This window comes from Melanaphis sacchari, unplaced genomic scaffold (assembly GCF_002803265.2).
Source record: "Melanaphis sacchari strain LSU unplaced genomic scaffold, SCAv2.0 Contig19_pilon_pilon, whole genome shotgun sequence".
NCBI lineage: Eukaryota > Metazoa > Arthropoda > Insecta > Hemiptera > Aphididae > Melanaphis > Melanaphis sacchari.
In genome coordinates, this window is record NW_020270975.1 from 889,752 (window position 1) to 953,768 (window position 64,017).

Sequence of the window (64,017 nt, forward strand, 5' to 3'; positions counted from 1 at the left end):
ACTACAAATCGTATTTTTTCTATACTTTATACTGAAGTTAAGAATAATATTGAGCGCAATTATATTTAGTAAAACAGTATAATTAGGTGGTATATAAAAAGTGTAAAAATATTAGTTTTATTCAATTTAAATATATATTTAATCTACTCGTTTCTGGTAAGTTTAACAAAGTTAAATTTAATTAAAACCTCTCAATTGAACTTTTAGTAGGAAAATATTATTAAACAACATTTTAATTATATCAATTTAGTTAATGAATATACATTAAATATAATTGTATTTTTACAGTTATAATTATAATACGTAAGTAATAGCCAATATAGATTTGTAAAAAGTATATTATACTTAATTACAAATAAATTTATTTTAAATTAAACTGTTTAAAATCTTATAAATTATTACAGTATATTGAATGAAAGAACTTAAATTTAAGTATGAATTGCAGTATAATGGCTAAAAAAACTTGAAATGTTCCTAAAAGATATTAAAAAAATAGCTCTGTTTAAACATTTTTTTCTAAAAAATTTCAAAAATATATCCTAATTTAATTACCTATATGGTATAAAATGTTTAATGTATATTGTTCATGAAAGATATATTATGTTTGTATGTTATAATTTGGTCGATAACCATAATAGTGATATTATTAACCAAATGAAAATGTTCTTAAATGATCTAATTTTAATATGTAATCGTATTAGTGCCCTTTAAAGAACGAATACGCTAATTTATAATTCATATATTATTTATCAAGTTGCACCTGGTTAAGTTGATTAAATTATTAGTAAAAAAGTATAATTTATTTTAAATTTAACACTCACTAATTTGTGTTAATTCAATTTTAGTTTTATGATTGATGGTATAAATTAAAATTCTCAAAGAATAAAGTGCTTACCAGTGTATTATCCAATATTTTATATATGTATTCTAAAATGTTAGTTTTTGACGAGAGCACGGCGTAAAAATAATGATTTACACTTCAAACAAATTTTAGAGTAGTTAATTATTATTACAATATTGTGTTTGATGAAATTCTGATTAAGTGGGGGGCTGCGCAAATAATAGCGTATGTAAATACCACCTGTTTCACGCAAGTACGTGACTCTTAGTTTATAAGAATAGGGAACATATTAATATATTTTTATCTCCTGTGTACACTTATAGAAATTGTAAAATTAAAGAATTATAATTTAATTAAATATGTGACTTAAATGAGTAATGTATTATATTATATATTTCACGGTTAACATGATAAACGTATTGATTCTCTTTATCGAATGTAGTAGTTATATCATTAAGAGAAAATGTTAAAACAATATTCTATGATTCTTTAATGGTATATTTGATGAAAGAGAAAAATATTACAGAGATGGTATAGTTTATTTTTACGACAACAATTTTAATCTTGTAATAATTTACGACATACGATTACGATTTACTAAATTAAAGAATATTAACGACTTGACTAGATATTTAAATATTAAAGTAGATAAGTTTAATAATGTTAATTTTTTTTAACCTGAATAATTCAATTAAACAATATATTATTTCAATCAAACTGAAAAGTCAGATTATTTTATATACCTATATATTAAGTATAAACACCAGTTGAGTTTTTCTCAAACCGTTTTGTCCTGCAATTAATGTATAATTTGTAAAATAAAACCTTTTCAAGACACATCAAAGAAGAACAAAATCGTTGTTTGTAGGTTCAACTCGAAAGCACTTAAACTCGAGAAGTGTTTAATAGGTTGGATCGGACATGTTCTAATGTGGTTAGAAAAAAAAAATAGACGAATACTGTAACGGATTTGCTGGATCACGCCATAACTGAAAAAGTAAACTGACCGAATAGTTAGTAATAATAAAATGGATCAAAATGGTTTTTGGCATAGTCCCACGTGTAGCACTCCCCCACTACGACAACGTGTCCCAAAGTCTTAAATAGTTCTGTTGTGTATTGCAACAGTCGTAATTTACTAGACTTTTATAGTAATGAGCGAAAATACTTCGTCACAGATTCAAAAATATTGTTTATAGTATAAAATATTGGTTCTTTACCCCGTTGGTTAACTTTTTTTTTTTTATGACAGCAATATTACTATGGAAATAATTGAATTTATGTCCTATATTGTATAATATGTCTTTGCAGAAGGAAATCATGTAAAGTGAAATAGTTTTGGTAACAGGAATTACAAATAATGATAAAATATAAAAAAATAAAATAATATGTTAATAATCACATACATTTCACTAAAAGGTTAAAATACAAAAATACTCGTGAATGATAAAATTTTTAAAAAAATACAAAATTGTATACTCTTCAAATTTGTTCTATATTTGAAACTATGCTAATTACACTTTAAACTTTCACTTTCAAGTCTCATTGTACTAATGGTCAATCGAAAAATAAACCTCTGTATAGAATTTGGACCAGTGCCTTTATAGTAACAAGTTGACGCTTATGTATACGTACAACGTAGGTGCTGTATACAAATACATATATAGGTACATTCTACTAGAACAATAATATACAAATACAAAAGAGATAGTCACTTATAATTCATTTAAGTATGATAATATTTTTAAATCAAGGAGTATGTTAGATATAATTGTTATTAGTAACTACTATTACTAGATACTTGTACTATATTAAGAATTATTTTTATATTTTTAAGATCGCTAAAAATATTTAATTTCCATTAAACAATGCGATAAGCATTATTGAAACTCTTATTGTGTTTCATAAACAAACAGAACACATTCAATAGTTATAATTATTTAATATTAGGCACACTTAAGATGGATTTATAAGTTATTAATACATTTTTTAATTCACGTTGATTACACTATTTAAATATTTAAATCGATTGCAAATTGTATTATTCAACCAATAAAATTACTATCTTCCTTTAAAACTATTTTTTTTTTTACTTAAAGATAATGTTTTTGTATATTAACCAGGTATTTAATGATTATAAATTATAATATTTGTTAATGTTTAAAACTTTTTAATTTCTATAAATTATTCGTAATTTATAATTATTCTTACTCCGAAAATTGCTAAGTTTTTAATAGATTACTTATTATGATATTATATATTGATGTTGTTGACGTCAAATTTTTATTTATCAAGTTTTATCATTATTATATCGAAGAACTTTATTTGTTTACTACATAATTTAATGAAAAATACATTTATATAAATCTGCAGACCATACTATAATTTAATCAGTTTCCTAAATACAACAATAATGTAAAATTTTCTATTTGTACGTTTATAATAAATATAGCTACTATATTAATTGAACTTTGATAGTTTGAATGCAATAATAAAATACAATTTCTCTAGATTCTTTAGCATTCAGAAAAGATACTAATAAACGATTACCCGTTTCCTCTCTATATACAATGGTATTTTATCAATAAAGTATATATTAAGATATTTTTAATTTAAATATGACCTATTTATTTTCATAATGGTTTTATAATATGTGCTAACAAATAATTGATTGCAAGTATATAGTTAACAAATTTAATACGATTTTAAACAACAAGAAACCCTCTAAAAGTTAGTTCAAATCAACTATACAACGAAATTCTAATAATATTGATTTTTGAAAAATATATTTTGCTGATATAAATGCAGCTTGCATATTATTGCATAATAAAGTTATATTAATTGTAATAAAACGTATAATATATATGTGTGTGCTTAATTATGTCATAGATGACTAATAAATATTAATTTAATTTTAATAAAACAAATTATACAATATATTTATATATTTAAATACAGAACGTATTTTTTGAATTATGTGGAACTTTTACATACAAATATAATAACAACTTTAAACCTAAAATAAAAAATTGTAGATAAATCGTTCAATTGTTGTCAATTATTTTTTCAAAAAACGGAGATATCTATAATTTTTTACTCGATACGTAATTTTCGGGCGTATAACGTTGGTAGGTACGTTACTGTTTCAAGTTGTCAATATTTTGTGTTTAAAAGCACGTTTATTAATATTTTGGCGATAAAATAAATATAATATATTAAATGGGTCATCGAAAATTACATATAATATGTTTCGTTGTATTGGGTTACAATAAATAATTTTCACATAGTTATTTTCGAATGAAATTTTGCGCTTACAAAATTTCTCTGAATTTTCGGATACAATTTTTGCACTCACAACGAGGTTAATTTAGAATTTAAAACGATTTCGATGTGTTTTGTTTCGAAATCGTAATGCGTGCAAATTATACGACCTCCCGAGACCCAAATCTATAAACACGAAATGCACGCATACACAATCGAGTAAAAATAATGCATAATATTATATCGAGCACCTGTTTATGCTATTACGCATAAGACGTACACTATGACGGCGATGGTCACAAAAATAATTTTAACGATGATATTATTACCTATATGTATATAATAAGTAACACGATAGACGATAGAAATAATAATAATAATAATAATAATAATATAATAACATTATGTGCTATATGCATCATACGATCGAGTGTATAATATAGACATAATATTATTATTATGCAGGTGGTACTCGGAGTATCGAAAGTCGGGCAGTGCGTAAAAATAGACGTAAACGAAAAAATTCGGCCGGCGGTCGACGAGAATTTCGGATTTTGGACAATTTCGAGCCGCCCCGCCGGTCCCCCCGCCGCGGCCCGCGACCGGCGGCGAGCACGACTCGACGGATTCGGCAGCGAGCGCGCGACAACGACGCGACGGAGGGTCGCCGGCCCGAACCATATATGGCGGGCCGGCCGCGCGCAGGGCCACCGAGCCGTGGCTGCGGCGGCGGCGACCACACCGGCGGCGCCCCGAAAATAGTGTTTTGTGCCCCCCGTCGCATAGCCATGTATGGGCGGCGGCTGTGGGTATTTTTGGATCGGGCCCGTTTATAAAACCGCCGGTGCCGACCAGCAGAACGTTCATTAGCACATCCACAGCGGATCAGCAGCCACACACTAGCCGCAGACCCGCCGCAGTCGTACAGATTTCCTTCGTCGTAAACCGGTGAGTAGTTAACGTAGAGTTTTTACATCGCATTAGCAGCCGCACACAAGAATCGCAATTACGATTATTCGAAGATTTCGTCGTGTGATCGACAATAAGAGAGAAAAAAAATAATAAAAAACGCGAAAGTATACGATCACGCAAAGTCCGTTTGCAGTTTTTTCATAATATCATAATATTATTCTACTCGGGAGTGGACTTTGAATGTTCTCTTTTTTCAAAAAAAAAAAAAAAAAGACTTTAAAATAAGAAACAAACTTTTTTCTCAAATTTTCTACTCTTGGTTTTTTAAAATCAAAAAATTTTTATTTTTTCAAAGTTTTTTTACTTTCACATTTTTTTAATTTGTTTATTTATTTCCGTACAAACGGAGCGTTTCGGTATATATATATTTTTTTTTTATTAAATTACCACGACAGTTTTTAACGGGTCGTTCGATTTATTTTTTTTTTATATTACAAAAAAAATCATAATAATAAATTAAATTGAAACTTTTTGTATTCTGTGTGAATCCCGTACCGATAAAGTATTATCGGTTTCGTCGCCTCGATCATGATCGTAAGTTTATCATTTTTATGTATTTTTTTTTCAGGTTCAAAAACCTAAACCAGCAAAATGTGTGACGATGATGTAGCAGCTTTGGTAGTCGACAATGGCTCCGGTATGTGCAAGGCCGGTTTCGCCGGAGATGACGCACCCCGTGCCGTCTTCCCTTCCATCGTCGGCAGACCCCGTCATCAAGTTAGTATAAGAACGCATTTAAATGCATTTATACCATAATATTATTTCGGGAGATTTTAAAAAATTCGTCTGAAAAAATATGCAATTGCACTTTCCATCTTTTTGAACGAATTTCGTAATATAAACACAAACAGAACACAACTGTTAAATACTACCATAAGGCCCTCCCAGAATTCGTGACCATAAAAGGTAGCGTCCTGAAAATAGGACAGCAGTGCCCCGCCTTTCAAACTCGTCCGTAGGCCCTTCGCCAACCCGTCTGTCGGGGTAAAAATAAACACGCCGTATGTCGCCAGCTGCAGCCAACACTGCGCGGGAGCCAAAGGATTTAATTATACTATCGTTTTATATACATCGGATTTCAAACAAATCCTTCCACCCACCACCTCGTCCTCATCACCGTCTAATAAAAATAGACAACACTTATGCAGCGCGTCTGGAAATACTTGGAGGGGGTCTGGAGCGTTACAAAAATAAACGATACTCCTCAGCTGGTCCAGTGCACAGTGCAATATTGATCACGCGTTATAAACTTAGCTTTATCCGAATATCCCGGATATTATTAATTCACACTATGCATTTCGTCGTAAAATCTATTCACCTACAACGCGCCAAGTTTCAATTAATCAAAATTGTTTTCGTTCGGAAATTATAAATATAACTCAATGATTAATTTACACGCGTTAAACGAAATAATTAATCACACGAAATTTCAATATCAATGTTCTCATAATATTATTATTAACAGTTTTAGTAGACGCCAGAAAATTTAATAAATATACAGTTATTAGGGTCTTGACAATAACATTAATTAAACTTGTAATATATTATCACGCATACTTGATGCGGAGGGGAAGGGAGCATAGTATATAATCTACGTTATTATAATATCATAGATTGGTAACGTCGATTTTATTAAAATACAATTTCCGAAATTACGTAGTTTTTTCCGGCTTATAAACGATATTTAATTATAAATATTATTTTTTTACGATGTCATTATGAAGTGCCGACCCTTGTCAAGAGAAATTTTTTTTCATGAATTCCGTAGCGAATATTATTTTATTTTATTTATTATTATGCTCTTGGAGACGAACGGCTCGCCGTTATTATTATTTTTTTTTTACTCGGGCCGTATGTTTCGTATTCTGACGTATGGACTCATGTTTTTTAATAGGGAGTCATGGTCGGTATGGGACAAAAAGACAGCTACGTAGGCGATGAAGCCCAAAGCAAACGTGGTATCCTCACTTTGAAATACCCCATTGAACACGGAATCATCACCAACTGGGATGATATGGAGAAAATCTGGCATCACACTTTCTACAACGAATTGCGTGTTGCCCCAGAAGAGCACCCAATCTTGTTGACCGAAGCCCCATTGAACCCAAAGGCTAACCGTGAAAAGATGACCCAAATCATGTTTGAAACCTTCAACACACCCGCCATGTATGTTGCCATCCAAGCCGTACTCTCCTTGTACGCTTCCGGTCGTACCACCGGTATCGTTTTGGACTCTGGTGACGGTGTCTCCCACACAGTACCAATCTACGAAGGTTATGCATTGCCCCATGCCATCCTCCGTTTGGACTTGGCTGGTCGTGACTTGACCGACTACTTGATGAAGATCTTAACCGAGAGAGGTTACAGCTTCACCACCACCGGTATGTATTTTATCGCCACTCGTTCTCACGTGGGTTAAAACCTCTACTTACATCTAACGAACTTTTATGATTACAGCTGAACGAGAAATCGTCCGTGATATTAAGGAAAAATTGTGCTATGTCGCTTTGGACTTCGAACAGGAAATGGCCACCGCCGCCGCTTCCACCTCATTGGAGAAATCCTACGAATTACCTGACGGACAAGTCATCACCATCGGAAACGAACGTTTCCGTTGCCCAGAAGCCTTGTTCCAACCTTCATTCTTGGGAATGGAATCTTGCGGTATCCACGAAACCGTATACAACTCCATCATGAAGTGCGATGTTGACATCAGGAAGGACTTGTACGCCAACACTGTACTTTCCGGAGGTACCACCATGTACCCAGGTATCGCCGACAGAATGCAAAAGGAAATCACCGCTTTGGCCCCAAGCACAATCAAGATCAAGATCATTGCCCCACCAGAACGTAAATACTCCGTATGGATCGGTGGTTCCATCTTGGCTTCTCTGTCCACCTTCCAACAGATGTGGATCTCCAAACAAGAATACGACGAATCCGGCCCAGGCATTGTCCACCGTAAATGCTTCTAAGTCATCACCTCCCACAAGCATACAAAATCAAAATTACAATCACGCTTTATGTTCATTTATACTGAAGAAAACCTATGTGTTTTTTCTTTTTGTACATATCGAGACGATTTTTGCGTCGTTTTACACGGGGATAAAATAACAGTTCAATTTTTGAAATAAAAAAAATGTATTTATTAGCGCGTTAATCGTTTCGAAATAAACGTTTCTATACTAATTGTTGTTGAACTTTTTATCACACCATTTATATCCTTTATTATTATTAAATGAAAAACATCAGCTGCATTACGGAAAAATTTTAGACAAAAGTTTTTATACTAGTATAACTTTATTAGAACACAGTGGTATATTAAATAACAGAAAGTGACTAGGTACTTGTGAAATTAATAACTTAATTTATATATTATATTATAATATTTATTTAAATTATAAATAAATATTTATACTATGGTTTAATTCGTCAAATACGAAATTAATCAAATGGTTAAAGTACACAAATGAATAAATTAGCGGTCAAATATTATTTTAGAATTTAACTAATTTAAATAAAATATACATATCAACTTAAAAATTAATAAACGTTTATTCCAAATAAACTAAAAAAAAAATAAATTACGACTGATAACATTTTTGTCTACAAAAAAGACGACTTGGCAAAATAAGGCAAATGCAGCTAGTATTATCTATTTATCAAATTATAAGAAGATATATTGAAATTAGGACAAGTTTACACGGCTGTTAGAAGTATGTTTACAGATAATTTATTTTGATCAGATCGAAATGATAAAAATTTAAAAATATCACACACTGATGGGTTCTAAAGAGGTGGTTGCCAAATAAGGTAAACTTGATTTCTATTAATAATTTTAATACTGATACTTATTTTTGTACATCATCGTTCATCAGCTATGATATACAATTTAAATATGTTTAACAATTTGACGTATCGTTGAATAGTTTTAAAAGTTAAAATGAGTTTAATAGTTTTATATTTTATAATAATAATTGTAATATTTATAATCTATTAAACAATTTTAATACAAGCTAGTATTACTAAAAAGTAAAATCACATTAAATCTACTTAATATTTAATATTTATTAGCTTTAGTATATTTAGGTCCTATAAGACAAAATAAAAGATAAAACAATATGCGAGCTATGATAAAGTTATAAAATATATATCTGTTTAAAATATATATATATATATATATATATATAGGTATTAGGTACCCTATTGTTTATTAAAATTTATTAAAGGTTTAATTTAATTTATAACATTATTGTTTTTTAAGTACTCTTGTATAAACATACTTAATCGAATTAAAACTTAATGTTATTCTACAAAAATTATTCTTAGGTACTATTTTTAAAATTGAATATCATTTTATTTTAAACGTGTCATTTAAACAAGCTTATATAGGTTTAATCACGTATTTACACATCATCCACAATATGATTACATGATTATATAGTTGTATAAACTATAAGTAGATACATCAAATATTATTTTCGTTTTAACACGAGTATGTAATGAACATTAATTAACTTTATAAAATCATGTACGAGAATTGATTTCAATATAATCAATAGTATTAGTACATTAAAAAACAATAATAATATTATGATTATTAATATTTTTAGTTATTTTTAAAAACTTACGATATTCGTATAGTGTGTTCTCCTTATTTCACTTTGTTGTACAAGAGTTAAAATATATATAAGGTAATAAAATATAATAATATTATTGCAACGTTTTTGCATCATAATTTGCAATAAACATATTGTTTTTCCACGTGATAATCACGAACGCCTAGTCATGTTAAAATCGTATCGATTCCGACTAATTATTATCCGCATAAAGATGCATTTACATATTGATACTTTTCTTAAATCAATAATTATATCGAATTATGTCCATAGAGTAAGGAAATATTAATAATTATCTCAACCAATTATAAATTCTAATAAATTATATCATATGAAATTGCTGATATTAGGTGAGAGTTCGTTTTCACCACATACCTACTGTTCGATTTGTGTTTGTAGTTCCATGGACGAGAATCCGGACAAAGTCTCCTACGAGCCTTTCTATGTGTTTGCAATCGCAAAGACGAGAGAGTTCAAATGGCAACGTACATTGGACACACATGATGATTGTCAGAACAATCGAAAAAACATCACAAAATATAATATTCATCTAGTTATTTCTGATTTTGAAAATTATATAATGCATAACAAATTAAAACAAACTTCTATCATTTATATTCTAGAAGTTCTATGTCTAAAAAAAGTTATGCCGTAAACCTCGTGCTCTATACTGGTTAACTACTCAAACACGTAAAAAGCAAAATTACAGACATTTTTTGGAAAATGTGAACACATTTAAGTTATACGTCTTTTAAATTTGCTCTGTACATTTAAATTTTTATACCACGTAAAAAAATAGGGGATGCGGTAATTACTTATAGTGTACGCGGAATCTATTCACATTTACTAATGTGCTATGCGCGTACATGTAAGGCGATACATCATACGCCACATATTGGATTGTGGGTAGTAGATATTAGTCTATTGATGTACCTAAAAAAATATTATTATGACAGAAAACATTAATAAAATGAGACTTTTAAAAAAAAAATGTTCTCTCTCGCGGTTGGTTTTCCAATGCTTAGATACATACGATGTACACGTGCGCAAAGAAAAATAATTTTCTTTTTAAAGAAAAAAAAAGAATGTTATAAATAGAAAAAAATTATTATTAGGTTAGTGTATACATTAACTGGTTAACACGAGCCAATTGTTACACCATTAAAAACTTATATTGACGAATACACTATAGTAGAGTAGGCAGGTACCCTACAAGCGGTATAAATGGACTATTTATAACAATGGACTTTATGAGGCCTCGTTGGGGAATACTTTTATATACCATGAAAACTTATTTTACACAGTTATATATTTATATATTATATTATTCTTTCAATACACGCATGCGTGTACAGCTCGCCATTAAAAAGTCAATTTTAAAATAAACGTTTCCAGAAAAATTTAAATTTGTTTATAAAACTATATTACTTTTAGATCTGAAAAATTAATCTTTATTATTTTCATAATTTAAAATTGTCCCTAATTTTAGCTAGTACAACATAGTAAAGTAAAATAATTAACGTGTATTTTTCATAACATATATTTTGTTCTGTAAAATTACAAATCTTTATTCTTTACCTATAAATGTATTATATAATAATAGACATAATATATACACGCAATAATATAAATGGTGTTTATTATTTGTCATGAGAAATATTACATAACACAAACATATACCATTAAAACGTAGCCATAGATTAACCAGTCGTTGTATTTTTAGGAAATATTGAACAGGTGTTTCTTATTGAGTTAATTCTTAATTCTATAACAATAATTAATAAAATATTAAACATAATATAAAATTCAATTTAAACGTTAATGATTATATATTATAGGCGGAAGGCATGTCTATACTTATTATGTTTGTTTAGAAATATAATCTAATTATTTTTGAAGAATATTTATCTTATGATATTAGTTCAATGTTATAATTCGTATTGATACAGAGATAAAAAAATATTAAAACATTAAGAAATATACGTAAAAAAAATTACACTGTGGGTATGCCGTATACATACAGTTTGTATATATGACCTATGTATATATCATAAAGTACCTATGACCAATATTTTTTGTAGTTCAAACAAAAGGTTGTAATATGTATAATTGACCTTTTGTCCCGGAAAGAGTCTGCGATATTTAATATCTACTATATAATACCAATTTATGCAGGTAACTTGGAGAATTTAAATTATTAATCAAAATTCTCATTTCTTCATGCCAATTTTGAGTCACAACCGTAAAAATCGTACGATATCGATTATTTAGAATATTTAGTATCTGTATTATTTTTTTCTAATAAAAAGCTAGTTAAATTTTGTAGAAAGAGCAAATTTTCACAATGAAATCCTATTAGTGATTAACTAGGAAAACTGTTTTTTAGATTTTTATTATAATATTCATCATATAGCTTTGCAAATAATGCCGTTGTGATCGAAGTTGATGAAAGAAAAAAAAGAAAATTTTTTTTTATTTAATTAAAAACATTTGTCTCATTTATTAGTTAAAAGTCTAAAAAAACATATCTAATATTTTTATGTAATAAATTATAATAAAATAATATCTGAATTTTACTTTTAATGGTGTAGATATTAGGTACTAATTTTACATAAATAATGCATCACTCCAAGAATAGTAATCTGTAATAATAATGTAATCTGAGGTACTTGTATTTTAACGCGTGTTAGCTATAAATGCTAAATAAAACCGTTTCGCAAGTATAGGTGTTGATGTGTTTTATCGTCTCGAATGGCCTATTTTGTTTCCCGTTGGACTGTGTCAGGAGTGGAATAAAAAATATATTAAATACATTTTTTTAAATGTTAAAATTAAGTCGCACACGCGTAATTCGAGAGCATCACAGCCACTAAAGCGTAAAATGTAAATATATAATATAATGCAATGTGTACAAACTGTATATAGGTACCGCAAGCCTTGTTATCGTCTAAATAAAGCTTGAACGCGTTGGCATTTTGTCATTGATACAGACCGTGTTTGCGCCGACGTACGTCCGTATTTATCATGTGATTAGTCTGTACATCATATTATTATTATGTAGGTATTTACGACATAAACAGGACGGGAAAAAAGCAGGACCCGTGCGCTCGCAGGATAACACTTGCGGTGCGGCGGATGCATAGTTTATTATTGCGTTTTGAAATGGTGTGGCTGCTCGAGCTTCCGAATCCTGTGTATTATCGAATGAAATACTTAAAGAATAAATTAAATTACGATAATGACGTGCGATAATCACGGATGCAAGTGGATTTTGTTGATACCTTGTCACGTCTTATTTAAAAGATATACGAATTCGAATTTGCACTGCGTGACGTAATTTCCGAATTATTCAGTATACACACTAAAATAATGTCATGCAAATTAGCTTATGTATAAGAATACGAAGCCGGTGAACCTTTTACTGTTTGTAAACTTTATTAATTAGCGTAGTTTCCGCGGCTCAGTGCTCTTTGAAAGTTAAATAATTCACTTACACGGCTAAAATGACATTTTTGGTTAACGGATGTAAATTACTGTTTAGTTCTATAGCCATGGATTGCCTTCGTTCTCCGCACTCGAATGTCGGCATTTTAAATAAAAGGTGATTATTTTGATTTAATCCACACGTGTGCATTAGAAACCGAAAAAGCATCGCATAAGTATTATTTTATTAAATGAAAACCTATTATCTTATAATAGCGGTACACCACCATATTATATAATATTCAAACATACTCAAATTTTACTATTCTATGTATAAGGAATAAAACAATAGTGTCAACTCGTATCAAACTTTTTAACAGATTTAATAATTATGAAAACACGATGTTTGCGCTTATATCTTTTATTATCTTAAGTGTTCAATAAGTTTGCGTTATTTTTGTTGATAACAATCTATTTTGAAAGTATGGAATCATAGATTAATTTTATTGTACTACAGATGATAATATGATTACATTGCATAAAATCTAAACATTCTATTATAACAGTTTGTAATAAATTATAATGTAATAGCATATTACAGCTAATACAGTTAAAATTATGTATTGAATATATTGAGAAGTGGTAAATTTTGCGAGAAAAATATTTAAAAAAAATGATTGGTGGAAGGTGATAGTTTAAACTGTTATTTATTATTTTATAAGAGGAAGCCTCATATTGTTATCTCCATCCATCGTACGCGTACACATATCAGATATTTATTTTATGAAAAATCAACGCTGTGGGTCCTGAATAAATAGTAGGTATAGTTAATTAAACTAAAAAATGAGAATATTATCTGCAATAAAGCGTTAGGTTGATATCTCAATTTCACAATGATTAATACAAAGTGTAAGAAACAATATTTTAAATACGTATAGGTACTTCATTCAATATCGAATTACACTCAACGTTACAATGTATAGATAATATTCAAATAATTAAATTGTTTAATCGGTCATTTTAACTATAATTTTAATTGACCTAGAGCCCAAGGTTTTGGTCCTACAGAAAGTTAATTTGCAAAGTTTTAAGATCTATGGACGGAGATAAAAGATTAATGCGGGACGGTTATTATTAATACTTAAAAAATTGTTAATTAAAATAATGTTTAAATCAAATATAAACTATAAACAACAACCAAATACTAAATATGTTGTAAAAAAAAATATTAAATATATTTCTAAAATATTTAACAAGGATGTTTATTTTATTGATTTGCTACGATTTTTTAATAACGTTAATATTTTATGTTTTATTTGTTTACCAAAATAGTATTTAATGTAGTGGTGTATAGGTACTAATTAAAGCCACCGACAAATTAAATTAAAATATATTATGCCAGAAGTTGTGTGATGTTATGTCTTAGGTAAGATTTATATATTATCAACAGTGTTATTTTCAGTTAAAATTTAAGTAATATTACATCATTTGTTATAATTTAAATTACATAGAATTTTAGTATTATATATTCAATAAAAAATTTAAAAAAAACTTTATACATTATTTTAAATCATGATTCGTGTATTTTTGTGGCTTTTTATAATTGAATATAATATACATATAGGTACGTAATTCGTATCTTTAGTATAATTTATGAATATACAATGTACAAAAATAGTTTACAATTATCTATCATAATATAAGTTTCTTCGTGTCATCAAGAAAAGTACCCATCAAATTGAATTTTGCGGTTAACCCATTAGTAATTACCCAATGACATTTAAATTTAGGTAAATTATAGTTTAAAAATATTATCTCTTTATTTAATCATAAATATTTATTTAAATATATGTAATGATTTTGTTGATATTTAATATTTGAGATGTCCATAATTACCGAAACTTTCGTTAAAAAAAATATACTAAAATACTGTATTTTACAACAAAATAAATTTTTTTTATAAACACGAATTATAACTTAAACTAATAAAAAAGAAATAAACCCACTCATTTCAAAGCATAATTAAATTATAGTTAATAATGAGCCAACTATAATACAAGTTTACTAATTAATTAGGTAATTTATAAATTAATAAATAGTTTAAAAAAAATCATTATCTTAAACAACATAGATCACATTCTACAAGCATGTTAATGTGTTTTTTGTTTGTACATGTAAACAATATGTGAATCTTAAAAAATGATATAACCAATAATAATTAATAGTATAACTTAATCAATTGTAACATTATGTTCAAATTGACATTTTTAAAATGTTAAACATATTTACTCATCTAAACAACACGTGATGATAAATACTATAGATGCGTACAAGATAAAAATGTACCTACCTCATAGAAAAACTTATAATTTATTTTAACTTAATTAACTAAAAGTACCAATAAAGTGATGTTAGGGATCTCACGGGGCTTAATCAATAAGAATAGGTGTATTTTTATTTCGTATAAAAAATCCCATCAAATCATCTCTTCCAATGTTAATTGGATTTTGTATTAATAATACGTTGTCTATTTGATATGTTCATATTTGTATGAAATAGAAAATGGATTGTACGGTTATTAATTATTACACTATCGATTATGATATTATTCAATAACATAACTTCAGTCAAGAATAAAATATATAAGTTGAAAAATATCTACTGGATTATATGCATTAGATAATAAGTATTAATAAAAATAAAAAGCATAATAGTATATAAAAAAAAATAAATATGGGTCTAATGGCCCAAGATCACGTGTATTTTCCAGGGCCAACCTATAATCTTCTACCTAATCTAAATAAACAATAATAAAATGTGACAGGTTACGTATGTGTTTTTATTTATTACGTAAACCATATTAAACATTATATTGTTGTGTCTAAATAGGACCAAATGATATTTTGTTGTTTTCATATATTATATTTACTTATTCACATTCAAATTTTATCAAAATCAACACATTCGTCATTGCTTACAAATTATTATACCTACAATCTACATAATATAAAGGTATTGTTATACAAGACGTTATGATGTATGGGTATAAGTCGCATAAACAATATATTTTATTCACATTTATTTTTTTGTTTACACATTTTGATTATAAACCGAAATTTTCATTTGAATCCTGTATAGTATAAATTAATATAATATAATGTCCTTTTAAAGCCTATATAATTCTATTCTAATTCTAATATATTTTAAAATAAATCTCATAAAACAAATTGTACAAATAGTAAAGAAATGTCTGTGTAATGTGTATTGATATCACCTCGGGAAACAATAACTTAATAGTATGAGCATTTGTTACCTATATGCTTTATAAATGCTATTAGAATAAACAACTAAGGACAAAGTATTAAATGTGAATAAATTGTAAGTTGTCTTACATCATATAAAAAGTCCTTGAAAAATTCATTATTTTTTGATAATTAATAATATTTTATCAAATACTTTATAATCTTAATACTTAATGTTTAGTATTATTGTTTGTTAACATTTTTTAAATTATCTTAGTATTTAGAAACATGATATTCAAGAGTATAAGTAAAAATATTTAAATGCTATTAATAATAAAAAGCAACATTTATTAACATTTTACTTTTTAAATCAGATTAGAATATTCAGTGGGAAATTGAATGAGAATTTCTTTACATTAAATAATTATTACTTAATATATTCTAATGTATCTATATTTATAAAAATATCATGAGCGTAAAATAAACAAAAATGTTTATATACTCGTAACAATAAATATATTGCACTTACTCATTTTTATTTTAAGTTCTGATCGGAATAATGAATTATTGGTTTTACAATGACGTGTTTTTTAGGTGGTTGTAACCTGTAAATATGTATAGATGCGATTATATAATATAAAAAAAAAATACTTTTATCTTTAAATTTTTTAGGGTTGTCAGGTAATAAATTGAACCAGGTTGGTACTTAAGAACGATAGAGACGGGAGGGTTAAAAGTAAAATATCCTAATATTTTGAAAAATATTAGGGTAAAACGAAGAGCTGTAGATACCTACTCGAAATTATCATTTACAGTTATTTTTTACATACCTAATTTTTTAGATTCTATACTTGATGAGTTTACATTGTTTTATTGGCATAAAATTAATTTTATCTTTTACTATTATTTCGCACAATTAATATCGATTTTATGTAGCATTTATACAGAGCTGCCTATCGTATTTTTGATATTCTGCAGTATTATAGATCTATAGGAAATCAAGAAATTACGGTAATTCACTCTGTATACTTATATTTATAAATCACGTGTTGTTTAGATGTGTTTACATCGTTTTATATAGACATATGGTTGTGTCAAATGTCAATCAGTACATAATTAATTTGATTAGAGAATTAGACAGTACCTAGATCGTGACTTTTTCATTTTTTACTGATAATGAATATTACATAGAATAAATAAATCGAAAACCTTATAGGTACATGCTCGTGGAGTGTGCTTTACTTTACATAGATACTTATTGTATTACACTTATATTTTAATATTTTATTTATAGCTACATCACGTGTATCCATCTCACGATTGTACAGAGAATATTCATCACTACCATAAATGTTGTTCTAAGAGTGCTAATAAGAAATGCTAAGTAGTATTCTCTGAATAACCTCTCTACTGTCTCGCCACATTGAAATTTTCAAATGTTTTTTTGGCAAATATTTTTTTTTATATAAGCACCTTTTCAACCAAGCCTTAATATATATTATAATAATATATGTATTAGCATTTAATTGTTTACCCATTGTTAATATTTGCTTTATTAATAACAAAAAGATAATTTTTTTTCTATTATATTAATGGTATAGTTTTATGTACCTTAGTGCCTATCTATAAAAATGAAACTGGATATTTAAATAAAAAAACTATCTTTCCTTTAAATGGTTTTAGTTATTCTGTTATTATGTTTAAAATATTAGCCATAGGAACTTAAATATTTTTATCATTATATATATTATTATTTTCTATACAATACATTGTCAACACATAAAACTAATTTTAAGCTACATATTATACTTTGAACTTGTGAAACAAAAATCGATATTCACACTGTTCTTTTATGGTACATATTATTGATTTATAAGTGAAATATTATTACTTCAATCATTTTTAATTTTACGTTGGTACCTACTTAGTAAAATATCTACCCTTGGTAGTTTTTGTAGTTCAAAGTGGAGCTTAACATTGTTTTAGAACATTTTAGACAATCAAATAATCTAGTATTATGTTATTTTTTTCTACGTGTCTATTGTTTATAATTAAAATAATCCATTATTGGTATGGCTATTTGAAAAATAAATGTTATGAAAAATTGATAACCATATTTATTTTTTTATTTTTAAATTTTTTTTGTTTACTTAAAAAAATTCATAAGAAATTTAAACGTTATTATAAATACATATTAATATAATTTAAATTTTAGTTATTTTACTATAACTATCATGAAAACAAGACATGGGACGTTCTAACCTAACCTAACCTAACCTAACTGCAAAATATTGGAGTACCCTAAACAATGCACAATAATACTTATAATATTTGTATACATATTATATTATGCTCTACTAAAATTTGCTATGCAAAAATTTACGAGACTATTTTACAATAACTTAGGTATACCTACTTACATTATTAATATAATTCTTAAATATTATGTGACATATATTTTGTCGCAGGAGTATCGAATGACTATATTTAATATCTACGTAATGAAACACATTAAGGCTATGTTTATTGACTACAGTTCGTAATTTTTGCTGGGTACATATTTACTCTAAATTAGGTACAATATTGTTAAAAGTATCAATTATTATCCAATGGAAAGAATGGTTTAAATCTATTCTATTTACTTCTATATTGTACAATGAATTAGCTCGACCAGCCTGCCGCTGACTGTGATTAAGTGGCTAAAACTTACTCCACCATGGCTCATAGGCCAATCAATCGGCCTAAAAAAATTAGCAGAAACTGAGCACGAATCCTCTTTCTGTTGCATCCGTGCGCACGCCTATGATGTCATGTATGATTGAATGCGTACGACACATAGAAGTATACTCGTTCTGGCGGATTTTCATCGCATTGCGCTTTTCTGTGGCTTTATTAACAATAATACATTCGCGCAGACGACGACGCAAATACTATTTGAAATCTTTGAAAATTAGATTTCGTATGTGACGTTGAAAAAACGGTTGGTGGCCACTTTTTCACTCCGAAGATGGAAAATTATTTAATGGCTACTTATTCGTGAGTATCATTAATGTAAAGTACCTATAATCTAACACCGGTTTACATTGTAAATGTGGATTAGTGTTACCAAATTTAATTATTAGCCGAAGCGGATCTGTCGAAGAACCTATACAATATTCCGGTGTTAAAATTTATAACCGTTGTACTACGACATTTCCCGTAGGTCAATATTAGTAAGAAATGGTGGCTAATGGCCGACCGTTTTCACAGTGCAATCTGAATAATTTGATTCTTAATCAAATCTTTTTCATACAATCATACACTATTGCGTTCCGATAAAACGTTCATAGGTTTACCATATAGTAAATTTGTGGGATTGGGTAAGTTATTTTACTCATTACTCAAGTACAATTATTGTAATGAAGCTACCTTGATTTATTTTTTAATAAATAAATCTATTATAAATAGATTATATTAATAATATAAAATTAATATCTATTAATAAATTTATCTATTATAAACCATAAAAATTACCTATTGTATATATTAATTACAGATTGTATATTTTATCTTTTCTAAAAAAAAACCTATTAGTTTCACGTGTGTACGTAACAATACAAACATTTTAGGGTATTCCTATAATTTTTTATCTATATAACTTGGCTGTCATTTTTTTATAAAAACATATTTTATTTATAATCTTTTATTCCAAAATTTGAATATTTTTCATCAATCCCGTTATTACAAATCGATTATGTAAGATGTTAAGATATAATAAAATTATGAATTGAAAAGCACTACTCGTATTCTAAATTAAATCTATTTTTATTTTTTAATTACACATATTATAACTAATTGCTGCACTAGCTGCATTACCTTATTTCACCCGAAAAAAAATGAACAATTATAAAATACAATGTTCGATGTACCTATTTCGGTTTGAATGTATTAACTTGAGAAAATCAGTTTACGTATATCTTCTCTCCGCTTGCGAAAACAAACATTAAAAGTTTACAACATAGATTTTTTATTTAGTTAATTAATTGGTTTCTTAGATAATGTTTTGCAAAAGTTCTATAAAAACTGTACAGACCCCATGAGTATATTCTATTTCCTCACTCAAATTCGGGGCCATTAATTTGGTCTATAAACTATACTTAAAACATGTTCTGTAGTGTACTCATAAATTAAAAAAAAAACTAAATGGCGATTGAATGAGTGGTTACTATATGACCAAAATATCCATTTAAACTTGAGAATAATAAATGAATAGTATAATATTTTTTAAAAAGGACTTTCTTGCTCGTGACAATGAAATGAAATAATAATAAGTATGTAACTGTTTTTTTCTTTAGTGTAACTCATAGCAACCAGGAATAAGCAAAACATTTCAATTTATATATTCTAACGACAAAATACACTTGTAATCCATTTTATAGGGGTTAAATCCAAGATGCAAAGGATACCTAAGACATAAGTTCTAACGAATTTATTGGTATATATTTTATTGAAATAGGTTCGGTAGTTTCGAAGATTAGTTGTTGCCAAAAATACTAATTTCATATTGATATAGCTACTGAGAATACGAAATACCTATAAAATGAACAGTTTTATCCAAAATTTACATTTATTAAGAAGGGTATACAAATTATCAGTAGCGGTGATTGGGAGGGGGATGAAAATTTTAAATACTTACGGCAGACTTCTGAATTACACTTTTTCTTTTTTATTTTAACACGTTCATCTCCATTATTAAATATAAGTGGAAAATATGTTCTTGTTGTTAATTCGTAAGTATAATTTTGACGTTTTAAGAAAATCTTAGAATATTTTACGTAAACACAATATCTACGTGTAGGTACCTACACGTTTTCTATGGTTTTAAAAGGCTTTTCGAGGGTGACTTGGCTTAGCGCTTCTGGTTACATCTACGGCATCTACGCAGTACACACCCACATAGCAACTACCCTGAGTACGCTTTGTTGTCACCGACACCAAAGACGGTCACAAAGTCGCTGTCAATGTTTTCGTTATTGATTGTCTCAACCGCTGTTGCAGTCGTCAGCGGCAACAGTTGATGGTCACGTTTCGTACACGTGCGCGGTCCGTGATCTACACCGACGACGATCACAGGTAACAATCGGGAGGCCTCTCTTATCGCTCAAACACTTAAACGCGCGCATATAAGCCCAAATAAACGCAAGTGTATTAGTGTGACCGTCATCCCCGCCAAAGCGTCCCCGGGGGATCGCGGAACGACGGTGGCGGGGGAAAGGCTACTGCGTGCGCTCTACACCGTCGTCATTGTATTCATCATTTACGTTATCATTACTAACATTATTATTAGCACCATCAACATTATTATCATCATAATCATCACCGTCATCACAACCATCGCCATCATTATATAGCCCCAAGCGGCGGTGACGGGGGACCGCTGATAGCCGGAACGAATTTTCCGACAGACGTTTGCCGCCGCGGTTGATCGCATTCGCGCGCAGCGTTTTAAACCATTAGAACGATTGGCTACGAAGACTAATACGAAAACGGAGAAGAATATTCACTTGGACAAGCGACAATAGTTCGTTATTGGTGACCACGAAGATCCTGTGTATCGATTTCTGCTGCAATTTTTGTAGTTTGAACAAACAAATCGCGTGTTCTTGCGCCGAAATGGGATTCTTCAAAGGTAAGCCGGACCCATAGTTGTATACACGTAATTTTATATTTTAATTAATATTTTATTACATGAATACTTTATACGTTTTCCGCTCACTCGACGAGATTGTTCATTTGTTTCTGTCATACGCGTATTATGTGTTAGTGGAGGTTTTTAATTTTTACTGTTTTAATTATTGTACAACATACTTTTGATTTTTGTATTTTCACGATCTAACGTAAAAACCTAATTATAAGTTAGTTTATATTATTTAGACGTTTATAGTTATAGGTGTGTGTTGGAAACGTTGTTACTGGTCCTCGTAGTAGACTTAGTATCTAATTTTCAAATATGCTTTAGTTAAATGGAATTTTTTAATTATATATAATAATATGCCACGAGCTCACGTTTATTTATTTTAATATACCATACAAAAACAATGTCATACATGTATTCTAAATACTTGCTGGCTAAAAATTAAAATTTTTAATTCACTTAAAATTGATAAGGGATAAATTTTACACGTTTGAGGAGAGGGCTCATTTCTCTCAAATTCCTAAATCTGCTCAAGTGCAGAGCCCGATTATAAAAAAATATACCAATTTTACTAAATACGTCATTTATACCATGATATAACATACAGTATAACTATAGTTTTATAGGTTTTACGCTCCTTGCTGATAACTTTGGATTTATAAGCAAATAAATATTTACTATTTAGCTTAAACATTAATCTATGTTTATGTATGAAATAATCCGTAATAATTGGTTTAAAAGTAATGAAGTTATCATCAGTGTACTTGACTATAACATATACTCGATATAGAATAAAAATATATTATATTTTACCTTCGTATCTGTATTTAAATCGACACATATTTAATTTGGTAAAAATGTATTTTATAGTTATATATAGTTAGGTCCAATATTCGTTAAACTTACTTATACCATTATAATTGTTAGCTTTTTAACCGTTATTTTTCAATTTGCAAATAGTAGATAAATAAATAGAGCGTATAATAATATTACGTTACTATTAACTTTTGACATTTCCCTTGATCAGCTGTGAAATCGCGATAGACCTTGGTACTGTTTTGATACAAAACCAGAGCTAGCGCTAAGAAAATTTTAGAACTGCCCAACATTTTAATATTTTTGTACATGCAGATTAACTAAATTTGCCGTTCGCTAAATTCGTTTAACAACCACTATTTACTATAAAATGACTACACATGTAAATTCTTTATTCAAAACTTTATTCATTACATTATTACAATTAATAATAATAACAAATTAAAACATTTTTTTTTTTTTTTTAACAATATTTAAACATTGTGACAGTTATGTATTTAATATTTATCACAGATATCTTATACTATATAGAAATCAGCTGTGGTATTTATTACCCGTTATAAACTTTTAGTTTTTACCAAGTATGTAATTCATATACTATATTATACTATATTGTTCTGTGTTATTGGTAATTATGGTCGGAGTTTAAATATTGAATGGTCACATTATTATTAGTACTGTATTGCTCGAATTGCTTCGTGTTATCATATAAATTATACAATCTTCTACATGTATATGATAATAAATGTTATGGAATGGATTCATGATTGATAACATTTGTGGTGATAAAACCAAACAAAAAATATTAAATAAAATACATATTATAATTAAATTAAACAATATTACATAATATGCCAATAATACAGAAAATTCACGATTTTTGGTAATGACCAAATTGGCTTTTAGAATTGCCCATTTTAATTTAGAACTACCCATATTGGTTAGAACTACCCATTAGCGCAAGCTCTGTACAAAACGTTAGTACACATATATAATATATATATATTATTATGCGCATATATACGTATTATGTATGTATTACATACATAACATAACATAACATATAATTGATTACAATATTATACCTTTAGGTTATAAACAATAAACAAAGTAATAATTAATACCATATGATATTTATTTTTTTATTTTTTTTTATGTTATGTAAAAATAATAATAAAACCGGAACATCGAGTATTTAGTAATATTATTATGATGTTTACTCTAAAACATAATATCTTGTAAGAGATTATAATACATATTAAATAGTTAAATAACTGATATATCTAATACCTACTTTGCATATACCATATACTATATTTTTCATACGTGCTGGCAAAATACTTTAATTACGAATACTTGTAATTCTCCAAATCGTTTAAACGTTGATTATCCAAAATATATTTATTGTTAGGATAATGCAACGAATTTCGGCTGATGATTTTCAGTAACGATGGCTGTAAATCGATGATATTATTATTAAAGTGTTTATAAATAAATTAAAGGGTTCGCCTAAAAAGCCTATAAATACTGTTTAAAATTTAAATAATTTACCAATTTATTCGTGAACATCTTATTGTAAATAAATAATAATATTAACCTGTTATTTACGAATGTTTAAAATTGTTGACCTTAACTCCTTCCTTGTATTGTTGTTATCGACATTTTGAATTATTCAGATAATACGTAAAACATTATATTCAAGGGCTGTATACTACTTGAAGTTTATGTTTTAATGTCGCACTTTTATATCGAGTATATGGTACAAAATCGAAAATTGTAAACACAGAAGTTCATTAATCGCAATTATTTACATTTCAAGTGATTTATTGTTTGTTAATACTTTTTCTTTTGTTTACTTGGTACTTTGATGCCTACTAATTGATATCTATTGTAGTAATATGTAAATACACGTACCTATGCATAAATATTAGATATGTAGGTAATAAATAAAATACTTTTGCCATAGTTTTTGCCCGCTGCTTTAAATTCACACGTCCAAAGAAAGTGTTGCTTCTAGGAGGTATTAATCGTTGTTATCAAATTACACTTCTAAACAACTACAAGAGTTATTGGTATTGGAAATCGATACAGCAAATATTTGATACAGTATTTAGTATGAACTTAGTTGAAAGTAAAAATTGAAGTATACCTACCACCGTTTTTGTGTTTTTAATAATATTATCTAATACAAATGATACTGATCTACAGTGGATAAGTAATCAATAATCATAAAAAATGTTTGGTTTACAAGCATTAAGTTCAAAAGTATATGTGAAACTGGTTTCGATTCTTACGCCTTATTAAAAACTTCATACTTGAAAGTTGAAATGATTAAAAACTGAAAATGAAAACTATTTAAGTACCTATATATTTAAATAATATATATTTCATTTTTTATTACAACTATTAATAAGTCTTAGGGGTTTCAGTAAAAAAAATCAATTTTTTATTAACATTTTGGTAAAATTACAAAAAAATACATCGATTAATTACCTATTAACAATTGTGTGTGTATTCCATAGGATTAAAAAATAATATACTAAATTATTCCTAAACGTGTTTTAGAATATTAGGATTAAATCATCAAATAAGTTATAAGTAGATAGGTAATAGGTGGGTAATAACTAATAACTGTACCACTATATAGATTCCTTAGGTATTAGTTATTTGTGTATATAAACCACAACGAGCCACGTGTAGTTCTATAATACTGTAGTTTTGTAATTATTACAATACCTACAATGAATAATAATATGGCTGTTTTATTAGTCGTCGTTAATAATTATGTACTTGCATAATAAGTAATAACTCAACACAAATACAATAACTATTGCAAATAATCACATTTTAACATCAGATATACAATATATGTAATATTATGATATACATTGAAAATACATCGGGTTTGTACTTAACACAATATAAATTATTGATATGTTTAATATGTGGCATAATAGTTAAGTATACTGCGTATTACCGTGTTATTATTATTGTAATGAGATCGAAGTTCGTCTGATAATCGAACATTATTACTTATCAGATAATATAATAGTTATATACGACATGTATATTATGTTCGTATATTATAATTTATAAGTACAATTATGATGTGAATCATAATTTGTCAATAACATCTGTAAAACATTTTATAAGTTAATTTGCAATTTGTCAGTGTGGCCTTATCAATCGCGGGGGTGAACGTCCTGCCCAGAGATTGGTTAATTTCTACGCCATAATTCATATTTTTGTTTTACGCAGAAAATAGTTTTTCCCGACAACTTCAATAAATTATGTACGAAATAATTATTTGACTGACGAGGAAGGAAGAAAGGAAGGAAGGAAATTGATTTGATTGGCGTCAACTGAACAAAACCGCAAATGCTGGAATTTATTTTACCGAATAGAACTATATATTTTTAGTGAAAAGGATACCTTAAAAATAACCAGTGTTAACCTCGAACATTTTACGAAAATATTAATTTTAGAAATTTAATTGGATACGCAAATGATTATTGTTTGAGAAGTTCAATGTATAGTACATTCTCGACACGCGTTTTAATATATAAAACATTATATACTATATAACAAAATATTTGTGAATTTTTCAATTAATGATAAATTTGCTGCAATGTTCAATCGTTAGATTTGTGATTAAAAAAAAAATATCCCGCACGATATATTATAATTCATGGAAGTATTGTATTATATTAATATGTATGTATTCATAGTGTATTGTTTTAGGAAGTATGTTTTCGTTTTAATTTTATAACAGCTTTGATATTTTCAGAAACTTAAAAACCCGTTGTGACTGAATTGACATATTAATTATTAAATACCTTTATATATATCTGAAATATACAGGGATCGTATTTAACGTAATTCCTATAAAATTTGTAGGCGACGCAAAATTTAAACGACTGCAGTATACCGCCGTATATACGCCAAAATATTATTTATTATAGTTATTAGTTTATTATTTTTTCGTTTTTATAATTTAAATCTCGTTAGTTATTACAGGTTCTTAGGCCTCACTAAGAAAACTCGTTTCCATTATAGACGTATTTTTCCCTTTTCTATTGAAAGAGATAATGATTGATTTCGTTTTTCAACAAAAAAATGTTTACATCTACTACAAATTAATATTTAAATTTAGTATAAGAAAAGAATGGACTACTTAATATAATTAATAGGTATTATAAAACTACCAGATAAACGTGTGAGTATATATGTTTAATTTATAAATGATATGATACTACGCTAAAATGGTATAATATCTGTATATATTCTGTATAGAAAATGAGTATTTAGTATTTACACATTTAAAACTATGTTTGTAATATGTGCATCGTTTTTATACATAAATAACGTGTCGCTTTTAATTCGTCAATACATTAATTTGATGTTAGTTAAATAATCGATTAACAGATAAGACTTTCGATGATTTATGCAATTACTCGTTATCACGGCATGGCGTCTGCATGGGCCACAAAAATATCGATTGTACCGGTATTATCATTTCAATATAATATTATATTGTTATATTGACTGCTGAACCACTCTGTAAAAAATATTATGGCAAAGATTGTTCAGTACAAATTATGTGCCCCTCTCCTCCTCTCTACATGTGTGACAAATAATTAAAACTACCGTAAGTCGTTATTTTCAAACGGTCAGGTGGAATTAATTTTTACAGAATAATTTTTGTCGAGAAGGGAAGTGGTCACAATCCCTATTGAATATGTGCGTAGACCGCATATGTAAATTTAAATCTCTTAAGGACAAGTGATATACACGTTGATTTAATTATTATTATTGTTGATGTTGTTGTTGTTGTTTTCGAACGTGCATGCCGGACAGAATACGTTGTTAGGTAGTTAGGACCCCCTCTCCACCCACCTGCAATAAAATTATTAAACAATCGTGTAGGCTTGTTGGCCGAGTGTCACAGCAGCGGTGTTACTACAAATTATACGATCACAGATTCGCGAACGAACCCGTCGGACGGTATATTATCGCCATTCGCGATCAACGTGTTTTATTATCGAAAATCCATATCGAACTCGTATGCATATAATAATGTAATTTAATTATGTTCAATGTTAATATCTATAACAAAATAGTAAAATCTGATAACTTGAAACGGTAATGATCGAATTTTCCCAACCCACGCAACATAACATTATAATAGCGCGTACGGTTTGTGTGTGCTATGATAATATTAAGTTGTCTTGGTTCCGATTTATGATAAGAACGCGTTTTACTTATATATAACCCGAGTCGTTCAGACAGATAGTCTACAGTCAACACTCGAACAGTCGATCGTTCGTATGGTCGAGGCAGTCTGATCGATTAATCGATATAATATAATATACATAATAATAATAATTAATAAAATCATCTTGTCATTCGCGTCACCACCATGGCCAGTCGCCGTGTAAGCATCAACGATTATGACTCTAACGCACCCAACAACTTATTCCGGACCAATGGCCAAAGTAAGACAACACAACTAAGACAACAATTTAATAATAATAGCTTTTAAAATAATACTAAACCATTCGTAATTATTTCATTGACGCGAATTGGATTAATCGTATAAGTGCGCTATTTTATACAATATTGTTCGTAAAATTTAAATTCGTCAGAAATCATTTTTATACTCGTAATCTTATGTAGGCATATAATGCAAAGGTGCCTCCCGACAATACGTTTATACGGCTTGCGTATAGTTTCTCTTCGTTTGAGAACGGTTTTGCACACAATACGCGTGTGTAGAATTTAATTTTTTTTTTTTTTATCACGTTTGCCACTTGTAAATATTTTAAATCTGCTCGACGATAACATACATTGCACAAATAGACTTGTTGGGGGATAGGAGGGTCTTGTAGCGTGTACCGCGTAATCTGATCACTGTTGACTAGGCTCGGCTATCGAGCGTCTCGGTATATTTTTTAATTTAATGTTTTCGAGATTGGAGTGAAAAAAAAATACAATTTCCTAGAGTTTCGTTTCGTAGAGTTATTCGACTACGTTTCTATTTAGTTTCTTTCAACTAAGTATGGAGATATAAAAATATTATGTTGGTTAACAAATTGTCTATTTATTATTTTGTTTAAAAACGTTTTCGTAAAATAAATTGCACGTGACCCACGACCATTCGTTGGTGAATTATTGGACGAAAATATATTTTCAAAACTCTCCTTTAATATATTATGGGCAATTAAAATAATTTCTCGTCAGAATGAATTGTCGATGTAAATTAACTCTATTTAAATGTATTCAAACTCGAGAATAAAATATACAAGAAATAAACGGCAATAAACTTTTCGCGCGTTACGGTTTTAAATTTAAATTTAAATACAATATATTATAATGGTGTTATACGTCCCGGGTATTATGATAATATTACCCATCTATTACTCGTAATTATCGCATCATAGTTAGTTAAAATAATTGTTATTTTCTTAATAGCTAAATCATATTTAATATTTTAGATTTTTAATAGTTTTTCGTACACACCGTCACGGTCAAACCTATTGGTGTGTTTTTATAGTCATAAATATTAAATATATATTCCGAAACAGTTGTAATTTACATATTCGATGGCTTATAGAAAATACCAATAAGTTTATTTATATTAAGGTTTTCACGGCAGAACCTAAAAAAAAAAAAAAAAACATAACCGTAGCATATGGCGTATAGTTAATAGGTATATTACATTGTCTTACAAATAATTGTTAGTTAACTATCATTTTTTTTTTATTTAGCATAAAATGCTTACTATATTATTATAATTATGCAATTGTTTATTTAATTAATTAAGTGGATAATAATAAAGCAAGAAAACTACAAGTCCTCGTACAGCGCTTGGTTTAAGTTTCACGTAACAGTTTTATAGCTTATCACATTTTCCGTAATATTCAAATAATTTATTACCTTCTGTTTTAATACCCAAGGTTATCAAATGACGTCACAAGCCTTCTTTACACTATAAAAAAAAATTGATATTTAAATTAATCTCTTTGTGTACTGCTTGATATGATTTTAAAATAATTGGTTTCAAACGAATTATCAAAAACGGTTAATTGTTATTAATTCAACAATATTTTTTGGAAGTGGAACATAATTTATTTCTATTTTCTATATATCGTTATTATTTTATTTTTTATTAGTGATTCATTATGATATGATGATTTATAAACCGTATTCAATGTAATTTGCCATTTAGATATTATTTTATGGTCACGCAATTAAATGAATGTATTTACTAGTTTAAATAATATAAATAATTAAATTATTATCTACAAAAGAGCGGTAAATGTATGCTATTTAATGATATACAGAATTTAAAGCCGATAAATATTAACTTTATAATTAATCATATTGAATACGATATATGATCATATCTTGAAAAAATAATAAATATTTGATCGTAACAGATTCATTCTGAAGTTGAAAACTAAATGTTTATCGTGTTCTATGATGTCAATTAAAAATTATAATACCTAAATCTTACAAAATGTTTTATACGAGTATATGTTTTGTTATTCTCATTTTAATTGAACACATTAATTCTATATTAATAGAAAATACCATTAAATTAAAACTATTTTTTAAGCAGGTATTAATGTGTTATAAATTATAAGTACATATATTAATTGTATACACGTTATATTGAAATTGTATAGTACCTCATCCTTTAATATTTATAAAACATATTTTTCATATCAATATTAAATAGTAATTTGTTATTATTAAATGTATAAAATTTTAACGGAAAATCAGAGTCAAATACTTATGTAGTATAAAACTATTTATGTTTTATGAAAAATTTGCATTAAACAATATTAATTGAAAAATTATACTTTACTTCAATGTCTCATACTTACTACTCAAAAAAAATAATAATAAACAGTATAAAATCTGTATGTGTGTGTGTGTGTATTATACTGCACTATATACTGCAGGACAGAATATTATAGATCATAATTATTATTCAAATTAGTGGACTGTTATAATGGCTACTAATATGTACACCTTGCAATTCTCAGTCGTACATATATATATATTATATTTAATATGTGTACATGTATGTGTGCGTAAGAATTCAATTCCACTTTGAACAACGAGACTAAAATGCTGTTTTTGAAAGGCTTCGTCCCAATTTCGATTATAAGAAAAAATAATAATAATAATAAGTTTCCATTCGACAGGATAAAATGAGGAAAAAAAGCAATACAATTTCACTTCATTTTTATTCGTTTGACTTAAAAGGTGTTTCTCTCGACGCATTTCCTTAAGACTAAGTTCGAAAAATTTATTTGTTACTTACAGATTTATCCGGCATGGGAAATAAAAAGAAAGAGATCAATGCGCCTCTCATCGTCGTTTCCAATCGACTTCCATTCGTGTTGGGTAAAAATTCAGATGGAAGCTTAATGCGGAAACAAAGGTAAGCAATACATTTCGTTATGACCTTGCAGCACTGTCTAAAACAAATAGAATTAATATGTATATATTGAATATTTTAGTAATTGAAAAAATACCTATACTATTTCCTAAATATTACATTTATATACGTTGTATTTTTTGTTACTTTTCGTGATTAGTTAGAACATATTTCAAGATTGAAAATGTTTTATAACGCTTACAAGTCTATAATCATATTATTATAATAATCTGCTTAATTTATAGTGCCGGTGGTCTTGTAACGGCCGTCGCACCGGTTGTTGTCGAATGTAATGGCACATGGATTGGATGGTCCGGTTCGTTCGATTTAAAACCCAATGATCCAATTCCAGAATCTGATCCGGAAGATAGAGCTCCAACTGCTGGACTCAAATCCAGTCAAGTAAGATCATTTTAATATAAAACAATTATATAGATATACATTTTATTTAAATAGGTTCTATTAACTTATTAACATTTTAAAATTTGTAAAATTTGACCAAGGATGATAAATACTATAGATCAAATATTACATCTATTTCATATTTTTATAAAGCCATTTTTAAGGATTACTATCCTTAATATAACTATTTAAATAACAGAAAAATTACTCATACAGTGACACCACTCATATAGGTATGCATGATATGTAACAGTTAATACACGTTTTCCCGTTTCTTATCCCTGTACGAATTTAGAGTTTTCACACATTTGCTGTTAATCGCGTATTACGTAATTCTTACAAGTTCTTATAGTGATTAATATTGTATTATATTTTATTATTACAGATTATTCCGGTACACTTAGATAAAACTGAAGTCGAAGAATTCTACAACGGTTGTTGTAATGGCACGTTTTGGCCGTTATTTCATTCGATGCCCGACCGTGCGAATTTCGTATCTAGGGATTGGAAAGTAATAATTTATTGACCTTGAGTGTGTACATTGACAGGTTATAATTTATTTTTGTATTTCTATTTTTTTTCACGTTAGACATATTGCAAAGTTAACGACAAGTTTGCTGATTGCACGCTGCATGCTCTGCGGGATGCCATAAAAAAACTAGATGACGCCGGAGATCATCACACAGCCCCTTTGGTTTGGATCCATGATTATCAGTTACTGACAACTGCGACCAAAATTCGTCAGGTGTGCGAAGCAGAAAATCTAAGGTGCAAACTGGGATTCTTCTTACATATACCGTTTCCATCGTGGGACATCATGAGACTGTTGCCTTGGGACGATCAAATCCTCCAGGGAATGTTGGGTAAGTTAACATTACCTATCTAAATCTGTGTTATTTGATCGTTGAGTAGTGATCCGATTTTAGATTACGTGAATTTTAGAAACTAGTCCTCATTATATGTAATAAAAATATATTTCATTAAATTTTACTTAGACAGATAAAACTATTAACAAAATTATTTTAAAAATGGTTAATTTTAATACACATAAAACAATATTTATCAATCATATTTTTCTTTCGAACATAGGTCATAAAAAATAAATAATGACTAAAATGTTACGTGAATCGAATAGTAGTGCCAAAAACGATGTAATTTATGTAATAACATAATAAATGTATAAGTAGTATATTATAGGATAACCTTCAGTGGTGTACTGGTGTTACGTTTAAATTTTAAAATGGAAACTTTCAGTAGCAACTCTTCTTATTAACATTTATTGATTGAGAGCTTTAGGGTGTGTATATTAATATAATATATACCTAAGGGTTATAAAGTTTTAATTAAGGCTGCAAATTAAGCGTACTACGACTATTTATATTAATTTATAATTCATAGAAAGTGAAATAAAGTTGAAATTTGGTTAAAATGTTTTTTTACATATTATTTTTTAAAGATTATATATTACATAAAACTGTATGAGTATCTATGCTATACTGCATATTTTTGCATATTTGAAGCTTTGAGCATTATATTTTTATAATTTAAAAATATATTGTTTAAAAAAAAAAAAAAAAAAATACGAAATAATCGTAATTGATAAACAGCCGTGTTTTATATATATACGACATACGTATATTATTTTTTTGTGAATATTAAATAAAAACATAATTTATCAATTTAGTTTTAAGACGAACTATTTTTTAGTGGTTTAAAATAAATTTATTAACTAATAATATAATTTATTACGTATTACAATTATTTTTTAGATTACATTTAACCAATTTTTAACGTATGTTTTTAATAAATTAACAATATAATCGATGCAATTTATTTTACAATTATTTAGACTATCTAATTTACTGTCTCACCGTCTTAATTAAAATAGATATTTTAATAGTAAAAATAATAACGTTTTAACTTTCGTTTAGGACGAATGTACAACGTTTTTTATGATGTTCTACACATGCATATGTATTACAATGTGCACAGTGACGGGTGATAACAGTTGTTTGCCTACGTCATAATACATTTCACGCAGATTACACAATTTGTGAATTTGTGGATGGCATACTTTAAAAATTAAAATTAAATTTTACAAAATTTAGACTGCTCCTTTTGTAAAATTGTCTAGTAAACACATTGCTATATTTTTCGAAAAATTAAAATTTCCATTAATTTCAACTATCACGATAGACATAACTTATATATAAACTATAGGTATCTAAATATAAAAAAACGGTGTACTGACAATATGCTCAACATACGTACATTATATTATAAAATATAAATTATAATAAATAATATCTGAAATTAAATTACTTACAGCTTACGATTTCACCGCGTTCCACATTGAAGACTACTGTTTGAACTTTATTGACTGCTGCTGTCGGCGGCTCGGATGTCGTGTGGATCGGACTAATATGCTAGTGGAGTTGGCCGGTCGGACCGTACAAGTTAAGGCGCTTCCGATTGGCATACCATTCGACCGTTTCGTTCAATTGTCAGAGAAAGCCCCAACGTTCCTAAATTTGTCGGAAGACGTCAAGGTAATACTGGGCGTGGACAGGCTGGACTACACCAAGGGTCTGGTACACCGAATCCTGGCGTTCGAAAAGTTCCTGGACAAGTATCCGGAGCACTGGGAGAAGGTTGTGCTACTGCAGATCTCAGTACCGTCTAGAACGGACGTCAAGGAGTATAAGCAGCTCAAGGACGAGACGGAGCTGCTAATCGGCCGCATCAACGGCAGGTTCTCGATGCCCAACTGGTCGCCGATCCGGTACATCTATGGGTGCTTGAGCCAAGAGCAGTTGGCCGCTCTGTACCGAGACTGTGCAGTGGCCTTGGTGACGCCGCTCCGGGACGGCATGAACCTAGTGGCTAAAGAGTTCGTGGCATGCCAAATCCGGACGCCGGGCGTGTTGATCCTGTCGCCGTTTGCCGGCGCCGGAGGCACCATGCACGAGGCGCTACTAGTCAACCCGTACGAGTTAGACGAGATGGCCACCGTACTAAACCGGGCCCTGCGGATGCCGCTTGACGAGCGCGAGCTGCGTATGACACAGCTCAGACACCGCGAACAGCTGCTAGACGTCAACTACTGGATGACGTCGTTCTTCTCATCAATGGGCGCGCTCGGCGATGACGCCGGTGATGGCAGCGCAGACGACGGTACCGTCCTGCCACCAAAGAGCATGACCCTGCAGCTGGACGACTTCGACATGTACCTTAGCAACCACATCGCGGGCGCTGGCAAGCTGAGCTTGATTCTGGACTACGACGGCACGCTCACGCACCTTACGTCTCATCCCGACTTGGCTGTTATGTCCGAGGAAACAGTCAAGGTACTACAGCGGCTTAGCCGCATGGCGGACGTGAACATTGCGATCATATCGGGCCGGACGTTGGACAACGTCAAGTCTATGGTAGGCATCGAGAATGTGACGTACGCCGGCAGTCACGGCATCGAGATCCTACACCCGGACGGCACCAACTTCGTGCATCCGGTGCCCAGGCAATACGAACAAAAGGTCGCCGAGCTACAAAAGATGCTCGCGGACGAGGTGTGCGGTGATGGCGCTTGGGTGGAGAACAAGGGGGTGATGCTGACGTACCATTACCGGGAGGTGCCGGTAGCCAGACGCGAACACCTGGAACGCCGAGCGGTAGAGATATTCGAGGCGGCCGGATTCGAGCCCCACCGTGGGTTCCTAGCCATCGAAGGCAAGCCGCCCGTCACATGGGACCAGGGCCGTGCGTCCATTTATATACTGCGCACCACATACGGCGTCGACTGGTCAGAACGAGTGCGTGTCGTATACGCGGGCAATGAGGACGCCATGTTGGCGCTACAGGGCATAGCGTGCACGTTCCGTGTCGACCCTTCGCCGATGGTCCAAACGGCCGCCGACTTCCGGTTGTCCGGCCCCGACGCTGTGCTTACCATGCTCAAGTGGGTGGAGAAGGAGATGCACAAGCGGCTGCCGACGCTCGGCAGCCGGACGGTCAGCAACAGCCGGTTGCAGAATGCGGCGCTGGCGCACAGCATCCGGTCGCAGATGAGCATCGACCAGAAGGAAGAGGAAAAGGAAAAGATGATCCTGCTAGCCCGGAGGTCCAAGCTCACCACCACTTAAGCGGCCGGTCGAAATGACGACTAGCACCGCACGCAACACCGCAACCGCGTCAAGGACTTTAGTTGTTTTAATAATTTATAAGTTATACTCGACGGGATGACTACGCGTCATCATACACGTCATAATAATATTATTACATAACAGTTAAGAGGCTCCTGTTCCAAGGATGCTATTGTTTATCGTAATAAACTTCGTTGTTTAGATTTTATTTAGAGATAGGTATATGATATAATATGTGTATTTGAATAATTTTTCGACTATTTGTTTTATTTTTTTATATATTATGTATTGTTTTTATTATATATTATTGAATATAATTATATTATTGTTTGTGATGTACGACATGTCGGTTAAATACGATACAAGTATAATATATTTTACAACTATAAATAATACAGTGATTATGAATTATTACACGCAAACATTATACATTATACGATAAACCGTTGTCGTGGACAATTGTCGAGTTAAATATTAAAATTCTTCCGGAAACATAATTAATAACTAGGTGGGGCGATGTCGATTTGAGTCAATTATTGTTGTGCGTTGACGTTTCTCATCGTGTTGGCCAAACCCGCTGGGATAGCGCCTTGCCCGTACTTTTCATAGGCCGAGTTCAAAACTTGCAAGATCGGTTTGACGTACTCGATGGATCTGAAAACAAAAATAAAATACTATTTATATATGCAGGCCAATGATTTTTCAAAATTTATTTCTAGTTAATTATTTAATACGTTTAAAATATAGTTTACTAATGTCACAAATTATTTTTCACGATAATTATAATTTTTTAAATATCTAAAAAAAATAAATAAAAACAATTGCTGACACGTTATCTAGACTATGGTGCGCCGTGTCTAATCAGCCAAATGCACTACGGCTGTGTGTATTTTTTTACGGTCATTACTATATGTATTTAGAGAAGGGAAATTGTAAAAATATTCTGTCTTAAAATGTGTAAGCAAGTCAGCGAATGAAAATTGCGATTTGGCTCGACAGTAAAATTTAGTCGACATCGGTTCCTCTCGACTTAATATAAGTGCACAGTTTCCCGTAAAAAAAAAAAAAATAGAGTTTTGAAAAATTAAAATCGCGTAGAAAAAGTGGTTTTTAAAATAAAAGACTATAATATTATATACACGACGACAAGTGTACTTAAATATTGAATAATACGGTATTATAAACGGAAGCGAAGTGCTTACCTCTTGTTGTAAGTCGGCGGGAACGATTGGTAAGCGTCTGCGCTGTACCCTGTTGCTGCTGGTGGGACATCACAGGTGCTGAATATCTGGCAAAGTTTGTAGCCGAACAACGGGCTGACGATCGCCGAGATAGCCAGCAACACGACGACTCCAATAACAACCGCACCGCCAGCTGCGAGAACCGCACCATAGCTGTTTGGGATTAATGACCAGTTTTCATCTGAAAAAAATTTTTACTTAAAAAGCACCTCAGCCACTATATACGCTAGTTTTAATTGATGTTATGTACATTCATTCGCAGAACTTAAACGATAATTCTACGTAAATAAAATGTGGCATGGTAGTTATCATATATGTATTTTAGTTTATTACATTTAATGTTGTCCGATTTCGAAAACATTTTTTATTTAAGCGCAAATTATTTTTTTAGCTGAAAAGGGACTGTCGCTCAGTATTGTTTTTATCTATAATTTTATCATATGTTTTCTGAGTTCAGTTTTGCTGATGTAGCTGTTTAATCATAATGAAATCGTGAAGTCACGTATTTGAGAAAAATATTTTTATTATTTGTTGTAATCATTATGATAACTCATATTTTTGTGTGAAAAATACCAATCATTGTATCATTTTTGTTTGTAAAATATTATTTTGAAATTTTCATTATTTATTGAAGATACTCGTGAAAATATAGAATAATAAGTATTATAAGTATATACAAATTTTATACATTTTTAACTTTTTAAGAGAAACATTTAATTTTTTAATTTGTAGATTTATTTATCATTTGTTTGTTAAATATTAATTTTACTAATTTATTATAATTTTGAAATAGGAAGTGTGTAAGAATAGTTTAATGTGTAAAAAGGTACCTATGTCAGTGAAATGATTTAGATATTTATTGAAAAATTAGGTAATACAAATTGTCGATAATGTTATTTAATCGAAATTATAACAATAGGTCAATGTTTTACGTCTACTACAATATTGTTGAAATTATAAATATATATATATATATATTGCAGTTCACTTCAACAAATATCCATTCAATTATTTTATTAAACATTGATTTATGACGACGAATAGTTTTATTCTATCATTTACAGTGTTATAAAACGTCAATCGTCAGACAACAATAATCATAAATTTTATTTTTTTAAAACGTATCGAAAAAATGTAAATATTAAAATCACTGTAACTATACTTACTACTATCGCTTGAAATGGTAGCTTTTGTAACGGCTGTAGCCCGATCGATGGCAGACGAGACTGTTGCCGGGATGCTGTCTTTGGTTTCATCGGCGAGAGCGTTCAAAGCCAAAGCTGCCAAGACACCGAAAACTACGTAGAATTTCATGATTGTTGAATATATTATGTTCGATGGAGATTTGACTGTTAAAAATTAAAAATATTTATCATACAATATGATATAAATTAAATATTATAAATGTTAGTAGATTCAATAAACACAAAAATATTTAAAATAGTGTTCAATCGGATCATTATTAATTATTATTATATAATATATTAAACTCGTAGACAAATCGTAATAATTAATAATAATATGTTTAGCTTTTAAAAAATGAATTCTATACAAAATATGGTTTTTTTTTCGGACGAGTGTATAATATTGTTATAAGTACGCTCTATAATTTTAAAAGTATTTTTTAGAACGCAGAGTTATATTCCAAAGTTGTTGAACAAAATTTATGATAAACCTTATACATTTTTATGATTCGATTATTTATTAGTAGATTAAGTTGCAAGTAGGTAAATTCAATAATATTTTAGGGTAGAACTCGTACGATACCACAAATTATACTCATATTAAGTTGCTAAAATAAAATTAAAAATAACGAAATTTACAAGTAGATAAAATGTAGAATTTTATACTTAAATTTGCGCAGACTTGTATGAAAACATCCCCTAAATATCAGAACAAACGATTGCCGGAGTAGTCAGTGTCCCCTGTTACAACTTACTAAGTAGAATATTTTCAATTAAAGCAAAATAATTCAATACAATATTGAATAAACAAATAAATATGATATTAAAATTAACATCGTATTATTTAAACGAATAAAATATAATAGAATAGTTAGAAATGGTATGGTAAAATAAATTTAAATAACGTTATATAAACGGATAATAATATATCTAGTACTCGAGTATAGTTTTAAGTAGATACATTGTATAAATCGCTGATACGCAGTTATTATGATATTGTACGTACGTACATAATGTTACTTTAAAAAAAAAAAAAAAAAAACAACAAAAACCGACGACAATATAATAGCGCGCAAAAGAGAAAAAAAATGAACAGTTTAAAAAAAATGTGCAGATTTACCTCGAGTGTACTTCTGTTACAGTTGTAGTATCGTCTTCAAAGTCAGGCTGCTCACTGGTGCTCATGGGGTGGCGAAGTAGCCCTTATATATGAGTATCGATCACGGCCGCCGTCGGTATCGTGTACATAGGGTAGTCGACAAGAGAGATGGAATATGACGAAAAGGACATGTAAGTGGTGTGTAGTAGTGTATTGTTATCTCCGTTGGAATGCGTGTACGGTACCGCGTTGACCAACAGGGTGATTTGTGGCGTCGAACCCATTAGGATCGTCTGCAACGATAATAATTATATGATGTTATGATACAATAACATGATATGGACAATGATTTTTCTACGCATGGCGCGAGCGAACCGAGAGAGAAGACAAAACTACGCCGGACGTAAGTCGTACAAAAGTACTTGACACTTGTTAGTGCGGCGGCCAAATTTGCCCGACGATAATTATATTATAGCCTAAATATTCCTACGTAGACGGTGCTCGAATTTCTTGTTTTAAATGTCTTTCAAATGTGGCACTATATATGACTATAATAATCCACCTATGATGATAAAGTTAATGTAGGTGCCTATATATTATATATTACACGATTCAATTAATAATAATAATACAGTAATTTTTTGGCTTATTTTATGCACAGTTGCGTTACTACAATTTCGATGTGTATGATATCGTAAAAAACAAGTGTTTATTTGTTTTTAACTTGCAATAAAATTCAGAGTCAAGCAAGTACTTCGATATAAGCTTATATAAAAACTTTCCAATCTTAAACAAATAATAAGAATCCCTCGATTAATAATAAGTAATAACTAATAACCAATATAATTACATACGAGTATTCGAATTCCAACAGTTAATTGATTTATGACTTAAAACTGCATAAATCTCTATTCTAAACTTTACACCATTGGTTATCATATCTAGTAATCTATCGAGAGGACTTTACAAAAAATGACAGTGAGATTGTTTTTAAATAAAATATACTTAAATAACAGTTTGTTATATTGATAAGAGGGTTTCTTACTCACGTCCATCAAGCCATCTGCATCACAATCTATCTGTTATTATTAGTGTTAATACATTTATTTATTTTTGTATAGATTGTAATTATTATAGTCATAGTATAAAAAAAATTTCTAATCACCATAACTACAGGCAACCAAACTTACCTTTAGTCATGTAACACGCTCTTACCTACTTTTATACGCCTAAGTCATTCGTTCGTTAATTGATTATGAACTATAATTACTATTACTACTGCTATCACAATATCAAAAATTATACTTATTTTTAAAAAAAGAACAATTTTTTTTTTTTAAATCAATCAAGTTCGATAAAGTTAAATACATTTATAAAAACTAATCTAAGACATGTTAATTATCAATAGTATTTATTAAATTAAAACTATAAATTATAATATGATTTTTTATATCTTTCGATTTAACTTAGTCGTTTATTTTATTGAATACAGTACATTTAGATATTTACACAGCTACAATTATCTTTGTTTTCTTACTTGTGTAGTACACTCGATCAATTTATGTTACCAATAATTTATTTACCAGCTTTAAGGACTTACCTTTAGTATATTTTCAATAAGTAACAAGATAATTTAATATTGACTTTTATATAATTTTAAATCATTTAGTTTACTGAATAATTTAAAAATTAATTAAAATAATTAAATTATTCAAAAAAATATATTTTCATAAATGTTAATATTTGTTGGATGTCTTACGTTAAATAATTACCCAGTATATTGTAGCCGTGTCATTTGTAGTTAAGTTATAAGAGGTGGGCTCTTATAGGTCTCTACATCAATATTGATTTGATTTAAGCTAATAATAAACTTATAAAAATGTATATTTTCATTAAGGACATGATGACTCATTTATATAATCGATTAAAATATCAATAAGGCTTCAATAACTTTATCAGTTTGATTTATTTATTGAATATTTTCAAATAAAGTGTTTTTATTCATGAGTAATTTAATTAAATAAAATGACTATTTTTTATTGATGTAAATAGGTGGGTACATCGTAATCATCGTACGCTATAGTATATGCATAATGTCTTGTATTTATGTTTACCGACTATATAAATATAAGAGTACGAGTGTACCACAGTGGTGATTGATATGTGTAAATCATAAATGTAGATTGGCTACTAATAGAAGTTGCCTACTATATAAATGCATGTAAATGTTCTCAGTTATAGTAGCTACAAAAACTACAATGCCTGTATAATTAAATTGAACAGTATTAGCAATAATCTTATTACTAAAAAAAAGTTACGAAACATATTATTATACGTAATGTACTATTAAGAATTCCTTACTAATGCACAAATGCAATTAAGTGCCTACGGAGATGTACCTAACTAAACTATCGACAATCAGACGTATAGGTATAAAAATATTTTATGAAATGATTTTACAATCTGCAATGTCGATCGAACGGTAGATATTTAATACGTAAGTATAATGTATTTGGGTGAAATCGATTATGCCTGTTGTACATTTTGGAATTTTTGTTTTATTATTGTTTTACAAAAAAAAAAATCCATTTAGATGACCCTTACACGCGAGTCTAGAGTCTAGACGATGGCAAATAACGATAGTGTTTACCAAATGGCTATATGATATATACATTATACATGTATAGTGTATACTGATAATATTACAATGATATTAATATTACTATAGATATAGTAACATCATAATATACTGTATAAATGTATATACTGAGTGACTCGTTGGTTTTTTCTTCGTCGATTACATTTTTCTAAATAATATTTTTAAGGAATTATTTACTGAAAATTATAATCTTTATTACTTTATTTATTTATAAGTTTTGTGATTTACTGTCCAAATGTGTGATTAAAAAAATTTAATTTGTTTGAATTATAATTTCTTCAAAATATACGTATGATTATGGTAAATAGGGGTATAGTTGAAGTCTCAAAAATAGATATAAATTGAAAACGAGCAAAGAAACAACACCTATTTTCCTATACTAACCATAGCGATTATACCGACTTTTAATGAATTTATTTGAACATCAAGTACCTTTCATGAATTACCATATAAAATTTCTATTTTAATTCAAGATTTTGGTAAAATATTGAATAAAAATCAAATGAATCATAGATTGATATTGGTAAAAATATTTTACTGTAAACCTATTGTTTTAAATAAGCTAAAAAAAGTTCAAAACCACTTTCATTTTGAAAATTGCAGCATTTTATCAGTAATTTATTGTATACACCATAATAAAATCATTTCGCTCAGAATCTAAAAAAATACCAAAAAAACTATTATGTATAGTTGCTAAACGACTATACTTTTAGGAAAAAATTAGTAAAAATATGAATCTATATTAAAGAATATGAGCACAAATGCTTTCACGGAGCTAATAAATTTGGCCTTGTGTATTCTAATAAATAAATTAAACATTCGTATTTCGTAGCTTTTAAAAGATGTTAACGATAAACATTATATTATAAACTATAAAGTATTGTTGGTACTGTTAGAAACTTTAATGTTTATGTTTATACTAAACAAACAAAATTTAATAAGCTAACTAATACTTACGAGCAAGAAACATTGAAATAGTATCCAAGGGGATGGCTTCAGCCCCTTAACCACCCCCACTTTTATCCACCACTGTGTAATATAATATATCGGCATGCGTATAGCGTGTAGTAATACTTACCGTGGAACACATTTATACCACGGAACGTAGCTACACTATAGCTATAAAAGATTTGCTAATACGATATTATATATATATTCAGATATTTTATGATTAGTTATTGAATACTATGTTACGTAATGTAGGTATAAAATATACCTTCTTTTATCAATACGAAGTAACACACGTTTTAAATATTAAATTGTTCGATTGTCAGCAACTTTAAAATTATTATTATTAACCAATTTACTATAATCATATTTTTATCTATCGCCAAAAAATTTATACAATGTTGTATCACGTTTAAAAGTTAACAACTGAAGAGTAACAGAATACAAGAATTTATTAATACAGTAAATAGCAAACGCTTAATGTTCGTATTATTTTTATGACTTATGTGCAATTACATATCTTAATATTTAATTCTTTTTGCGTAGAACTTTTTCAACTAATATAGTTAATGTCCATTCGGATTAAATATATGTTATAAATTGATTAATTTTTAATCATTTTTTTTGTATCTATACAAAAAAATCTAAATGCTATAAGTGAAATGAGTGTATTAACAGCAGACGCCACACCGACATTTAGATACGAATCATTCCATGTTCTGTGGTCAACGTTGAAAAAATGTGACCTTTTTTATCTTTCGGCATACGAAACCGTAAGTAAGACCAATAATAAGATTGTCGCGACGTGTTTATTACATTTTCGTGTTTATTTTTCGTAAAATGCTTGTTGCATGTATTTGTCTATAGGTCAGGGTTTTAGTTTTTAAGGAGCTAACTCGTGTTGTGTAATAATTAACAATTACGTACACAAATATTTAAGTCGATTCCCGTGTTCGAGCGTCTTAAAATACGGAACATAGTAAAACACCTACAGCAGTATTATTTGGTAGTAAGATGTGAAAGATTACTTAATGGTTTCACATTTTTACAATACACAAAATAACAATTGTGATTTTTGTAGCTTAGTGTTGTTCCGACGTTATTCTATACACTTCTAACAAATCTGTTGGTGTTAAATTTTCACGGATTGAGATTAAAAATTAATTTTAAATTAGTTGTTTGTATAATTATTATATGTATTTTACCTACGTAGGTATAAAATAGTATTAAATGTTTTAAATATGTTTGATTTAATGTTTTATAAATTTGTGTTAGCGATAAATATATTTAAATAGTATTAAACTAGTGTCGACAATTTAATTGTAATTTTAATAATTAATAACTTATTATTAAGTATAATTCATTTTAATTAATTATTTACAAAGAAATATATTTATGTTTAGTGTACGAGTGTGTTATAAAATTTAGAACTAAAAATTATCATACCATATTAAACATTTATTCTAAATTTATTGACACTAAAATTGTTATATATATTTACTAAACAGATATTTTACTTTTTAAAAGATCCAAGGTCATTTTTGATAAGAGAAAAAAATATTTTTTACTGTAATAAACTAATAAACAATAATTACATGCACATTTGACTTTTGATTAATGTTTTCCAGATAACATTCAATAATATAATAAAATAGAATATAAAGATTATAAATGTTAATTATTGTTTCCACAAGTGTCGAAGTTCAATGTTTTGTTTAAGCCTATGTTTTATTTAAATAAAACACCTAGGTAACTTGAATAATTAATGTACTTATTAATGGAATAGACATTTTGAATTTAATATTATTATTATTTTTAAATTTATTGTTTAATTAGTTAGTCTATTATTGACTATTGTTGTTATTATTTGTTATAGTTTTCAATAATAATTTTAAAACAAAAAACTTTTTAATTATGATCATTTATCCAAGTATAACTTTTATTTTTATTTTTTTATTATAAATATACAATCTGTACTAATTAAAGCACAATAAGTATATGAGGAAAAAGAATAATACATTGTGATTTACATGATTAAGAAGTCACTCACTAGTGATTCTTTGCTTGAAGGGGAAGTATAACTAAAATTCAAAATTATCACCAAACTAAATATTTATAAATTTATTCTTAAATGTTTGTATATAGATCTAATCATTAAATGAATAATTTTAAAGCGTGTTCAGAAATAAGTAAAATTTAGATAATATGATATTATATTATTAATTAGTAATTACACTATAATTTAGTAAATTAATCGCATACAATATAATTTTTAGCTATATGAAAATATATCACAATAAAAATATAACAGAAAATAGCCATTAGGTATTATCTGATAAATAATAATTACTTATATTTCATATGCAAGATGAAAAAATAAAATTTTCAAATATTTATTTACATAGAATATTTATGTAAGTACATATAGCTTTACATTAAATATAGAGACATAATAATTTATGACACTTAAAAAAAAAAATTTCCGCGCTAATCAAACAACACGTAGAGGCATTATTTCCTTACATATACCTATATACCTGCAGCAAGAAAGTTTGATTTTATCAGTCACCGCGCGTATTACCTACAAGTAAGAATGTTTTTTTTTTTTATTGAACAGCATTTATAGTTGCTATTTTAGTTTTATTCATTCAACATAAAATCAAATAATCATTATTTTTTTCGATGCAATTTTAAATGATTTTCATGATTTAGAGCTTTAATACAATAATAGCTTACTATGTATATGTCACATATACATACGACTGTCGACTATATATAGCTATTATACTATATTTAAATTATTTTATTAAATAAATTCATGAGGTATTTAATAAATGTATACCTAAACACGATTTAATATGTAATTAATTATAAATTATTGTTATAACTTACAATGAATGTATATAAGTAACTAAAAAAATTTTGTGTTTAATACTCGAGTTCATAATAAAATTATTTGTATACCTATATTATTATATTAATACGTTTGTATAGGTATGTATATAAACATTAAATACTTTGTATATATAATATAAATTTATACCTATAAATTATAATAATGAATTGTAATACATATGCAATGTATTGCTTCGTTATTGCCCTTGACCACGCCTAATTCCGTTAACACATTTCTATCGGCACATTGGATTCCGCGCAAAAACTCAACCGGAGAATACAATACCTATACAAAATTACAAAACGCTCATAACGTATAGGTAGTAGGTACTAATGCACTATAAATAAATGTACTAGATACTAATAAATGTGTACTATAATGTAATATTATTAAATCTAATCCTTTATAATTTTAGTTAATTAAATATCAACATCAAAACCTCGAAATTGTTAATAATTTAGTTTAACTAACTGCAGTGTGTATATTTTAAGGGTTGTTCAAAGTTTCATAATTATAATTTATAAAATGTTCCTTTCTTTATACAAAAAGGAATTGTACCTACTATGTATATGATAATATTACATACATTTTTTATTTATTTATTTATTTATATTTGCCAATTTTCAAATAATTAACTTTGAAAGTACGCATTTGCAGATATTTTTTTATAAATTGTATAGTTAACTTTTAGTTCTTAAGTGCGTGTATATTAAACTAAGTTTGAGTGCTTTTTATTCATAACACTATTTATCATTTAAAAATTATAAAAAGAAGTAAACCTATAACTATTATATAGATAATAGTGTTTAGTATCAATTTTTAGGTGAAACAATAACTTATAAGTTATACATTTAATCAATGAACTTATCCAATAAGCTTAATTATTAAACACCGTCACCAACGGACAATAAGCTTTTATTTGGAACAATAGAAGAATTGAACGTTAAGTGTTAAATTTAACGCGTATGGACTGTACAATTTAGAAAACACCATTTATCTTCAATACAATAGTATATTTTGTATTATGAGATTTTATAATCAACGATAAACCATTATTATGTATGACTAAAAATCATTTTATTACTTTGGCACGATTTAATTTAAATACGGGCATCATTATTGTAGGGTTTTAAATATTAGAAGGGTTGGTAGGTAGGTAAATTATATTATTTTCTTAACACGTGCACTATATTTATTAGAAACCCTGGGCGTAAAATGCTAAATATAAATCGGTTTTGTTTTTAACAGTCAAAGTCATGCATTTTCATCGAAACAACTGAAACTTTTGTAAAAGTACCCTAAAAATTTTCGATCGGTCACCTTATATCTAAATAACGTACATATATATAATTTTTAACGTAATAGCGTTCAAGAGAAATAAAAATCAAAAAAATTGAAAATATTTACACAAATTTTTCATACATTTATATAAACTAAGAAATTAGGAAAATATTAATGTTAATAATGTGTGGTTTAATTAATAGGTATTAGCCACTTTTACTAACAAATTTGTTTTTCATATTCTACCACCATTAGCAATCTTCCTTTCAAGTATGAATTAACTCTTCATTTCACAACAAAGGTTATTACGATAGTCACGTTATTAATTTATTCATTTATGACTTGGTTATTAATTTATGAAAACTATTAATTAATAAAATATAAAAACTTGTAAAATGCGTTCGGAACCCAACAATACTAAGAAGTGTCATCTAAGATCTAACATTATGGTTATTTATAATTTATATTGTTTATGTGGTTTTTAATTTAATAGTTCTTGACGTTTATTTTGTCGAGATTTTTTATTAAAAAGATAAATAAAATGCATTTAAAAGTTTACTGTGGAGTCGTAGACTCGTAATATTTTCACTAGTAATAATATAAAACAGTTATTAAATTTCAATAAGCATTATTTTTACTATAATTTTTATTAAAAAAATATGTGTAATTGTTATTAATAAAAATATAAACACCTATCTATTTATTTTGATTTTTGAGACATGGATAATTATTTCTCTGGAATCAATAACTACTTTTCTATGAATTGCTAATAATCAACAATAGTATCTCATTTAGATGGTTTTAAAAGTGGTGTTAGATTAAGAAAAATAATCAGTCACATTGTAATAAATTTATATTCCTTTAAGTATCTACACATCGTCTATGGTATTTTACAAACCCGTATTCTTATAAATTAACAATAATGATTAATTTTCTGAAACAAGGTAAAATTTAATAAGTTTTTTAAGTGGACAAAAAAAGTAGGTATTATAAAAATTAATATTTTAGTATTAAAAAAAAATATGGAAAAATTCAATAAAAAAAAATTATTCATAACAAACTACATATCATTTGTTTGTTACATTATATAAATGCCAATAAATCTCAATAGCAAAAACACCAGTTATTTCGGATTATAAAAATAAAGGTCATATGGGATCTACCCAACAAAAAACGCCTATACATTGACGATATAGTGATGCTATAAAAATTATAAAAAACGATGACCGAAAGTACCAAATTTATTATCTTTAAATTATAATATATGTGTATATCAACTTTTTGTAATTTATAACCAATGGTAATAAAGAAAGACATATTCTCGAAAAACATATCTACATAGTACAAAAAAAATTACGAGATCATTTATATATTTCATGAACGCTACTATTATAATATGTATTCTATATACGCCATATATTAGCTTAAAAATCATTTAATCTTTCTGAAATCTGAATTTTCGTTATTTGTTGATGGCGACTACATCATTGTAACAATATACTCGTAATATAGGTATTATTGGGTAGGTATGCCGCCAACATTTACGTTTCCTGTTGTGAGTATCTACCTATCTATTTGCTGGACTTATTTTATTTATATACTTATGAAATATGATTGTTCAAGAAAACACGCAAGACACCGCGGCTTTTCTTGTATAATAATATTAAAAAAATACTTAGGTATTATTCTCTCTGCAATATAAAAAAATACCTAATGGCTAATAAATGTATTTAGATTAAAGACATATCAATAAATCAATTTCCTTATAGTTCTATGGTTTAGACCACGTCTTCAAATAGGTACGAGTGTACGACAGTATAACAGTTGTGGGTGGGTATCTACTACGTATTTCGATCGTATATAATAATATATAATATATTATAATATTATGTAGGTTATTGCCAATCGCCCAATCACCTATACCTACTATTAAATATGATTTATCTGCAAGTGCTGCGACGTTTAATTGTATCGTATTGTCATAGTAATACAGTAGTCAGTAGGTATAATATATTTTTTACGATCGCATTTTGATTCATTAGGTAATTCATACGATAAACTGCGGTGGTTCAGGTGCCATAAAGCCGATAAAATGACAAAAAAATAAAACGCACGTGCAGGAATATCTAGCTACCAAGCTAACCTTGCTATGGCTATCTAATATCGCGTTCGGAGACGTTTTAGGTCGTCGCCGACGTAGCTGTACAATCATGACATTATTATTTTACGCTGATACTTTCTACGTAAAGCGTGTATGTTGGTGCCCGCCTATTAACTAGGTATACGGTATACACTGGTGTACTGCGAGAGGTAGGTGCTGTATTTGGTTGTCCATTACCTACGTACAGAGAGCTGTACGCCCATTTACCGTTTTTAAAATCGTACCAATTGCATAGTCACTGCGGCGTACCTAGTCCGGGCGGCTAGTCGCGCGTCGTTCGATCGCAAAATAATAAATACCTACGAAAGTACGTGACGGGAAACTCAAATCGATCAAATTTCGTGATCTACATTGTTTTTTATTTCGTTCTTTTACTTAGATTATTCGTGCCGTAGTATTATTGACCACGGTCTCGCGATTATCGTTCGGATCACAAACACCATCTACGTACCTATACACATATTACCTATCATAATAGAATGTATAGGTAGGTAGGTAGGTAGTATCGGTGTATCGCGGCCGTCGGGATGTAGTGCGCGGCGATCTCTAAAAGTTTTCGATCGTTTCGCTTTCATGTCATACATAGCAAGTAGTATAATAGTATAAAGCAAGTAGGTAGGTGTCTACTAACTGTGTAAGGAAATGTAGGTAAAATTGAAACACTGTCGAGTTCTTTTAAAATGCGTTTATTTCCGTTTATGTATTTTTTCTTTTTTTTTTATAGAATTTGCAAACGTAAAAAAGAATTCGTTCGACGTACACATTATAACATTAATATAATATTGTTATAATATTCGTGACGGAACGAAATAATATTAATATTGTGCGAAGTGGGACGGAGATGCGCGAGTATACATGAAATCCAGCTGAACCCGCGCAGTCCTGTGGTGACGGCGACAGACGGTGTTTTCAAAGAAATAAGTGGAAAATGGTTCATCATCGATCGTCGCTAACTTCAACACCCGAAACCGTTCCTATTATCAGTACCTGTGATTCGTGAAGACTAGTGATAATTTTTCGGGTTCTGTGATTATTTTGTAGATATTTAGTTATTGTATAATACTATTATTATTAATATTATTATTATTATTATTATTATGCGTTTTTTAAATTTCGCGAAAATGTTCTGTTATAGAATTCACTCGACGTGTTTTTTTTTGTATTAAAACGGATGGCACAACGGTTCCCGCCCTTTCCTTTAGATTACCTGGTCGACCTTTGAACAAAACACCCACCCGTAAGTCATTTTGCCCTATCCAAAAATTATTCCTACTAATATCAAGTTTACAGTATCTGTTGTGTGCATCTTAATACACTAACCATTAACGATTTTCCTAGCTTTCGACCGCCTCTTATTATTGTTGACTCTGGTTTGGCCGTCGTTTACATGTATTTTTTATGTTTTTAATATTCAAGCCATTTGCGTCCTTCAACTTAAACCATTTTTTTTTTAGGTTAGGCAAAACATTGTTAACCTTGGCTTAAACTGGTTCATCTTGATTGTTGTTACCAAAACGTTAATGAGTTTTTTATATGTTTCAGGTGAATCACTTACATGGAAACGCCACTTGATTGGTACACTGAAGCAAAATCTGTGATTGAGAGTGAGATATCCCTGTTGAATCATATTAGTATATCGCCCTTGAAAGTTTCTGATGGTGTTTATTTGAATATTGAAACTCTTGAAAATCAACAGTTTTGTGTGCTCTTGAACAAACAAGGATTTCGGGTTGTTGCCAAAGCTTTTGATCAAGACACCAATAGCTCACAAGTGTGTTACGAAACTCACTTTGCACTATTTACTAATATCAGCAAAGGCTATTGTCAACGGTTCAATGAGTTAGTAGCTGCTAAATTAAACGAGGTTGCTGGGTCATGCATAGATACAGATAATCAAGTAGCAAAATCTTAAACAAAATGGCTACTAATGATATCAGACCTGCCGTTGAAGAACAGATTGAATCAACACTTGAAAAAGGTAAGTTGAATATTATTGATATAATTATTATGTATTATAATATATTATTCTTATTTTTAAAATAATTAATTTTAGCATCCAATAAATGACTATTGTTTAAAGCAATTAAATGATAATGGTATTGGTTTTTATGGTTATATGTACAGTAATATTTTAATACCATTTCTAGTAACAGTGTTATAAGTGATCTACTCATTTTACTTACAAATTTTTGTAGGAATGCAAAAAAAAAAAAATTAAGTAAATTGATATCTATTTGCTTATAATCTATAAAATTGTATTAATTTATTAAAAATGTTTTTGTCTAATAAAATATTACCTAGGTATTTTATAATAGTAATACTTACCTAATTGATTCATTTAACAGCTGATGCATATTGCATAGATTTTTACCATTCAATTGCTTTTCAAACAGGAAATGTTGTTTTGCTTCATACTTATAAATCATAATTTTGTTTTATAACACTTCTTAAACATTCAACGTGCTCGGTTTGTTGGTCTACATAATTTTCATTGTTGTTAATAGTTGTATGAATAAATAAAATTGATTCAAATTTATTTATACTCTTCATTTATCACTTTAGGTCCTTAGTTCTACTTATCTCACAATGGGAAAAGGGTTTGCCCAGTCACATAGTTATAGTGAGTGGTTACCGGTAAATTACCAAAAAAAAATTGTAACAAATGTAGTAGATTACTTGTTACATCTGTACTTCATTGACCATTACCTATTATTTCTAAAACTATTTGTATAACTAATTTATATAATTTGTAAGTTTATTATCAAAATTATTAATAAAATAAGTATTAGTTTAATCTTCCTAGGCTATACTTAGTAATTATAATGAAGTTGGTTGGTAGGCATAAACTAATACAGTTTTGCTATGACATTAAACAATTTTACTTTTAAATGTTTATATTATTATGCCTATAAATAAATAAATAAAAAATAATAATTTATTAGACATAAAAAATTAATAGCATCGATTAAACTTATGTGCAGCCATGTTTAATTAATTGTTAGATTTAAATGGTTTTTTTTTTTTTTTAATTATTAGAAATTTTAGATGTTTACTTTTCTTAATTACCAATATTTTTAATGTTTATACTTATATATATTTTGTTAGCACTAACTGAATTTGTCAAATTAATAATATAAAAAAGTATTAAATTTATTATTATTTACTATTTGATATAATATTATGATTAATCAAAGTTCTTAATATTAGGGTACATGATTTTTTTATATATGCTTTATTAACATGTATGATGTTAGCTAAAACTACTCTTAGGATTGTTTTTCTATTATGAATGATAAATGACCATCCAAAAATGTATGCAATATGTTATGTCATAATAATCCAATGATTGAGATTTAAACATATTTTTATTTATATTCAGTAGAGTTTTATAAAAGAAAGCTATAGATTATTAGGAATAGATTTAAATATTCAAAAATAGATTTGTGTATCCATATGAAAAATATTTATAAAAGCAATACTTATATATTTTTTTAAATTTCCATTTTCAGTTTTTTTTTTTATTTTAATTGATTTTAATTGATTTTAATTTATAATCATATTAGTTCAATATACGGTTTAATAATTAAGTACCTACTTTTTTTAAATTAAATAAAGATAATAGAACTTCCCTAGATATCTATTACTTTACTATTAATTTTGTCTTGTCATATTATGTATATCATGGAAATTATTGATTAGTAATTACCAAAAATATTATAATAGCTAAAATTAATTAAATTTTGAAAAATGAGTAAAATATATACACACAAAATAAAACATTTTTTTCTAGTTTCTATTTTTAATTTAGGTTTTATAATATATTCTAAATAATGTACATTCTATTATCAACAGAGTTAATAAGCCATGTTTATTTATAAAATAGATTTTTAAATTTTTAATTAAATTTCACAAAAATAAATCTAAGCCATTTATTTAATGAAAGAATAAAGCAATTTTTAGTTAATTCATTTTTCAAAAATGTTGAACTAATATTTAAGTTTTAATAATAGGTAAATTTAAATTTCAGAAATTGTATAAGTATTTAAATATAGTTTTACATTTTATGGAAATTAGTTGATATTATTGCATTCATAATTGAGTTTACACTTAATTAAATGTATATTTATATCAAATAAATAAAATTTATTTAGCTACAATATAAATTTAAAAGTTAACTTAACTTCTAATGACTTTTAATGGTAAGTTAATAATTTTGTTAAATTGTTGAGCAAGTATAATTTATAAATACTTATAAGAAATGAGAATAAATAAACTATTTAAAACAAATTTAATGTATATTTTATTGTAAAACATAAAAATCAGTAGAAACAGAGTTTGGTGTTATATATTTTTGTTTTAATAAATTTATCTTAATAATATAATCTTGTTTATATTGAAATTGGATTTAGTGAAAATAGTTTTGATCTCTTTGTTATAAATGACTTTTTAATCCTGGAATTGATTTTTTATTTTAATATATAGGTATTATATGGATTGGACTCCTCAGTATAATCATTGGGCCTAGAATTCTGTAAAAAAATATATCCCATAGAAATGTCTGAATTTTTTTTTAAATAACATTCATGTTTTATTATTTAAATATTTGTTAATTAATGAATTTTCTCAAGGATTAATATTTTCAAAAATTTGATTAAATGTTTAATTAACAGAGTAATTTTTGTGCTAATAATAGCATTAAATAATATTTTCTTTTATTTTAATTATGTATAACGTACATCTAAAAAAAATCATAATTAACATATTTCATAAATGTTAACCATATTTAATAAAGCCTTTACTCTATACATGCTTGTCATCAAATCTAATTTTTCCAAAAAATATTAAATGAAAGAATTTTTTTTTTTTTATTTATTATATTACCTATGTTGATGATAGTCAAAATGTGCGAATTAATGGTTTAAAATGGTCTCGTACATATCGTATTTTCAAGGTTTAATGGGAGGGTAATCGTAATATACTGAATAGTATGAAAGCTTGAAACTACCATACATTAACTCTTTTATTGTTAAAGAATATTAATCGTTACATTGTATTGTATACTTGAAAGCTCGTGTTAACCGGCATATTTTACAAAGACAAATTTAGCACATTTTATATTATACTGATCGTTCAGCGTTCTAGTCGTTCTACACAAATAAAAGTTGTGCCTCCATACGTATAATATGTATAGGTCTTGAATTCTGAGTATGTGGGTAAGACAGTATTTTTAGAATTTTCATGTAAACCATTATTAATAACGATAATAACAATTTTCACCATCACTAGTTAGTGATTTATTTATATTCGTAGTTAAAACATAATTTTTAAACACATACAGTGTTAGTGTTAACGTCAAATTAATTATAATGGCTTTGATTCAGAATAGGTATTCGTCCGAGATATTGTAAAAAAAATCTAAAGTTTTTAATTCTGACTGATCTGTTATTTTTACGAGTGCGGTATGATTTTAGCTATTATTATCAAACGTCTATGACGAACTGACGAAGTATTACTCCCATATACAGTGTAGAAATATATAATAGCTCAGGAATCAGGTTAAACTAAACTATTTATGATTGATATTATTTATGAATTTATGATCCTACTTACATACGCATCGTCTTATCTGTTTATTGAAAACGACAAGTAATTATTTTCAATTTTATCGAATTTATATAAATGATAACTCAGATAAGTCGTTCTGTGGTGTTGAATGACATTTAATCATTTCGATTTCTATGTGTGTTCGTGATCGCCAGTTAACTTTTCTACAGCACGGTTTTTCACTCATGAATCATAAAATGTATTTAAAACTGTTACTTCGACTATGATTGATTTCTTTAAATGTCTGATTTTTTTTGTAAGATGCCATAAAATTTCGGGTAAGACTTTAATTGTACGAGTAGCTTGATACTGTACCTGTGAATTATATATTTATACATATTATAGTATGTTAGCACGCAACGCGGCTTTAGAGACACATACTGTATAGTATACTGCAGTTGTCAGCTATATTCGCCAAACGACATTCGACCTATTGTCATGTTTTCGAGAACGTGGACGGCGCCATACAATTTTCTTTGTTGGGATAATCGGGCGACGATTATTCTTTCAACGAGGTATTTATTTGATGTTTTGGAATGAAATGTACTCTAGTCCAAAAACGTGTAATAATATCGAAAATTTAAGACCACGTATTACAATTTAATTTGTAGTACAATCAATAGTATTACAAATCGCTGACTAAGATTTCAGATTATGATGTGAAACTTGTTCGTGTATATTCTACCATTGCAGTTTTAACTTTTTATTTAGATAAAATGCAGTTATGGGAAGTGAGTAGAGTGAAACAGTTTTAGGCGCCGCCCTCGTTTGAAAACTATTAATATTATCTATTTATGTATAGTCCATGTAAACTACCTATTTTAGATATATGTATATCAAGTACTATAATATTAGAACCTTAGAAAAATAAAAAACAAAATGTGTTTAGAATAGATTATTAAATAATTATAATTTTATAATTTGTATGATTCCATGTATATAATATGTTAATTACTATGTATGTTTGTTATTATATATTCATTTTTGTCCTTTTTTAATGGATTTTTAACAATTTCTTGATGCTGATTTTATTTTATGATTGTTTTAGATGTTGCTACTGAAAAAGATATCTCAATTGCTGAACAAGATGATCTCCAAGCCAAAGAAAAAGAGAAGAAACTTGGACATAGAAGAGTGGGTGTTGATGGAGAAATCACCTATAAGAAAATTCAAACTGGTCAAATTATGGGTTCAATACAACTGGGAATACAGCATGCAGTAGGAGGCCTTGCTTCAAAGCCTGAACGTGATTTACTAATGCAAGATTTTATGACTGTTGAAACAACAGTGTTTCCAAGTGATGGAACTAATCACACTCCAGCTCATCACTATCCAGAGTTTATTTTTAAGACATATGCTCCAATTGCATTCCGTTATTTCAGAGACTTATTTGGTATTCAGCCAGATGATTATCTTATATCGTTTTGTAACTCACCACTTCGTGAACTATCCAACCCGGGTGCTAGTGGATCAATATTTTACCTCACACGGGATGATGAATTTATCATGAAAACTGTACAGCATAAGGAAGGTGAATTTTTACAAAAACTACTTCCTGGATACTACATGAATTTGAATCAGAATCCAAGAACTTTGTTGCCAAAATTTTTCGGTCTTTATTGTTATCAATGCAATTCAAAAAACATTAGATTAGTAGCTATGAACAATTTACTACCTTCTAACATTAAAATGCACCAAAAATATGATCTGAAAGGTTCGACTTATAAAAGAAAAGCTTCCAAAGATGAAAGACAAAAGTCATCACCTACATTTAAAGATTTAGACTTTAAAGAACACCATCCCGATGGTATTTTTTTGGAGCCAGATACTCATTCAGCTCTTCTCAAAACTATGCAAAGAGATTGTCGAGTACTAGAAAGTTTTAAAATAATGGATTACAGTCTTTTAGTGGGTGTTCATAATGTCGATCTTGCTCAGAGAGAAAAAGAAGAACGGCGGGTGGCACGGTTACGCAAGGCTGTGGAAAATGATGCAGATACTTTATCAGAGACGTCTACTCTAAGTCGAACAGCTGAAGCTAACCGGCAGCGTTTGATGGCCCATTCAACAGCGATGGAAAGTATTCAGGCAGACACTGGAACTTCATCAGATGAAGATTGTGCTTCGCCTAGAGGTGGCATACCAGCTAGAAGTGGAAGTGGTGATAGCTTATTACTATTTGTTGGAATTATTGATATATTACAAAGTTATCGACTAAAGAAAAAACTAGAGCATACGTTCAAAGCCATTATACATGATGGTGACTCTGTTTCTGTACATAGACCTGATTTCTATGCAACTAGATTTTTGGATTTTATGACCAAGTATGTAAAATGTAAAATTAATTATTTATTCATTCATTTATTTTAATTTTATTTTAATTTTAGATCTGTGTTCAAGAAACTTTTGTGTCCTCTAAAACGTTCACCATCTAAGCGACGGAGCATGTCTCGTACACGTACGCGTGATCAAACTGATGCAGAAGGTACATTTTCCACATGTTCAACTCCACCTCCAGCATTTGAGGATGCTATTCGTCGTGACTTTGTGTATGATAAACGTTCCAGCATGACTCGCATACGTCGTCCATCTCCAGGAATGCGCAATGATGGTCCGTCTGGCTCGTCGCACGCCGGCGAGAGTAAGTCGTCTACATTGAGTGTGGGATCGGGCAGCACTACATCTGGCATCGGGGGTTCAGCAGGCAGACAATCTGTGGAAGCCACATGGACGGAAGGTACACCTAGCTACACGGAGTCTTCAAGCAGCGCCGACATGGCTTCGGATACAATACAAATGGCAATTCTGGGGGGTGATCTTAAATCATTAGAAATGACACACTTATAAGTTATAGAATGTTACATATAGTCTAATCGGAACAGATTTTATTGGATTTATACCTTATAATTATTTATCTAGATTAAATTAAACCTGAATAGTCAGTATACCAAGATTTAATTAACTATTATTAGCGTAGGATATCTTTCATTTAGATGTATGTATTTTTACATAAAATTTTTAGTTTTTCTTTCAAAGTGAGATGCACTTTGATAATTGCTTATCAGAATTAGAACAGTATTATTGTGTCACTACTCATTTGGCATATGCTATTAGATAGTATTGTGCTGACAAGCATTAATGTGATTAAAAAACTCGCCAATTTCGAACAAAGATCTGCTAAAGTTAATGATCCGATTGGACTGTGAAATTTGACAAATTGTTTTTATTTATTTTTTAAAAATTTGTATAGCTGCTGAGCCCCTTTTGTTGGATCTCTTAATAATAAGGCCAAAAACCTAAAATACAATTATAAAAGACAATTTTAAATGCTTCTAAATAGAATATTATTTAGCAACAGCACAAAATTCTCACTTTAAACATTTTAAAAATTTAAAAGAAAAAAAATTGTGTTTAATTTTTATTAGTTGTTATTATTAATATAATGACTAAAAAAAATTCAATATTTTATACTCTAATATTGTTTATTATAGATGATACCACTTTGGTTGAGAACCGCTTCCAGCGGATGAAACTCAATGTGATGGCTCGTGTATTTAGGTTATCACAAACTGAAAAATAACCTAACTTAGGATTAAATAATAAATAAATGTTATTTATTACTATTATTATTATTAATATTATTATTATTATTATTATTATTATTATTATTATTATTATTAAATATTATAATTATTGATTATGCCTACCGCCTACGTAATAACATAAGTATACCTAAAAGAATAAACAATTTTCCATTGTGTTCGTATCAACCGCCTAAACGGATTTAGAACAGTATTCATAATTTTAAACAATTTTAGACTCATGTATGATCTTTTGAGAATTAAATGTTTTCAAAAAAAAAAAATAAAAACATAAAAAAAAATCATTTTTAATTTTTATTTCCAGAATCTGCAAATTGTTTCCTGATGTTTACTAGACACTGTATGATGAAAACATGTTCAAATAGTGTTTCAGCATCATTGGATGGAAATTCAATGATGATTATGATGTAATGGTTATTTTTGAGTTGAAATATTTTGCTGAAAGTATGGTTAGTTGATTTTATTAATGTTTATTATGTATTATTCTGAGAAGATAAAAGTCTGATGTCGATCTCATTTTTTTTTAAGTCTGATTTTTATTTTTAAATTTGTTATATTTCTTTTACGTCAATATTGAACTACATTTGAGAATTTTGAATTTTGTTGGATGTATTGATTAGAGGTCATGGCTACAAAAATGATTTTCCTTGTTATTGCCTTTTTTCATTTACATATTATAAGTACTGTTATTTATAAACATTACACAATTTAGTATAATTATTATTCATAAATGTTTATGAAGAATTAAATTATATAACAATTAATTTACTGTCATAATTATTGAGATAGAATAAAATTCAAATTTGAGCCACGTTCAATCTAATCCTTAACTCTTGAGGTAAGTACAATGTTAAAAGTTAAAAATATACTATGCTTTTACAAAAATTCTTACAATATACTGTTTCATGAAAATTAATAAGCTTGCTATAAATTGTAAAGAACAATATTCTTGTTTAAAATAAATCAATTAAAATTACCTACCTATTTATTAAAATAATCACTTTTTTTTATAATATTTTAAAGTCAACTTACAAATTTATAGGTATTAAGAATGAATGTTCTTTTATACTGTTTAAAGAGTACTAAGTGTAATTTTTGTTATAAATGTATGTTGGTTGTCAAAAGTTTATTGTACTTTTTATTAAACTATTTGAATATTTGTAAATTTTATAATTTTTTTAATCATTTAAACATAATATTTTTAACTACAGTTAGATTTTAATTTTTATTGCTACTATGAAGAATGAACTGTAGGGAAAGTTTTGTTTAGTCGTTGAGTGTATATTAAAACCGTTTGGGTTTATTGAAATAAGCTTATGTCTCAAAATAAATGTAAAATAATTGAAAATCCTAGTTTTTATTTTGAATAATTAATTAATTTTATAAAAACTACTAAATGTGAGGTGAATAATTATTTTAGTTTTTCTGTAGATTTTGTTATTGAAAGTACTAGAATTTTCTTTAACACTACAAAAATATAACAATGGTAATAATTTTTTTAAATTAAATTAATCTGAACTCTAGTCTCTAGGTACAAATTGTATTTACATGATTTATCAGTACTCTTGTAGATTATTTTATAATCCTGAGTTTTTATGAATAGCATATTATAGGTAATTTTTCAGTTTGATATTTTCCAATAATTATAGCCCATTGTCCCATTAGTGTTAGGTTTTTAGTATTTTACCTCTTAATTCTTACCATAGTATCTACACACATTGGATTATGATGCCGCTTTTTAAAAAGATGGCAGATTGAATAGCGTTAGTATTTATAGGTACTCTCAATATTAACATGTATAACACTAGGTAAATAGGTTGTTTCTAATTTATAAAATAATTATCATAAATTAATATACTTGAAAAATATACAAAATTGAAAATTCTGTAATTTAATTTAAATAAATAAAATACTAATAATTTAATATTTTTATCAATAATTAATATAATAAATAATTATACTATTAATTATGATATAATACACATTTATTATGTGTAGTAGCTATTGTGTCCTGGTTACATTCGATACATACCTACTTAATCTATTTCATTTTTATAAATTTAAAAATATTAATTGGTGTTTATACACAGTAATTGTTAAACACTTAAATAAAATTGTTTTACTAATGTTTTCAATATAAATACTTTTTAAAATTATTTTTGTTGAGTACTTTTTTTGTTCAAATTCTGGTACTAATTTGGTGTAAAATAAAAATAAGGGAGGGTTAATATTTACATTATTTTGTAAACAACTGTCAAAATGTTTTTAATTTATTTTATTTTAAATGTTGTTATGGTTTTAATATTTAATATGATGCCTAGGTATAGGTACTACAAAAAATATTAACATTAACAAAATGAGTATACTTTTTTGAGATAACGATTCTAAAGTACACACCAACTATAATGCACTTAGTACTTACTCATAAGTCATAACTAATACAGGTAATTTTTAATTTTTATTAAAAGTCAAACTCAGTAGACTGTAGTAAAGTATCTATACAGTATACCTACATAATTTCATTTTTTCTACTTTGTAGGAGTTACTCTATTTGTCTTATAATTGTAATCCAACGGGCTATACAGATTGATTTTTTTTCATTAAATTACACTCATTACTTAAAAATCTATTATTTATCTCAATGTTTTTCAAATGATGAGTGTTGTTTTATTAAAGAATATCCTAGTATAAGAACACCAACATCAAGAAAGGTTTGTGATTATATTATCATCATAGAAAAAATACATACATATACCATATTTGTTTTTTTATTGTCATAATATTATAATTTTATTTGTATTGTATGTTATTATTTATTTATAGAGTTTTATTTTCCCAAATATTTTATAAAAACTAACGTAGATAACATATTACTTTTAATTACCTCAAATAAATAAATAATAAATTGAATGTGTGGGCCGTCAGTGCTATTAATTTACTTAGTTGTTACTTTGACATTGCGTATGCACGAGCATTACCTATAATAATATTAGGTATAACATGCTCCAATCCATGTAAATAAATAAACACGTGATTCTTACATAACGCTTAAAAGTTAACACCAGAATTTCCAACTAGGATAATAGGTACCTAGTTATTAGTTTGGTACATAGTACATATATCTATTACTTAATGCAGTTATACAATTTATTAGAAATTGGAAGTTTCCAGCTCCTTTTCCACAATCCACACAAATAAGTAGTTATTTTGTTTAGATCATGGCATAATTAGTGTTTTTAATAGCGGTTCCAAAATTTAAATCAGTCAATTTTTTTTTTTATCATTGTAGTAGTGTTTATGATTTTATGTACCTACGTATGAGGTTGTATTTAATATTTTAATTAGGTACCTAATTAAAAAAATTGGAAAGTCGGCAATTTGAAATAGCTATTGTTATGTGTAAACCTATACTTCAACGTCTTCAATCTTCAACAATATAAATTTATTATTATATTACACATTATATTTTTTATGATATGTTTTAAATGTTATGCATCTACAGTTGGTGCGTTTGTCAATTTTTTGGCAGGCTAATTAGACGTAGACAATATATGGATGACATAAATACACCCTGCTATACGTTGCATGTAGATGTTACCATCAGTTGTAACTAGCAGCGTTGTTTGAATTTTCTAATATAATTATATATTATATTGTAAAATACTTATATATACATTAATAACCAATTATTGGATAAGACTTAAGACTTTGAATTAATTAAACTATTCGTTGCATACGAATTGCGTCCTTATAATACGAGTATTTAACAACAGTACTAATTGCATCCAATGTAAATATATTATTTTCTTTCCATTCCGTTTTCATTTAGTTTGTCAAAACTACCAATATCATTCAAATTTTTACCTAACCTTAAATAATATTATAATTACATATATCCACATAACTTATATTTATTACCATTTATTTATTTTTATGTTTAACAATTGTTAACGAAAACAACATTTTTAATATTTATTTAATGTTGCTATTGACAGTCCTATGTCTGTATTGAATGGGAAGGAAAATAATGTATTTACATTGGACGCAATTAGAAGCCAATATATATAATCGAAAATAATGTAATATACAGTTAGGATTAAGTACCTACTTTATTCTGCCATGTATAAGATACTTAGTTCTAAGTTATACCTACCGTCCAAATTTAAGAAAGCAAAATCGTTTAAGTACAGGTTATCAGCGACTGCAGTAATATTGTATACATTTGAGACACAATTCACTGTACAGAGGTACAAAGAGAGATAACTTTTCTTCGAAGAAAAGCTTTACGGATAATTTGCAGATCTGTATAAAATCAAATTGTGAAATATGATGGGAGATAAAAGAACACTTTATGAGAGGTTGAATCTACTACTAAATAGTTTCTATTAACGATTAACGAAACGATTTGATTGAACTAGACACGTTTGAATACAAAGTTATTTTCTCATACAAAATGTCCTAACCAGAAACCTAAAAGCGACAATGGAAAAGACCTCTTCAGTGGTGAATGGATAGAGTAAGGAATTAAGGACGGCCTAGATATCAACAAGTTACTGGAAATGGATACCTATCTAATGGCTAATACAATTGACCGAAATAGATGGAGAAGTTTTGTAAAAACGTTTAAAAATTAGGCCTCGAAGTTCCTAGGTAGGTACCTACTAAGAAAAAAAATTATTAGTTTTTCATTATTTTTCTTAGATTATATTAACCATTAGATATATAACATGTTGGTATATTCAAATGTGCTATCACATAGGTAGTATTTATTTGTTCGTCTTTATGTCCTTGAGCAACAATGGTTGATTTTTTTTTTTACAATTTTACGAACTTTCAACTATACGCTGTTACAAGGTTCTGTACATTATTAACACTTAATCATTGTTAGGTACCTTTTTTTGAATATATTGTATAATGCATTAATTCAACTACTTTATACTTTGTGATTCTCGAGATTAATAATTTGCATATAGTATAATTTACTTGTGTTTTGGTCAATATGATTTCACACATTGTTCCGTAAGTACATTTCCGGTATTCCTCATGCGGTCTTCCACAATTGTACTTATTTTTGAAATCGATTTGTTTGTGGATGATATTTTGATAATTATTAGTATTATTGTTAATTTAGTATTATTTTTTGGTTGATCATTGAACAAATTTTAAATTCATTGATTGATTTGATTGAATTTTTGCGATATAACATAATATATACATGTTTGGGATGAATACATTTTTGCTCACAGATTTCGTGGAATTATCAAATTTGTTACATTTAGACCATGTCTACTACTATTATTAGAATTATTTAATAATCGTAATTTTTGTGAGCTTATCCCTAGCAACCAACGATTAATATATTACGTTACCATTTAGTAACCGCGTTGATAGTTTTTTTTTTCAATCACAATATTTAAAAATAAAGTTATGATCAATGTATTTTTGTGCAACAGGAAATATTAAATACCTATCTTTAGTGTTGAATTATGGGTGTTGTGTCAAAT

The 64,017-nt window shown here is 28.2% G+C and overlaps 4 protein-coding genes and 1 long non-coding RNA gene across 14 annotated transcripts; 4 read left to right on the top strand and 1 right to left on the bottom strand.

Annotated features, from left to right (window-relative positions):
* Positions 1-4,943: 4,943 nt before the first annotated feature.
* LOC112592945 (actin, muscle) lies at positions 4,944-8,147 on the top strand. The gene is made up of 4 exons (XM_025337117.1): positions 4,944-5,050; positions 5,643-5,791; positions 6,969-7,455; positions 7,532-8,147. Exons 2-4 carry the CDS (start codon positions 5,666-5,668, stop codon positions 8,047-8,049), a joined length of 1,131 nt encoding a protein of 376 aa, XP_025192902.1. The 5' UTR covers positions 4,944-5,050; positions 5,643-5,665; the 3' UTR covers positions 8,050-8,147.
* Positions 8,148-21,708: 13,561 nt separating this feature from the next.
* LOC112593044 (alpha,alpha-trehalose-phosphate synthase [UDP-forming]-like) lies at positions 21,709-36,083 on the top strand. Of its 2 annotated transcripts, none has more exons than XM_025337278.1 (6): positions 21,709-22,026; positions 31,183-31,300; positions 31,543-31,699; positions 32,085-32,210; positions 32,289-32,562; positions 34,028-36,083. In XM_025337278.1, the coding sequence occupies exons 1-6, from the start codon at positions 22,011-22,013 to the stop codon at positions 35,836-35,838; spliced, it is 2,502 nt and encodes an 833-aa protein (XP_025193063.1). In that variant the 5' UTR covers positions 21,709-22,010; the 3' UTR covers positions 35,839-36,083. The 2 variants fall into 2 exon arrangements, with proteins under 2 accessions (XP_025193063.1, XP_025193062.1); XM_025337277.1 differs by lacking the exon at positions 21,709-22,026 and adding an exon at positions 27,982-28,343.
* A 15-nt stretch (positions 36,084-36,098) lies between these two features.
* Positions 36,099-39,478, bottom strand: LOC112593045. Of its 2 annotated transcripts, none has more exons than XM_025337280.1 (4): positions 39,384-39,478; positions 38,246-38,428; positions 37,041-37,257; positions 36,099-36,492 (listed from the first exon to the last, which is right to left on the bottom strand). In XM_025337280.1, exons 2-4 carry the CDS (start codon positions 38,391-38,393, stop codon positions 36,372-36,374), a joined length of 486 nt encoding a protein of 161 aa, XP_025193065.1. In that variant the 5' UTR covers positions 38,394-38,428; positions 39,384-39,478; the 3' UTR covers positions 36,099-36,371. The 2 variants fall into 2 exon arrangements, with proteins under 2 accessions (XP_025193065.1, XP_025193064.1); XM_025337279.1 differs by having other exon boundaries at positions 37,041-37,260.
* A 9,949-nt stretch (positions 39,479-49,427) lies between these two features.
* Positions 49,428-51,093, top strand: LOC112592941. 4 transcript variants are annotated; one of them, XR_003114570.1, is made up of 5 exons: positions 49,428-49,951; positions 50,032-50,344; positions 50,443-50,544; positions 50,850-50,911; positions 51,004-51,093. It is a non-coding gene; the product is annotated as an uncharacterized LOC112592941 (long non-coding RNA). The 4 variants fall into 4 exon arrangements; XR_003114572.1 differs by having other exon boundaries at positions 49,430-49,951; positions 50,032-50,333; XR_003114571.1 differs by having other exon boundaries at positions 49,434-49,955; positions 50,032-50,328.
* Positions 51,094-51,135: 42 nt separating this feature from the next.
* LOC112592939 (phosphatidylinositol 4-phosphate 5-kinase type-1 alpha-like) lies at positions 51,136-59,008 on the top strand. 5 transcript variants are annotated; one of them, XM_025337108.1, is made up of 4 exons: positions 51,136-51,285; positions 55,960-57,235; positions 57,299-57,648; positions 58,818-59,008. In XM_025337108.1, the coding sequence occupies exons 1-4, from the start codon at positions 51,225-51,227 to the stop codon at positions 58,922-58,924; spliced, it is 1,794 nt and encodes a 597-aa protein (XP_025192893.1). In that variant the 5' UTR covers positions 51,136-51,224; the 3' UTR covers positions 58,925-59,008. The 5 variants fall into 5 exon arrangements, with proteins under 5 accessions (XP_025192893.1, XP_025192895.1, XP_025192896.1 ...); XM_025337110.1 differs by lacking the exon at positions 58,818-59,008 and adding an exon at positions 58,403-58,543; XM_025337111.1 differs by lacking the exon at positions 58,818-59,008 and adding an exon at positions 58,403-58,543 and having other exon boundaries at positions 57,299-57,552.
* The last annotated feature ends 5,009 nt before the right edge of the window (positions 59,009-64,017 follow it).

Excerpts from the sequence above, each read along its gene's own strand:
- LOC112592945 (XM_025337117.1), top strand. The coding sequence starts at position 5,666 with ATGTGTGACGATGATGTAGCAGCTTTGGTAGTCGACAATGGCTCCGGT. Across the intron at positions 5,792-6,968 it reads TCGGCAGACCCCGTCATCAA|GGAGTCATGGTCGGTATGGG; the intron begins GTTAGTATAAGA and ends GTTTTTTAATAG. Across the intron at positions 7,456-7,531 it reads TTACAGCTTCACCACCACCG|CTGAACGAGAAATCGTCCGT; the intron begins GTATGTATTTTA and ends TTATGATTACAG.
- LOC112593044 (XM_025337277.1), top strand. The coding sequence starts at position 28,268 with ATGGCCAGTCGCCGTGTAAGCATCAACGATTATGACTCTAACGCACCC. Across the intron at positions 28,344-31,182 it reads ATTCCGGACCAATGGCCAAA|ATTTATCCGGCATGGGAAAT; the intron begins GTAAGACAACAC and ends TGTTACTTACAG. Across the intron at positions 31,301-31,542 it reads AGCTTAATGCGGAAACAAAG|TGCCGGTGGTCTTGTAACGG; the intron begins GTAAGCAATACA and ends CTTAATTTATAG.
- LOC112593045 (XM_025337279.1), bottom strand. The coding sequence starts at position 38,393 with ATGAAATTCTACGTAGTTTTCGGTGTCTTGGCAGCTTTGGCTTTGAAC. Across the intron at positions 37,261-38,245 it reads TACCATTTCAAGCGATAGTA|ATGAAAACTGGTCATTAATC; the intron begins GTAAGTATAGTT and ends AATTTTTTTCAG. Across the intron at positions 36,493-37,040 it reads CCGCCGACTTACAACAAGAG|ATCCATCGAGTACGTCAAAC; the intron begins GTAAGCACTTCG and ends TTTTGTTTTCAG.
- LOC112592939 (XM_025337107.1), top strand. The coding sequence starts at position 51,225 with ATGGCTACTAATGATATCAGACCTGCCGTTGAAGAACAGATTGAATCA. Across the intron at positions 51,286-55,959 it reads TGAATCAACACTTGAAAAAG|ATGTTGCTACTGAAAAAGAT; the intron begins GTAAGTTGAATA and ends TGATTGTTTTAG. Across the intron at positions 57,236-57,298 it reads TTTTTGGATTTTATGACCAA|ATCTGTGTTCAAGAAACTTT; the intron begins GTATGTAAAATG and ends TTTTAATTTTAG.